At 43.9% G+C, this 72,089-nt stretch overlaps 2 long non-coding RNA genes across 4 annotated transcripts; one reads left to right on the top strand and one right to left on the bottom strand.

Annotated features, from left to right (window-relative positions):
• Positions 1-15,929: 15,929 nt before the first annotated feature.
• LOC127340952 (uncharacterized) lies at positions 15,930-16,496 on the bottom strand. The gene is made up of 2 exons (XR_007875074.1): positions 16,247-16,496; positions 15,930-16,207 (listed from the first exon to the last, which is right to left on the bottom strand). It is a non-coding gene; the product is annotated as an uncharacterized lncRNA (long non-coding RNA).
• Positions 16,497-27,947: 11,451 nt separating this feature from the next.
• Positions 27,948-35,748, top strand: LOC127340950 (uncharacterized). 3 transcript variants are annotated; one of them, XR_007875060.2, is made up of 6 exons: positions 27,948-28,321; positions 29,496-32,324; positions 32,454-32,549; positions 32,699-33,078; positions 33,181-34,076; positions 34,166-35,748. It is a non-coding gene; the product is annotated as an uncharacterized lncRNA (long non-coding RNA). The 3 variants fall into 3 exon arrangements; XR_007875059.2 differs by having other exon boundaries at positions 27,955-32,324; positions 32,454-32,512; XR_007875058.2 differs by having other exon boundaries at positions 27,955-32,324.
• The last annotated feature ends 36,341 nt before the right edge of the window (positions 35,749-72,089 follow it).

The raw sequence follows: 72,089 nt of genomic DNA, 5'->3' as shown, positions 1-72,089 counted from the left end.
CTCCTCTCTTGACCCTTGAAAACTTCCTTCACACCAAACTCGGAACAAACTCATTAGAGGGTTAGTGCATAATCAAAAACTCACATGTTCAGAGGTAACACAATCATTCTTAACACTTCTGGACATTGCTCAAAGCTACTGGAAGTCAATGGAACAAAGAAATCCATCCCACATAGCAAAAGAAGCAATGCGAAATAAAAGGCATAATCTGTCAAAACAGAACAGTTCGTATTGACGAATTTTATTGGGGCACCAGACTTGCTCAAATGAAAATGCTCAAATTGAATGAAAGTTGCGTACATATCTGAGGATCACTCACGTAAATTGGCTTAATTTTCTGAGTTACCTACAGAGAATTTAGCCCAGATTCGTGACAGCAAAGAAATCTGTTTCTGCGCAGTAATCCAAATCTAGTATGAACTTTACTATCAACGACTTTACTTGGCACAACAAAACACAAAACTAAGATAAGTAGAGGTTGCTACAGTAGTAAACAACTTCCAAGACACAAATATAAAACAAAGTACTGTAGCAAAATAATACATGGGTTATCTCCCAAGAAGTTCTTTCTTTATAGCCATTAAGATGGGCTCAGCAGTTTTGGTGATGCACTCGCAAGAAACAGTATTTGAAGCAAAAGAGAGCTTCAAGAGGCAAATTCAAAACACATTTAAGCCTAACATGCTTCCTATGCAGAGGAATCTTGTACACAAATGAATTCATGAAGAACAAAGTGACAAGCATAAGAGGATAAAACACGAGTAACTTCAAGATTCTCAACATAAAGAGGGGAAACTTAATATTATTAAGATGCGTATAACCATATTTCCCTCTCTCATAATAACTTTCAGTAGCATCATTGATGAAATCCATAATATACCCATCACTTAAAACATTCTTATCATGGTTCATATGCATAGAAGTATCATTAAATTTGGCATAAGAAGAGTTATTCTCATTAATAGTAATTGGAGCAAGATTATTATCAAGAATTTGAACATTGTAAACAAATTGCATATTAAGGGAATTGTTTTTGGTAACCCAATCATGACTATAACAAGTTTCATAAGGATAGTTAGAACCTATATCATAGCATTCTTTGTAATAATCATCAGAGATCGGAGGCACAGTGTCATCATAGGAAATAGAATAGTTATCTTTCACAGTCGGTTTATCTGTGTCCACACCATCATTGTTATTAGAAGGAGATGTATCAAGAACATAATGACCAGTAGCTAAAGGATTTTCAAACACCTCTTCCCCAAGCTTAGAGCTTTCTATATCATTATGGGAGGAAGCATGGATAGCACTGACACTATAGCAATTATTATCATCATCATTTTCAGAATTAATTTCCCAGAGATTTGCAATATCAAAAGTAGTGTGCTCATTCAAATCATGATTGCTAATGTATGTAAAGGGCATAGGAAGATCATCGTATTCAGATTCATTATCATAATAATCATTAGGAGCAACATACTTATGGTTACCTACTGTTACCTCGTACACGCGGGGATGTGCCGTTACCTCTTTCTTCTTATTCCCCCTCTTCTTCTTCTTCTTCTTTCCCTTCTTCTTCTTTTCCTTCTCCTCGTTCCCTTCTTTAGGAGGAAGAGGCTTGAAGAGAGGCTTCTCCACAGACCCTGATTTATTTCCAGAAACAATCGAAGAAACTTGGGAGGATCCCTCCTTTTCATTAATTAGTTGAAAGCACACAGCGGTCCTATCATATTTTGGTAAGGTGTCATCTTCTAAAATATTTTGTATGTAAGTATTTGTATGGCTATTATCAATGCAATAAGAAAAACACCCATGCAGGACATCATCAATATCAAGATCACTCATATGTAACAAAGAGATTTTTCTCGACAGTTCTTCACACCCCAAAAATAAAGTAAGTTCATCATGCTGATTAGGAGTAATTTCATCATCACAATACAAATTTGCAGCACTCATTGGGTTCAAATTATCATTGGAGGAGCATTGAAAATTAAAATGACCCACTTCATGGCAAACTTCACAAATAAAAGGATAGAGGGCGCAAACTTTTTTACCAAGATCATCTAGAGCCCTAAACCACTTTCTAGTTTTTTCATTAGCATGATGGATACAATATTCATCTTTGATTTGATTAATTCCACAAGGTCTATGTATTCCACAAAAATTAACATGCTTATAGGAAATATCATTCTTAGGAGTTTGAGCATGCTTATTGCAATAATTAACAACAATTTCATTCTTCATGCAAGCCTCTTTAAAAGGTTCATGATATTTATCAAAATTCTTATTAGGTAATTCAAAATGAGAAGCAAAGGCTTTATAAAGATTTGCAACAACTTGAGAGTCAAGACCATAAGTAGCACTCATATTTCGAAATTTATCAGTATCCATAAAAGCTTCAATGCATTCATAATCATAATTTATACCTGACTCTTTACCTTTGTCGTTCTCCCATCCTTCAGCGTTGTCCTCAATCCGATCAAGAAGATCCCACCTAGCTTCAACCTCCTTGCTTGTGAAAGATCCCTCCGAACATGCGTCCAGATAGTCCTTATGTTGTCCTGAAAGCCTCGCATAAAAATTGTTAACAATAACATTACGGGGGAGCTCATGAATGGAACATTTTAGCATTAATGATTTCAATCTCCCCCACGCTTGAGAAATACTCTCTCCATCACGAGGATAAAAGTTATAAATATAATTCCTATCAATATGCACTTCATGAGGAGGATAAAATTTAGAATAAAAGAGAGATGCAATTTCCTCCCAACCAAGAGAATGACTATTCTCCAACAATTTATACCAATGCGCCGCTTTACCGGACAAATGAAACAGAGAATAGCTTCTTCCTCACTTCATCCATAGAGATACTGCACACTTGAATAACCCGCATAATTCATGCAAAAACAAGAATGATCTCTAGGGTGGACAGTTCCATCCCCTTTATAGTGGTTATCCATAACACGTTCAATAATTTTCATAGGTATTTTATACGGAATACTTTCAGTAGGTGCATTTAAAATATCACAAGCATCATTAGAGTTATTGCATATGGGAGATAAAGTATTATCAGAGCAAATTTTCTCCCCTAAAGATGGGAAGCTAAAAAGATCACAAAAACTAGCTTCCCCAAGCTTAGACTTCTCCATAGCATTAGCAGTAATTGCATTCATACTAATAACATCGCTACTAGCATGCAAATAAGGTTCCATAGGTTTTTTAATTTTCGCATCAAACAATTCTAAATCAGGAAAAAGATTAAAAAGCTCACCAATTTTTTTGTTGTTTTCCATTGTGCCTAACTAGTGTAAACAAGAAACAAAAAGATGCAATTGCAGGATCTAAAGGAAATAGCTTCAAGCACAAACACAATGGCGCCAGAAAAGTACTTTACCTGGAACCGGAGTATGAGTGCCTTTTACCTTTCCTCCCCGGCAACGGCGCCAGAAAAGTGCTTGATGTCTACGGGAGCCTTTATTCTTGTAGACAGTGTTGGGCCTCCAAGAGCAGAGGTTTGTAGAACAGCAGCAAGTTTCCCTTAAGTGGATCACCCAAGGTTTATCGATCTCAGGGAGGAAGAGGTCAAAGATATCCCTCTCAAGCAACCCTGCAACCACAAAGCAAGAGGTCTCTTGTGTCCCCAACACACCTAATAGGTGCACTAGTTCGGCGAAGAGATAGTGAAATACAGGTGGTATGAATATATATGAACAGTAGCAACGGTGCCAGAAAAGTGCTTGCTGGCGCGTAGTGATGGATGGTGATATAGCAGGCAGTAGAAACGCAAAGAAACAAGAAACAAGCAGCGATAGCAGTATTTAGGAACAAGGCCTAGGGATCATACTTTCACTAGTGGACACTCTCAACATTGATCACATAACAGAATAGATAAATGCATACTCTACACTCTTGTTGGATGATGAACACCATTGCGTAGGATTACACGAACCCTCAATGCCGGAGTTAACAAGCTCCACATTCAATGTTCATATTTAAATAACCTTAGAGTGCAAGATAGATCAACACAACCAAACCAAGTACTAACATAGCATGCACACCGTAACCTTCACACTATGAAAGGAGGAATAGATCGCATCAATACCATCATAGTAATAGTTAACTTCATAATCTACAAGAGATCACAATCATAGCATAAACCAAGTACTTCATGATGCACACACTGCCAACATTACATCATGGAGGAGGAATAGACTACTTTAATAACATCACTAGAGTAGCACATAGATGAATTGTGATACAAAACTCATATGAATCTCAATCATGTAAAGCAGCTCATGAGATTATTGTATTGAGGTACATGGGAGAGAGATTAACCACATAGCTACAAATGAGCCCTCAAATTCGGGGTGAATTACTCCCTCCTCATCATGGAGACAGCGATGGCGGTGAAGATGGCGGTGGAGACGGCGGTGGAGATGACTCGGGGGCAATTCCCCGTCCCGCAGGGTGCCGAACAAGAGAGTTCGTCCCCGAATTGGAGTTTCACGACGGTGGCGGCGCCCCTGGAGTCTTTCTGGAGTTTCGTCAATTGGTACTGCGTTTTTAGGTCGAAAGGGGTTATATAGGCGAAGAGGCAGCGCAGGAGGGCTGATAGGGTGGCCTCACCCTAGGCCGGCGCGGCCAGGGTCTGGCCCGCGCCGCCTTATGGTGTGGTGGCCCCCTGGCCCCTCTCCGACTCTTCTTCGGTGTTCTGGAGCCTTCCGGGAAAAATAGGAGGTTTGGCGTTGATTTCGTCCAATTCCGAGAATATTGCCCGAACAGCCTTTCTGGAACCAAAAACAGCAGAAAACAGCAACTGGCCTTTCGGCATCTCGTCAATAGGTTAGTTCCAGAAAATGCATAAATATGACATAAAGTGTGAACAAAACATGTCGGTATTGTCATAAAACAAGCATGGAACATCAGAAATTATAGATATGTTGGAGACGTATCAAGCTCTTATATTAAAGCTTATATGGCAAAACTTACATGCTCAATCATAATAATCTCCTCATAATCATTGATAACCTTCAAAGCCATATTCATTCGGATAAAACTTGTACTAAACAAGGAAGAATAAGGCATGATTAAACAGATCACAATATAAATGGTTGGATCACAACAACTCAATTGCTTGCTTAAGATAGAGGGAAATAGGTTTACTGACTCAACATAAAGTAAAAGATAAGCCCTTCGCGGAGGGAAGCAGGGATTAAATCATGTGCTAGAGCTTTTTAAGTTTTGAAATCATATAGAGGGCATAAAAGTAAAGTTTTGAGAGGTGTTTGTTGTTGTCAACGAATGGTAGTGGGTACTCTAACCCCCTTGCCAACAGACTTTCAAAGAGCGGCTCCCATGAAGGACGTTATCTCTACCAGCAAGGTAGATCATCCCTCTTCTCTTTTATTTACACATGTACTTTAGTTTTTATTCATGGATGACAATCCTCCCAACCTTTTGCTTACACAAGCCATGGCTAACCGAATCCTCGGGTGCCTTCCAACATTCACATACCATGAAGGAGTGTCTATTTGCAAAATTAAGTTGCTTACTGATGAATCAGGGCAAAACATGTGAAGAGAATTATTAATGAAAGTTAATTAATTGGGGCTGGGAACCCCGTTGCCAGCTCTTTTTGCAAAATTATTGGTTAAGCGGATGTAGCCACTAGTCCATTGGTGAAAATCCGCCCAACAAGATTGAAAGATACAACACCACATACTTCCTCATGAGCTATAAAACATTGGCACAAATAAAGGATAATAACTTTTGAATTGTTTAAAGGTAGCACATGAAGTATTTACTTGAAATGGCAGGGAAATACCACATAGTAGGCAGTTATGGTGGACACTGATGGGATAGGTTTGGTTTAAGGGTTTGGATGCACGAGAAGCATTACCTCTCAGTACAGGTCTTTGGCTAGCAAGGTTGATTAGCAAGCATAAGAGTTGAGGGAAACAACAAATATACATGTGATAGAAACAATCATGTATATTCCTTGTAAGTACAGACAATTTTAACTTCAGAATACTAAGCTAATAGCTAACAAGAAAGAAAGATAATGACATAACATATCTACATGTATTTCCTCTTTTCTACTTAAACCTCAAAGTGTTGTTGCTATTGACCAATGCTAAGTTTGCCGAAACCAAATAAATTTACTCAATGCTCCCAAAGTGATACCAATACTAACAACAAGATCAATCTCATAACAGAGATTGCAAACTAAAATAAGGTGTGCAGTATGTAAATGATAAAACTTCTCGTTAATATCCATAACGATAACTCACACCACGGTATACATAGATAACCAACTAAAAGAGAGATACTTCCACACTGCAACCATCTTATATGATAACTTCCCTACTCATGATATGACACTACTTGATAGTAAAAAGGTAAAAGATAGTGATGATGTGATACCGCGGCACTCCCCCCAAGCTTGGAACAAACCAAGGGGGTGCCAATACCAATGATGAATTAATCCTTCGGTGGTGGTGGTGAATTCTTCCCATCATCAGACTTCCAAGGAAGAGGCTCTCCATCAACAAACGACATCTTGGTCTCAGGAATCCTGAAACTAGCAGCATAGCTTATGTGTTTAAACCTGTTTTCATACTCACAGTTTTGATTCTGAACATCATAGAGTTGAGCTTGGAGTTTGTTGGTGGTGTCGTGAAGCGAGAGGATATCATCCCACGGCTTTGCAGTCTCCTTCTTGTGCCCATCAATAAGTTCAGACACATTTTTTGGAAGATGTCCACTTCACGCTCAGCCATCTTCTTGTAGTTGAAGACCTCTTGTTCTAGTTTCTCCATCCTGTCCTCCAAACTTCCTTCTCCTTTAGGACCCCGGACATCTTTGATCTGCAACTCTCCATCTACGAGCAACAATTCCTTGGGGTGCATCTTCAGCTCGTTCATGTACGGGTTGACGACGTCCTCAAAGAAACTGTCCTTCGGAGTTCCCGACGAAGATATGGTTGCTCTAGATCCAAAAACAGTATCTGGCAGAAAACAGCTCGAAACAAAACACGACGAGAAAATGATATACGGACCACCAGGGGTCCGAGGGATTATATAGAAAAAAAATTCACGACAAAAGGAAAGTACCAGGTCGAACCGGAGTGGGAGAGGGACTCCGAGGGGCCGTCCTCATAGGGCGGCGCGGCCAGGGTGGGGCCCGCGCCGGCCTATGGGGGCACGCCCTCGTGCGTCTCCTCCACTCCGTTTCGATCTCGTCATTTTTCATATTTTCCAAAAATAGCAAAAACATTGTTCGGAAAGTTAAACACGGACTTTTTATTACTAGAACTGTTACCTATTCAAAGTCGAACTCTGCAGAACTGTCAATTTGATCTTTGATGAAAGCTTCCGGAGTCACCACTCGAATAACATCAACATCTTCATTATAAAAATCTCCAGAAATATAATGTTTGAGTCTTTGTCCATTCACCACTTGTGTGAAATCACCGTTCATAGAACCAATTTTAATTTCCCCCGAATGATACACCGCCACAATGACATATGGTCCTTCCCATTTTGAGAGTAATTTCCCTGCAAAAAATCTAAGACGAGACCGATAAAATAGGACTTTATCTCCAACATTAAATTCTCTTTTGATAATTCTTCTATCGTGCCATTTCTTAACTTTCTCCTTAAAAAGTTTAGCATTTTCATAAGCTTCACTTCTCCATTCATCTAAAGAACTCAATTGTAGCAATCTTTTCTTACCGGCAAGTTTAGGATCTTTATTAAGTTCTCTTACAGCCCAATAAGCTTTGTGCTCTAGTTCTAGAGGTAAATGACAAGCTTTTCCATAAACCATTTTATAAGGAGACATACCCATAGGATTTTTATAAGCAGTTCTATAAGCCCATAGTGCTTCCTTCAACTTACTAGCCCAATTTTTTCTAGATTTATTAACAGTCTTTTGCAAGATAGATTTAATTTCTCTATTTGATAATTCTACTTGCCCACTAGTTTGAGGATGATAAGCGGAAGCAATCCTATGATTAATACCATATTTAGCAAGATTTTTTCTAAAACCACCATGAATAAAATGAGAACCTCCATCAGTCATAAGATATCTAGGAACTCCAAATGTAGGGAAAATAATATCTAAAAGCATTCTTAAAGAGGTCTCACCATCAACACTTTTTGTGGGTATGGCTTCCACCCATTTAGTAACATAATCAACATCGACAAGTATATGAGTGTTACCTTCTGAAGAAGGGAAAGGACCCATGAAGTCAAATCCCCAACAATCAAATGGCTCAATAACAAGAGTATAATTCATAGGCATTTCATTGCGTCTGGAGATATTACCAACCCTTTGACATTCATCACAAGATAAAATAAACTTTCTTGCATCTTTAAAGAGAGTTGGACAATAAAAACCTGACTGTAGAACCTTTTGCGCGGTTCTATCTCCGGCGTGATGTCCTCCATAAACACTACCATGACACTTACTCAATATCTCTTGTTGTTCATATTCAGGAACACATCTTCGCATAATACCATCCACTCCTTCTTTATATAAGTGTGGGTCATCCCAGAAATAATGCCTCAAGTCATAAAAGAATTTCCTCCTTTCTTTGAAATTTGAAAAGGTCGGAGGCAAGTACTTGGAAACAATAAAGTTAGCATAATCAGCATACCAAGGACTATCTCGCGAGCTCACCTTTATTACAGCCAATTGTTCATTTGGAAAACTATCATTAACAGGAACAGGATCATAAGCAATATTTTCCAATCTAGATAAATTATCAGCAACAGGATTATCAGCACCTTTCCTATCTATAATATGCAAATCAAATTCTTGCAAAAGAAGCACCCATCTAATAAGCCTTGGCTTAGCATCTTTGTTTTCCATAAGGTACCTAATTGCAGCATGATCAGTATGAATTGTGACTTTTGAATCAACAATATAAGGTCTAAACTTGTCACAAGCAAAAACCACAGCTAATAATTCTTTTTCAGTTGTAGCATAATTCCTTTGAGCAGCATCAAGAGTTTTACTAGCATAATGAATAACATTCAATTTTTTATCCACTCGCTGTCCAAGAACAGCACCCACAGCAAAATCACTAGCATCACACATAATTTCAAAAGGTAAATTCCAATCAGGAGGTTCAACTACAGGAGCAGTTGTCAAGGCTTTCTTTAGAGTTTCAAAAGCTTCCTTACAATCATCGTCAAAAACAAAAGGTACATCTTTTTGAAGAAGATTAGTAAGAGGTTTTGAAATCTTAGAGAAATCTTTAATAAATCTCATATAAAAGCCAGCATGACCAAGAACACTACGAATACCTTTAACATCCCTAGGATAGGGCATCTTCTCAATTGCTTCAACTTTAGCTCTATCAACTTCAATACCTCTCTCGGAAATTTTATGTCCCAAATACAATTCCTTCATTAACCATAAAGTGACATTTCTCCCAATTAAGAACAAGGTTAGTTTCTTCACATCTCTGCAAAACTTTATCAAGGTTTCGCAGGCAATTATCAAAAGAATTCCCATAGACAGAAAAATCATCCATGAACACCTCTACAATCTTTTCACAAAAGCCATGAAAAATAGCAGACATGCATCTTTGAAAAGTAGCAGGAGCATTACATAAACCAAAAGGAATACGCCTATAAGCAAAAGTTCCATAGGGACAAGTGAAAGTGGTTTTCTCTTGATCTTTAGTTTTAACAGCAATTTGTGAAAACCCAGAATAACCATCAAGAAAGCAAAAATGAGTATTTTTAGATAACCTTTCTAACATTTGATCAATAAAAGGTAAAGGGTAATGATCTTTCTTAGTAACTTTATTAATTTTTCGACAATCAATGCACATTCTATACCCTACAACTACTCTTTGAGGGATGAGCTCATCATTATCATTAGGTACAACAGTTATTCCTCCTTTCTTAGGAACACAATGCACAGGGCTAACCCATCTACTATCAGCAATAGGATATATAATACCAGCTTCAAGAAGTTATAATACCTCATTCCTTACCACATCCTCCATCTTAGGAATTAGACGACGCTGATGTTCAAAAACAAGCTTTGCATCATCTTCCATATTGATGGCATGTTGGCAAATAGAGGGAGAAATTCCCTTCAAGTCATCCAGAGTGTAGCCAATAGCTCCTCGGTGTTTCTTCAATATTTCCAATAACCTTTCTTCCTCAAAATCTGAAAGCTTAGAACTAATAATAACATGATATATTTTCATATCATCGATATGAGCATACTTAAGATTATCAGGCAACGGTTTTAAATCAAAGACAGGATCTTCCTTTGGTGGTGGTGTTGTACCTAGATCTTCAACCGGTAAATCATGTTTAAGAATAGGTTGACGAAGGAAAATTTCATCAAGCTCATTCCTTTCTTCCCTAAAGACTTCACTCTCACTATCCTCCAAATGTTGCTGCAAAGGATTATTAGGAGCAAGAGCAATAGATGCACATTGTTCAACTCTAAAATCATTATTAGGCAAATCAGCTTTATAAGGAGTTTTGGCAAATTTAGAGAAATTAAACTCATAAGATTCACCAGCAAATTTAGTTACAATTTTCTCCTTCTTGCAATCTATAACAGCTCCACAAGTATTTAGAAAAGTTCTACCAAAAATGATAGGACAAGACTTACTAGCAGCAGAACCAACTACCAAAAAGTCAGCAGGATATTTAATCTTACCACATAGAACTTCCACATCTCGAACAATACCAATAGGAGAGATAGTTTCTCTATTAGCTAGCCGAATAACCACATCAATATCTTCAATTTCACAAGAACCAATTGCATGCATGATTTCTGTGTAAAGCTCATAAGGAATGGCACTAATACTTGCACCAATATCGCGTAAACCATAATAACAATGATCACCAATTCTAACAGAGAGCATAGGAACACTGGCCTTCCTAGACTTATTAGGATGTGAAACAATATTAGAAGCATCTTCACAGAAAATAATATGACCATCCTCTACGTTTTCAGTCACAAGATCTTAACTATTGCAATAGCAGGTTCAACCTTTATTTGCTATTCGGGTTCTATAGGTTTCTTTACACTTTTATTAACCACACTAGTTATAACAGAATACTCCTTCATTTTAGCAGGAAAAGGAGTTTTTTAATATAAGCTTCAGGAAGAATATGATCAACAGTTTTAATTTCAATACATTTACCTATAGGTGAATCAGTTTTATCTTTGTAAGGTTCATGATACTTATAAAAATTCTTCCTAGGCAATTCAAAATGAGAGGCAAAAGCTTTATAAAAATTTGCAACAACTTGAGAATCAAGACCATAAGTAGCACTCATATTACGAAATTTATCAGTATCCATAAAAGTTTCAATGCATTCATAATCATAATTTATACCTGACTCTCTATCTTTGTCGTTCTCCCATCCTTCGGTATTATCCTGAATCCGATCAAGAAGGTCCCATTTAAACTCTTCTTTGTTGTGAGTGAATGATCCAGAACAAGCAGTATCGAGCAAGGTTTTATCTTGAAAAGAAAGTCTTGCATAGAAATTATCAATGATGATATTACCAGGAAGCTCATGAATGGGGCATTGAGCATTAAAGACTTCAACCTCCCCCATGCTTGGGCAATACTCTCTCCATCATGAGGCCAGAAATTATATATGCGGTTTCGGTCTTTGTGAATTTCACTTGGAGGATAGAATTTAGAATAAAATAGAGGCACAATATCCTTCCAATCAAGAGAATCCCCATTCTTCAGCAATTTGTACCAATGCGCCGCTTTACCAGACAGTGATATAGAGAATAGTTTCTTCCTAACTTCATCCATAGCAATACCTACACACTTGAATAACCCGCATAATTCATGTAAAAATAGTAAATGATCTCCAGGATGGACAGTTCCATCCCCTTCATAGCGGTTATCCACAACACGTTCAATAATTTTCATAGATATTTTGTATGGAACCTCTTTCTCACCTGTCGCTTCATCCACTACCTTTGCAGTAGTAGTAGATTTTCCAAATAGGAATTCAAGAGAAGACCTCTCCATAATGAATTATAGCAGCAGGCAGAAATAAAATCAGCACGTACAGTAAAAGTTTTCCTTACCAATTCCACTTACCAATAGCGCTTCACTCCCCGGCAACGGCGCCAGAAAATAGTCTTGATGACCCACAAGTATAGGAGGTGTATCGTACTACTTTCGATAAATAAGAGTGTCGAACCCAACGAGGAGCAGAAGGTGTTGACAAGCAGTTTCGATGAAGGATTCACTGTAAATGCTCACAGACAAGTATTCAGGGGGTTTTGATATAGCAGATAAATAAAGTACAAGTAAGTAAAATGCGAGAGTAATAATTGCAGCGAGTGGCCCAATCCTTTTCGCACAAAGGACAAGCCGGTTTGTTTACTTATGATGACCAAACGTTCTTGAGGACACACGAGAATTTAGTCTAATGCTTTCGCTTCATATAGTTGATTAATCTTCATTGTTTTGATAAGTGTTGTGTGGGTGAACCTATGCTAATGCACCGCCCTTCCTAGGACTAATACATACTTGTGATTATACCCCTTGCAAGCATCCGCAAATACAAGAAAGTAATTAAGATAAATCTAACCACAGCCTTAAACTCTGAGATCCTGCTATCCCTCCTGCATCGATATACCAACGGGGGTTCAGGTTGCTGTCACTCCGGCAACACCACAATTAGCAAACGAATACAAGATGCATTCCCCTAGGCCCATAAAAGTGATGTATCATGTAGTCGACGTTCACATGACAGTACTAGAAGAATAACACCACAACTTAAATATCAAACCATTAAATATTACTCAACATAGTTCACTACTAACATTTAGACTTCACCCATGTCCTCAAGAACTAAACGAACTACTCACAAGACATCATATGGAACATGATCAGAGGTGATATGATGATGGATAACAATCTGAACATAAACCTTAATTCAACGGTTTCACTCAATAGCATCAATAACAAGGAGTAATCAATACTAGGAGAGTTTCCCCTATGAAATAATCAAGATTCAACCCTAGATGTTACAGTGGAGACGAGGTGTAGCGGTGGAGATGACGGTGACGGTGATGGAGATGAGGGTGATGATGATCCCAATGAAGTCCGGCTCGATGACGGTGACGATGGCGACGATTTCCCCCTCCGGGAGGGAATTTCCCCGGCGGATTTCAGCCTACCGGAGAGCTCTTTTCTCTCTGGTGTTTTCCTCCCCGCAGAGGCGGCTGTGTCTATTCTCGATTATTCTCCGCACCTTAGGTTTTCGGGTAGATGAAGTTCGCGAAGGAGAGACGGCCGAGGGGGGTCATGGGCCCCCTCACCACATGGCGGCGCTGCCAGGGTGAGGCCCGCGCCGGCCTATGGGGAGGGCCCATGGCGGCCCTCCTCGGCCTCCCCTTTTGGCTGGCTCCGTCTTCTGCGAAAATAAGATCTTCGGTATATTTTCCGTCAATTGTTGATCTTCAGAAATACTGTATCCTGACGGTGCTTTTTCCAGTAGAATCCCGACTCCGGTGAGTGATTCTCCAATAATCATGAAACATGCAAAATAGGTGAAATAACATAAGTATCATCTCTAAATATGAAATATATCAATGAATAACAGTAAATTATGATATAAAATAGTGATGCAAAATGGACGTATCAGCGGCGAAGCGCTGTTCCGGTTCAAAACGCCGGAGGGCGCCGGGGACTCCGGCCAGGGCGACCACTGCGCCCTTTCCCAGGCGGAGTGCGGGTTCGGCGGGCTCGCCGGCCTGCGCAATCGTGCCCTCCGCGCGGAGCTGCTCCTCCTCCTCCGCCAGAAGCGCGGCACGACGCTCCTCCTCCTCCCGGAGCGCCACCTGGAGCGTGTCCTCCTCCTGCCGGCGCGCCATCTCGAGGAAGGCCCACGCCTCCGCCTGGGCGTTCTCCTGGGCCTTTCTGGCCTTCTCCGCCAGGGCGGAGGCGCGCAACGTCTCAGCGAGGTGCGGCCATTTGGCCAGCTCGTCGAGGTCGCACTGCTCGCGGGACGCCGCGAGCGCCGCCTGCAGCTCCGGGGCTTCCGCGTCCTCCTGCTGCTGGGGCTGGGGCTCGTCGATGTACAGGCCGCCGGGGCGGTGGCCTGCCCGCCTTGCAGGTGTGCACGGCTGCGCGCGAGGCCGCGCCGTTGTCGACGTGAAGCACGTGTGCCGGCGCGCATCGTGCTCCACCTCGAACCACAAGTCCCAGTTGGGACTTGCGTCGCCGTACGCGGGGTCCTCCTGGAGGTCCGCCGGCAGCAGCGCGCGGCGCCTCCGGATCTCCGCGACACGGGCGCGGCCGAACGCTGAGATGGGCGGCACCGGAACCCGATCTGGGCTCAGGTGCCAGCCGTGGGGGAGGTGCACGTCCCCCACGGCATTGGGACGCCGGCGTCCCAGAACATCTGCGCCACCGCAACGGTGACGTAGATCTGGTCGCGTCTGGGATAGCCGGCGGCCCCATGGCGAACGCCGCCGACGCGACTGGCCGGCTGCTGCCGGCCTCGTGGTCGTTCGTCGACGGGAGAAACTCGCGCTTCGGGGCCATGACGGCGCGGAAGCTCGAGCCCACGCGTGCGTGTGGCCGGAGTGGAGAGTGGAGACTGGATAGGAACAGTCCCCCTCCCCCAGTTCACATTTAATAGGACTGGGGCACCAATAGCTGGGCCAGTCACGCGGACCAGGCGGACATGCGAGGACGCCGCGTACCATCTGCGGCCTGGGCCGGGTTTGCGTCGTTCCGGACGCTGCGGCCGTCCGCTTTTGCGGTGCGTCCCCGCGTTTGGCCGTATTTTTGTCCGGCTAAACCCATCCGGATGCGCGGGCGCGGGATGGGTCACCCCGTTGATGCTCCCTACTCGACGAACAACGGCGATAATCTACACTACTTAATCTACACTACTTAAAAAGGAGGAATGTGTTCCTTATTCTGCCAACACACCAATACGTCAAAGAGTTTCTTCGTCCAACATCTGGTCGTCCTTCGTCGCTCCCTTGCGCTCGCCCCGCACGCACAGCTAAAACTGGGCCAGGCCCAACTAAACCCAACTAACCCTATTTGCTCCCCTATCTCTAACCATGGAGGCAGAGAGGTTCACCTGCGCACCCCTGACCACCAACACCGCCGGCTCCCCCTCTGGATCCCCGTCTCCACCGGCGCCCCCTGGATCCCCGTCTCCACCGGCGTCCCCTTTATCCCCAACACCATTGTCGCCCCTTTGATCTCCGTCTCCACCGCCGCCCCCTTGATCCCCAACACCATCGCCTTACCCTGCCCGCTCTCTAGATCCCCATCTCCATCGGCGCCCCTTTGATCTCCGTCTCCACCGCCCCCTTGATCCACAACATCATCGCCTCAACCTGCCCGAGGCACCGCACACACCCTATTTGAAGGCTTGAATCGAGTTTGCCTGCCTGGGTTCTTCGGAGGCCGTCGCGGTAGTGACGAGGTTGTCATTGATTTGCGGGGAGGTGTGCGACAAGGACGGCGCCACGGCCTCCACCGGCTTCCATGGAGTCGCCATCTCGTGTGTTTCCGCGGCCCTTGAGGCATCCTCTTTTGAGGATGACGGTGCAGCTTTGGAGATGTTTGGCCAAGCCATTCCCAACCTGGATCTGATTTCCAGCCATGCTTGGTCTGCATCCATGCCTGATTCAAGGTAATTAAACCCGTAAAGTGGATTATTACCTGTATACGGATGGGATTAGTGATAGGGAAGTTGTATCCTGATACATCCATTGTGGTTATCATATTCATTCTCCCTACAAATTTATTAAGCCACGGTGGTCCATTTACTAAAATTTTCATGTCCTGTGTTTGCATCTTGCCAAATAGATATATCTTTGAATAACTAAAGTTCTAGAAAGACTGGATGCGAATTTTTATATCACAGGTAAGCGCAGACAACTTCACGTATCAAACTGAAGCCTCTCCACATGTAGTATAATTAGCAGTATCTTATGCAGTAACAAATGTATAATACATCAGTTTGGATTGTATTACAGCCATGCTTTTTTCGGCATCAACCTACTTGCTTCACCTGTGATGGTACAGTCCTCTTTCCTTTTAACAGTGATAATTGACCTAGCATCTGCTGCCATAACAAAATATTTTAATTCTGTCAGATAGAGTAAGCCGAATGATTTTGCACTACTAGAAGATTAATTATGTTTGGAACATCAGTCATACATCCTTTGTATGCTCAGATTATATTGCTGTTGTTTGTCCAACCTCTTTCATTCAATCTCTTTGAATTACATGCTTCATACCATGTACAGTAAAAAAGGCTCCTCATTGATGGAATGATAAATATTCATCTGTACTTTTCCAGCAATCCTAACTATGGATCCCATAGTGATTTCTTCTATCAAATTATTAATGTGATTTCCTTTCTTTCATAATTTTCACATATTTTAGTTAGAACCATATTTCTAATGAAGACGAGCAACACTTTTTTTATTTTCCAAATAAGGCATTTGAAGCTTGGACCATCTTTCTCTTTTTTACCAAGATGAGCACTCATGTGGTTCTATCATCTTTTTCATTTGACAGTTTGGCGATTGGATGCAAAGCTGGGCACAGGTAAGAAAGACGCACCATTTGTGGCCTTTGTATTGCCCTGCACCTTTGCAAATGATGATTGAAAGAATAGATGCATTTCCGGTTAAATCATTACAATCGCCAAACTGTTAAAGAATCGTGCTATTTATTAAAAATAACCCAATTGTCAAAAATGTATTATCTATTTAAGAACCTGGAACAACTAAATGATTATTTGAACCTGAACTAAAATCATTTTATGTGCAATATGGTTGTTATTTATTTTGTCATCTTTGGCATTATAGTTGCTATTTATTTTGTGGCACCAAAATTCATGCTATTATGTAGCTTTTGATGGCTAGCTCACATCTCTTCCATCTAGAGGGATTCTGTGCTCCAGTCGTCGCTACCGTGGCCTCACTATACTGCCGCCGCGCAAGGAAACCCTAGCCGCATCGAGCTTGCATTGACGCGCCCGCCTCCGATGCACTCCGCATCCACAGCTGCCACCTCGAGGTCAGCCTCAGGTGGATAGCCTACCTGTAGGTGGTTCGGCTGCGGAGCTTCACTCAAGGTTGACATCGCCGAGGAGCCCCCAATTCCTTGCCTGGTTCTCGGATGCGGAGGATGGAGGACGGAACCATACGGTAATCTCCGCCCTGGGCCTATACGGTATTGCCTCGTATTATCATGTGTTCCTTTCTGTTTACGGGGTTGGTTGTGACCCTGTGTGTTGTCCGCTTCTTCAGTGAATATAATCTATACTATACCTGGACGTGGTAAGCTGTGATTTCCCTAATCCTTGAGGCGGAATTTTCCATACATCTTCCAGCAAAGCCGCAAGGTGGAATTCGTTGATGATGCAACTGCCAGTGGCGACGCGGAGGATGCTGACCGTCTGCCAATGCTGGTGGGCATCTCACATGGCGCCACCGTCTCCAGTGAAGACCTCCGCCTCCTCCTCGCCATCCTCTTCTGGGACCATTTCAACACCTCCAATCTGCCGCGCCACCACCCCAGTACCGCCACACCACCACGGCACCACCTAGAGGACCTACTTTGCCTCCCTATCTTCTCATAAGGTAGCCGGGTGTCCCCCTTTTTTGCATTGAGAACCGGTTAGTGATTGTAACTCCAAATTCTATAAAGTTTGTCAAGCATCTAAACATGAATCTGCAGTTACTTACAGTTTATTATCTTTGCTCTTATCACTTTATGATAACATGGATTGGCGTGTGAGATCTGTTTCTACATTACAACAAGTTTTTGAATTTTATACATATGTTACTCTAATATCACTAGGTTTTTCTGAAGTAGCTGACTTAAGTCTGGTAAGATATATTCATATGTTCATGAATTGAGGGTATTACTTTACTCACTAAATTCTGGAGCTCATTCTTTCTTTATTCTAGCAACTGAATGATAAAATGATGTATTTATGTATTTATACTAATGTAGAGGATCAAATTTTTTACTATAGTTTCATTAAAGGTTCATGATATACTCTTAGTCGACATGACATGAGTTTTGTGTTTTTGCACTTTTTGCACTTCTCCAATCATCCGCTTTAAAACCATAAAATCCATTTAGGATTTTAAAATGCTTTACTAATGGTACCTTGATGTGAAAGTGTTTGCTTCATGAATCTTTTGCTCTGAAGTGCTACCGTTATTTTACAGATTTTGTTATATTGCAGGAATTGAGTTATTTCAAATCCGTAGTATATGTGAAGGAAAGTATTGCAAGGCTTCCCAATGTGAACAGGGTATTTGATTCTATCAAAAAAAAGAAGGCTTGGCGGACAGTCAATACCACTCCATGGCAATGCTCTTCAGAAGGGTATTACTTTAGTCACTAAATTTGGGACCTCCTTTGTTTATTCTAACAACTGGATGATAAAATCATCTACGTACGTATTTGTAGTGATCTTTTTCACTAAAGCTTCATGTTTTTACTCTTAGTCAGCATGGCATGAGTTTCTCTTTCTTTGCACTTTCAGTACTTCTCCAATCATCAGTTCTGAAACCATAAAACTCCATTTTTCCTAAATATGCGACGTTTTGGGAGTTCAAATATTTATGAACGGAGTGTGCTAATTAAGAATTGTTGAGTTCAAGTTATGTCTGAATCTAGGATCAATGGGTCTGTGCCCACATAACTTGTGTGATAAATTGCTTGCTTGTGTTATCTCTTTTGACTTTCTTCATCTTCTTTTGAGAGAAATATTTGAATTTCTCTCTACATAATTACTATAAACAGTGCTAAAATCCTATTCACAAAAAAAGCCTAGAAAGAACCCTTCGACTGAGGTTTTGCTGTACATTCAATTATAGAGTATGCTCGTGTAGTGGGAGAGTTTTCATAATGCTTAATATAATTTGTTATTTTGTATTATATTTATGTTACTTTCTAAGTTACAATAATTGTTTCATGCTCCGCTCATCTATCAATGTGTTCTGAAAGAAGATGTATTTTAATTATTCCAAAACTTGAGAATAAAAATATCACTACTGTTTTTTTTGCGGGAAAATATCACTACTGTTTTCTGATCAACTTGCTGGGTAATGGTAAGATGGATGGTTTCAAGGAAAATATGAAAGAACTGATGTGCTGCCAAGTTGTTAAAATTTTAGTCTGGGACAATGAAAAATGTATGCATGTCCAGAGGCAGAATCAAAGACAAACCCCAATCAGATATTATCAGATAGAAAAGTAGAAATGTACTCTAGATGAAACATTCGGAAGACATCATCTAGGCTTAGTTTCAGAGGAGCGGACCAAAAAAATTGGAGCTCCTTCTTTGTTTATTCTAGCAACTGGATTATAAAATTATACTCGTATATATTTATGTATTTGTAGTGATGTTTAGCAGGAAATTGTTACTGTTGTTTTACTAAAGCTTCATGCTCTTACTCTTAGTCGGCATGGCATGAGTTTCTCTGTTTTTACACTTTCAGAACTTCTCCAATCATCAGCCCTGAAACCATAAACTCCATTTAGGATTTTGTAATACTTTACTAATGATTTCATGGAGCAGTTGCACAGCGTTCCGCAGGTCGCATCCGGCCTACCACCAAGGCATCCTCACATCGAGATGTTGTCCGGGGATGTGCCCACGAGGCTGGGTCTTTGTGTCCTTCCTCAACCTCAGCATTGACGCGACTTGACCTGGACGTTGTCAAACCGAGCTCTGATGATACCAACAACGACTGGAAGCATCCGGTGACGAGATGAGTATGCTTCTCGTGATGTGTATGCACATGTGCCTTCGCTGCACTGAACTCGTTCTGCATATATGTGCTTGCAAGAAAGGGCAACTAATATGTTTCTATTTGTTAGAGAGCTCTGAATAAGATTATTATTTCGTCCTCTTATAGAATTTGCTCTCCTTACTCTTTGATGCTTTCATGATTAATAATGTCTCTTCATGATTATGTTTACATACGATGGATGCGTCAATGAAAATTTTCAGCTGAAGCTCCTGGTCCTCAAAGGTTACTGCTCTTTTTCATAGGGTTAGTGATCTCTTGCAGTTATATATGCATGCCGTGTGTGTTTCTCCAAAAATTAGGATTTACACTAACCATGCTATTGTAGTTCATTCACAGGACATTGATTCTTTCAAGATATAATTGCTTGGAAACTGGGAACTTTGTAGATCGTTTTTTTTCCTTCAAAATGGAGGGGGTACCCCTGGCCTCTGCATCGACTTTGTAGATCGGGTACAATCCTAGCCTCAAATCAGCTCTTGATTTATTCATTTTCAAAGAAGCACACTTGCTCAGCTATAAGTCTTGCTGTTCCAGTTTTTGCTCCTGTTACTTTTGTGGTGTTGACTGTGGTGGAAAAGGTGCAAACCTTCTTTGTATCACTTATGAATCATCGTGTTGCGTTACCAAGTCTTCATATGTATAGCCTATATTTGTCATTTGTTTGTTAAGCACTCCTTGTAGGATTCAGATGTAGCCAATTAGTTTCTACGTTATATGTCTTTGATTTGATGTAGCACTCCTTGGTGATTCAGATGTCGAGTTTGTTTGTTGTTTGTTTTGTATCTTGATGTGCTTTGAGCTGTGAGCATCCTTGAATCACCAAGGCATCTATACTAAAAATTTGAAAGACATGAACTGCCTGAATTAAACTGCTCTATTGAACAAAAAAAGCAAGCTTCTATTTTTACTTTTTAGGTTCAGTGCTTTTTATTTTGTCATCATTAGCAGAATTACATTGTATTCTCTTGCATTGTGCAAACCATATATTTATTCTGAATTAAGGCAATTCAGTTTGCTATATGCTGGCTTTTGGGACTTGCATCACACTGACTAATATCTCAAAGTAGTTAGGAAAAACCAATATGCCTTTTCTATAATTGAGCATAGTCATAATCAAAGATCATAATAACACCATCCTATGTGCTACTGTAAATAGCCTAACATGTTTTAGTTGCTTGTTTTATCTTAGTAGCCAGGGAAATCATATGGGTTTCTTATTCTGATGACAGTAGAGTAGTTTAAGTGAGCATATGTCTGAAACCTAAATAGTCTTTGTTATGCTCCAGTTGAACAGTCCAACCTGAATTTTCTTTGTTATTCTACAGTACAGTAGATGGAAAAAGGTTGGACTGTTCTACTGGTACTACTGGAGTACATTAGTTGCTTGTTTATCTTAGTAAAAACTTTAACCAGGCTAAACATAAGGGTTTCTGGTATTGATGAAACTACATTTGTTTATGTGCCAAGTGAGGCAACTCCATAAATGAAATGGTACTGAATCAAAGCAGAGATTGTAAGTACTCCAGGGGTATCCTTTTGTTGTTTGGTCTATGCATGGTCTCTTAGACAAGGGGTATTTTTTTGTTGTAAATGCAAGGAAGATATAAGTTACAGAATCTATTATTACTTACGTTTTTGTGAGTTCAATTTAAATGAGGTGTGATGTGCCAATGAAAGGAACCATATAAAAGAAGCAGTTCTGGCCTTACAAGATTCTATGGTAGCTACTGACCTGTCCAGTGGCCACAATTATACAGTCATAATCATAACCAAAGTGCATTTTCTGTAATTGAGCATACAACCATAATCATACAGTTAGGCTTTGGAGTTGCTTGCTATAGTTAGGTTTTTTAGTTACTTAAAAACATATCAAGTACTCCATTATTTTTAAATTGTTGTACATTCTTAAGTTGTTATGATCTGAAAAAAAAATCTATTCTCACCCATATAAGAGGACCTATGATTTCCCTGTGTATGATCTGAAATCCAATGCTGGAGTATCATTTTTTGCAGGATGTCTTTGGCGTGGCACTAGACACAAAATAAAATCTAGACAATCTCTAGGTGTTGAAGAAATGACGCAATCAGGTGAACACTGCTCAAAAGGTCAAGACCAATGAAAGGTCTTCCTGTTACTTGCGCAGGAGGAAGCGAGCTCCAGCAGCGGCGGAGCACAGGTTCCAGTAGCGGTCGCGAGAGGCGGCGAGCTCCAGCAGCAGCGGCGGAGCGAGGGAGGACTCCGGCTCGCCAGCCCGCTGGCGCGAGAGGTTGCCGGTGCCAAGGGCAGGAGGCCCGCTGGCGCGAGGCTGCAAGGAGCGCAGGATTCCGCCAGCGGGAACCTGCGAGCTCCACCGGGAGGCACGCCGGTGTGAGCCTGCGACGAGCGTGGGAGTCCGCCGTCGGGAAGATGCGACCGCGAGCGAGACTGTCTGCCAGCGGGTGGCTGCGATCCATTGGGGGCTTTCCAAAATAAGAAGGGTGAAAATGAAAAAATAGTTTTGAACTACACCTCCGACACCTAAATCGTGACTGAGGGAGTAGATTATTTTGCAACATTATACGGCAATCCCTTTCTATCATGGAAATTTGCATGTGTATTATTTTTACATGTGCAGAAAAACATTTGTATTGTTTCCCGTGGCAATCCATGAGGACTGTCAAAGCTCAACTTGGCGATATCAGAGTCAGACATACTACAATTTAGCGCAGTAAGAAGCTAGGAAATTGGAGACCTGTACATTACCAACTCGTAAATTACTGCATGGTAATGGAGTTTGTTTCGAGGCAATAGTTCCGATATCATATCCACTTGTTGTTTTTTCACATAAAAATGTTGTTTGTTGGTTACCTATCTATCCCTGACTACAGGTTAGGGAAATTACCTTTATGACTCACTCTCCCAGCCATTGAGATACTTGCATAACTGAAGGATCTCTTCCATCTTTTTCACACCCTTATTCACATGTAGGTCCACGCACGCTTATACTCTCCCTTGCAAGCTAAATCTAGCGGTTGTTGCCTTTATTTGAAAGATTGCATCCCTCTTCTGACGACTCATTGAGCAAAAAATACAATCTTGCTCTTTCAAAATTGTGGTGCATTTGCTCTAATTGTGTTTGACAAAATGATCGTGCAATTACTTTAGATCTTTTCTGAACAAATTTTTCCTTGACTCTTAGTTTAGTGTTCATATTTGCCGGATGTTCGGTGCTTGATTACCTAAAATTCAATTGTTTCACTTATGCCAAAAATACTTTGTTGACTCTAGACTTGACTACTATTGGCTGTTAGATAACTTCAAACTATTTTGGTTGGTATTCTGGCTCAACATTTAATTTATTTCCAGGGTGCAATACAGTTTTTAATCGATTACCAACAAGTGATGGTGTAATATCTCTTCAGCTGTTCAGAACTTTCTGAACTTGAGTGAGATTCTGCAAAAAATAAAATATTTAAGGAGACAATGCTCATTATCTACTTCAATCTAGATTATCAAAAAGATAGTGTGTTTGTCATCAAGTGAAAAACTCATGAGATTGATTTCATTGTCAATTGATATTGAAGGATGCAGGTTTGTGGTGGACACATTAAATTTTTGCTCTTTTCTATGGCGGCATCCCATTATAAAAGGATAATTAGGTGTGTTATGTGCATTACCATGACCTCCATCGATAATAGTACGAGCTCTCCTTTTCAGTTTTACTGTTGTAAATCAAATTCTACTCACAAAACCACAAGGAAGGTGCAGTGCTGGACTTGCAAGGTGAGTAGCACACATAGAGATGGAGGAATGAGTGGAAATCGAGGCGAAGTCAACATATAGTTTTGAATTTGGAATATTGCTGGAGCAAGTGGGGTTGGGTGATGTTGAGCCAGAAGTTGTATAGCAGAGATGTTCATGTTAATATATTTCTAGATAAAAATTTGCATAACTGCATTGAACATGACACACATATATTTGGTGACATTGATTGACATCCGTTCCAATTATGAATTCCTTTGGTTCATTAAATTTGCACTGGTTTATATGGAATTATGTTTGTTCACTGTGGTTGTGGATCTGTTCACAATTTGGTCCGCTGATGTTGCAACATTTAATGGATGTATGCTATTCCAATTATATATGGGATGCTTTTCGGCTCCAATTTTTGTTCCTCTGTAAGACGGTTAGAGAGATCTCACCGAGGAGACGTATATAGTACATGAAAGGATCAACTTTTTTTTTTGTACCGACAAAGACTAAAAATCAAAGTTGAGATAGTAGAGAAGGGAGAAACAACGTGAGGTGCCATTTGTTGTGTTGTTATAATTTTTTTGATGTGTTGTTATAATTTTCTGCTTTCATATGTTTCATTTGTTTTCTCCCGTAGCAACGCACGGGCATTTCTACTAGTAAATAAGGAAGCTCAAAGCTCAAAGCCGAAGCAACTCCCGTCCTTCCCGAGACAGACAGAGCGTCACACAGCCCTCCCCGTCGTCCGCCTGTCAACCAAAGCAGGGGAGCAGAGCAGAGAAGGTCGGAGGGAGCTCGATGGCGGCACAGCAGGTGCTGCTGATCCTGCTCCTCGTCTCGCTGCTCGCCGCCCGCCGCGCCGAAGCGTGGGGCAAGGAGGGCCACATTATGACCTGCAAGATCACCGAGGTACGCCGCTCTGCTACCTCCCTCACTTGCATAATTCAGCTAGATAGATCGAGCTGCCCGCTTGCTCGTGCTACGGGGAGAAAGTCTGGGAGGAAGGAATGCGTTAGCCCTGGTGCTGAATTACGTGTTGCAGAGGTACCTGTCGGAAGACGCGAAGGCGGCGGGCGAGGAGCTGTCCACCATGTGCCCGTGGGCGGACACTGTGGCCGCTCCACTACGCCAACACGCCCAACGTCTGCAACTTCAACAACTCCCGTCAGTACTCAGTTCCTCCTCCCCTCTCCATCTCTCCAAGTTCAGTTATGGCTGTCTTCCGTATGAGATGATGTCTAATTACGCCCCATTAATATCGGAAGTCAAAAAAAATCACCACCCGAAATGGTCTTCAATTTCGACTCGGCGTAAGTACGGGGCTGCCTCTAGTCATTTATGGAGATATTTCTTACACTTGAAAACTCTACAACACTCTACCTTAATAATACTACTATAATAAAACAAATGAGCAGACTGCAATAGATAACTGTGACATAGTAATCCATGGAGAAATGCCATTCTTCCTGTCCTCGTTTCCTTTGGTCTTCTAAAAAAAATCATTTAGCTATTTTTTTAATTGCGACAAAATATAATTTTTGAAACTAACAACATATTCCTAGTGCACAAGTGTAATTCCATATATTTAATTACAATTGTATAACGAACATAATACTAGACAATATACATGGTTATTTATACTTCTTAATTTTGAAAGAGATAAAATTATATTCTGGTGGGTGTACCAAGGAATAAACAAATATATCTAGTGAAACAAAAGGAGAAATAAGGAGGTCAAAAAGTTTAGTATAAACGATGGGAGCAGTTACCACGACCAAACGAGGAGAGGCGTTGCAGGCGGAGCTTGGCTAGGTAGGCCTATGAGGCAGCTATGGATGTCGCGGTCGAGAGGATGGAGGGGGCAGCGCAAGCATGGTAGACACCGCGACCGAAATAAGTGGGACGCGTTGGCATATTGCTCAGCAGCGGCGGGGTCATCGAGCTAGGGTTAGAAATGTTCATTTTTCACGACACGCCACACCACTGAATCTGGGTACACACCGATGGGCTTTATTGGGCCGAAACATGCAGAATTTTACCATCGCGATGTCACACGTATGAATCATACCGGTCCTCTTTTTACCACCGGTATCTCTAAAGAGCTCTAAGCTTCCAGTGGTTTGAGGGATTCTCGTTCATCAGCGTGTCGCTATCGCTAGGCCTACTGTAAGCAATTTAGCGATTGACTGCTGGTCGAATTTGGAGTCGGTCGGCGGCTTCACCCGTGCCGATTCAAGTCGGTTTCGTTAATTAGACGGGCACGGCGATAGCACATCCCACAGGTCGCTATCATCCCTTGCAAACCGACTCGGATGTCCACCGCTGTATAAGAGCATCTCCACTCGTCCCCCCGACGAGGCCCCCGAGCGACGTTTTTCCCATCCGGACGGCGAAATTCGGCCCAGTCGCGCCCCCGGTTCCTCGTTTTCGTCCGGATTTGGCCCTTCATCCATCCGGCGAGCCCACGCCATCCCCGGCCCCCCGGGGCGCGCTCGGGGACTCCGGACGAGTGAAAAGCGGGGAAGGGCCTGATCTGTCGGTGACTCGACGCACGAACCCCACCGCCACGTCGCTCAAAATCTCCCCCACCCCTCGTATCTCTCTCGCCGCCGGCACCACCCCGCCGGCTTGTTGCCCAGATTCCGCCGCCCCCCTTCCCCACCTGCCTATATTCCGCCGTCTTTGGACGACGGCCTATCTGGCTGCTCTTCCGCCGGCCTGTTTTCCGACTTTGGCCGGCTCCTCGTCGCTCGCGGCTCGGGTTGCCTCGACCACGCCCGTCAGGTGTTCGTCCATTTGCCTCGCCGGCCATGGACTCGGACGAAGAGGAGGAGCAGATGTTCGTCGAGCTTATGCAAGAAGAGATGGCAGCAGCCGCCCAAGACGACGAGCACATGATGATCCTCGGTTGCTTGGCGAGCATGTACGCCGGACTGGCAACTGGTCGACGTGGTGGATCGGCACCAGATCGCCGGAAGTGCAAGCCGAGACAGCGAATGGAGGGCTACTGCATGTTGTACGCCGACTACTTCGCCGACAATCCATTGCACGGTGAGAGTGTTTTCCGGCGTCGTTTCAGGATGAGCAGAAAGCTATTTCTGCAAATTGTGTATGCCATCCGAGACTTTGATCCCTACTTCAGTATGCAAGGCGGATTGCACCTTGGTTTGGTTGGATTTTCGTCACTGCGAAGTGCACGGTGGCTATGAGGATGTCCGGCGTATGGAGCTCCCGGTGATATCGCAGATGACTATCTTCGGATGGCGGAGTCCACCGCCCTTGATTGTTTCTACCGGTTCTGCAGGGCCGTCATAGCAGTGTTCGGGGACTATTACTTGAGATCACCCACTGTCGAAGACACTCAGAGGATCCTTGCAACAAATGAAGCTAGGGGTTTTCCAGGGAAGCTTGGAAGCATTGACTGCATGCATTGGCAATGGAAGAACCGTCCGTTTGCGTGGCAGGGAATGTACAAGGGTCACAAAAAGGCTGCACTGTGATACTTGAAGCAGTGGCTACCCATGATCTCTGGATTTGGCACTCTTTCTTTGGTATGCCTGGATCCAACAATGACATCAACGTCCTAAACTGTTCCCCGGTCTTTTCCAAGCTTGTTGAGGGTCATGCTCCCCCGGTGGACTATGTGATCAATGGTCGGCACTACAACAAAGGATACTACCTTGCAGACGGTATCTATCCAAAGTGGGCAACATTTGTGAAGACTATCTCCAACCCTAGCACCCCCAAACTTTGCGAGTTTGTCAAGAAACAAGAAGCTTGCCGAAAAGACGTCGAGCGTGCATTTGGTGTCCTCCAGCCAGAGATTTCTTGTCGTCAGGTTCCCCGCTATGACTTGGTCCAAAGATCGGATGTGGGAGGTGATGAAGCTAGTGTGTGCCTACACAATATGATTATTGAAAATGAGCGAAAGCATCCGGTTCCTTCCGGCTGAGCAAGAAGCACCATATGAGAGAGATGATCCTCTTGCACGCCCTAATCACCAGTGCCTCCATCATGGGCCGCCTTCTTTGCTATGCGCCAGAGATTCGAGACTCTACAATGCATCAATTCTTTGCAAGATGATCTGGTGGAGCACATATGGAGGCTCCGAGGCAACGCCAACGCCGACGCCAACTAGTCTGTCTTAATTTGTTTGAAAAATTGTGAAATTGTGTGCTTCATTTGTTTCAGCACTTGTTAAACATTGTACTGATTATCGCCGAATTTGTTTCAGCAATTTTCGTACTTTTGGTCGCCGAACTTGTTAAATTTGTTTGAAATATGTCAAATGGTCGAGGTTGGGGGTTTCCTGCCGGGGGGACGGCTGGAACTTCGGCGCTCCCCACGCCAAATCTTCATCCAATCCGGACGAATATTTCGCCGGATTTGGGCGTGGGAGCGCCAACGAGTGGGGATGCTCTAATTCCCTCTCCAACCACGTTGCTGTTTCATCTCCCAATCCCACCATCAGGATTCCAGATCTCTCCAACCATGACTTCAATTGCATCTGCACCGCCGAGCGGAGGTCCCAACGCCAAGTCCGCGGCGCGGGAGCTTCAGCACTGCGTCGTGCGCCGTTTCTTGGCGTTTACACCGAGGCAGAAGAGAGGGTCGTTGTGGATGCGGGCATGCGGCGCCTCTATGCATCGGATCTGAGGGCCGGGTGGGGCGTCCGCATTGTGCAGGTGACGGCTGCTCGCGCCTAAGGCCCAACGCAGGGAGCACGACGCCGTCATCCAGGAGATTGTCGGCATCGGCAAGGTACTGCCTGTTCCACATCTGCTCGAGTTCGAATACCCCATCTTTATTGCAGCGCAACGAATTTTGCATAAATCTGATCCCCTTGCAGTCTAAAAAAAACAAGTATTTTTGGTCTTCTGTGTCTGTTTAGATTCAGGCGTTCTGTTTCTCAAGTTCTTGTGTTAATACATGTAGAAACGTGCAGTTGATGCATGGTTTCAATGCATGATGAATCTCTTCACAATACGTGTATAGGTATTTTACCCCCGCTATAAAATTGTCAGCTCACGGATAATGGTGTTGGTGTTGCCACACAAATGGTTGCGTAATGGCAAAGTAGGAAAATTCCAAGTAACTGATTGTCTAGCACGTTAATTAGGCAGTAGTCCTACATTATCTGGTAGCAGAATGCTAGCTTGCCTGACGCCGGTGCAATTCCAGTACATCTCACTTACAGAATCTCAAGGTTATTCATCCAGCGACAGTCCCATCGCGCGGTGGATAAACATCATCTTCAGTGCGTGCGTGAGTGAGTGATAGAGAAACAGGATCTTCACCGCGTGAGGAATTGCAGCTCCAACGACTGTCCTGGCAGGCATGATGTGGAGATGGTGGCGCTGCCATCGACGTCCTACCCAACTTGTGGCGATCAATTAGTGGATTTAGTTTACAGATGGGACTGCGGCTTCTACCCCCTTGCACTCTTACCGATCGCTGCTTTACCGCTTTGGATAGGTTGTGAGGCGAGGCGACCACCAATGAGAACCTCTTCAGGTGCAGGTCAATGTCGCTCCCGTTTTACCACTGTTTTTTTTTGGTGCCTCCAGCTCTGACTTGATGTTGTTGACTTGTGCAATTTATTCAGCTAGGTAAATTGGGTCTGTTTCTTTTGTGCATGTATGAATTCTAAACCCAAATTAGAAAATTGCCCATATATGGTAGACGGGTGAAAGTCAAAAATTTCCCCTGCCACTCTCTGATGATTCTTGTTGTAAACCTCTATGTGTTGGGCCCTGCAACGACAAATCTGTTTAGGGGAAAGTGAATTGATAAAATATCTCAAGTAATTGTGTTTTCATTCTATATCAGTTGTCAACTCAAGCTGATTGATCTTGCAAATTAGGATAAGGATGCAAATTAGAGTGTCAATTCACTTTCCATTTTTATTTTGTTTCTGATATGTTTCTGACATCAGGGGCGCGGATTCGCCAAGCTAGGGCAAACAAAGCCATCCGGCCCTACCAGATTAAGAATGCGAAGGTCTTTCCTTCCAAAGAAAAAAAGAGCTATGCTATTGACCGACCCTTTCGTACATATTTATGGTTCTTTGGATTCAAACAACAATATCACCATAAAATGGAATAAGTGTGCTGCTGTTTCTTATATGTTGTATAAGTAGCACCCTTCACATCAACATATGTGCCTTCCATCTGAACATATTATACCACATCTCTTTTAATTAGTTAATAGATTGTGGCCTTAACAAGTGATCACATACTTCTCTACAAACAAATATCTCCTACTTTTTTATGGTAAAAATAAATAAAGTATCGTCTACTTCCCTACCTCCTTGACTAGAAATATGACGAAAAGATATAGCATGTATGATGATAGCTGATGATTTGAACATTTGCATAGATATGTTTGTCTTCAATTCTTAATCTCTAAACTGATGGGGCATATTTTGGTAATTATATATTATTTCTAAGTTGTACATGCACATTCTAATGCTGTTACAGATGCTCTTTAATCACCGATGCAGAGTTGCTTAGTTTTTGTCAGTTGTGCCGATTGGGAAAACGTGGTGTAGCTATGCTTCATGGCCATGAGTGCGCAAAAGATAATGATGCACCTTTACAAATAATAATTGATACGTTCTCATTTGTTATAGAGGGCTGATGGTTAGGTCCATAATCCAATGAACCATAGTGTTACTGCTAAGAACTGATACTCCCATGTTGCATATTTGACTTCTCATCTTCTCTGTGCTGGTAAGAACACCTGAAGTGTTCTTTTGGGACATGTTTTAGTTAAAAAAAAAAATTGTGTTAGATGATGACATGTTGGTTTAAATGATGGCTTCTAGATTATGCAACCCTTTTCAGGGCTTCCCTCTTATTTACTCCAAACTCGGCATCCCTGCTAGGTGATGGTAAGACCAACGAAAAAAAAATCCTTACTACGAAATACAATGAAGAAAGGGCATATTGGGGTGCCCTTGCTGAAAACAATTATTATAGTTGAAGTTTTTTTTGTTTGTCTACAGGTTCTAAGATGATATAACACTGAAGGTAAGTCTACAAGTGAATCAAATAATTTACTAAATACTTACATGCCTTCTTGAAAACGTTGGTTCTATCTGATTTTGGTATAGTTATCTTTCAAATTCACTGCTGCTAAAGGTTCTAAGATTGAAGTGTTATGAATTATGAACATTTGAATATTGTTATTTATTGATAATCTCAATTTATTTGACTACTTTTTTGTAGGAGAGGATTGATCTCATGAACCATGATTGATAGACATTGTTGTTGTTCTTTGTTTATTATAACTACTATATTAAAGCTGAACAGCTTCGATTTTTGACAGAATTTTGAGGCCTCTTGAATTAATCTATCGGTGGTGGTTGTGTTTTCTTTTTTTTCATCACCGTGTGGTTGTAGCAATTTACCTGTTAGATGGAGCTTTGCAGATGGTCAAAGCGGCGTCTGTCCATTGCCCCCCACGCGTGGGCTTTCTTATGGCCTGGCACGTGAGACCTCTCCAGTCTCCAGTGTCTTCTCTCTATTCCTCATTATTTCCCATCGAACCACATCGGCCTCTCTCTGATTCATCTCTTCGCGATCCCGAGATTTTCGTGTGCTTCGCCGGCTGCTCTGGCCGACGGCGACTGCCGAGCAGGAATTTCCCCCCGCCCAGGCTCTCCGCTACCGGGAGATCCCCTGGCAGAGCTCCTGTTCTGGCCGACGGCGACTGGGAGCAGGAATTTTCCTCTGCCCGGGCTCTCCTCCGCGAGATCCCCTGGCAGAGCTCCTCCGTGGCCGGCGGCCATGGTGAGGCTCGGCTCCTCCTCCTTTGTTGCGGCCGTCGACGAGCTGCTTTCCTCACATGGAAACGGTTCCCGGACCCAAAGGCTGGTGCGCCGTTTCGTTGCTTGACTGCCGGTGGTCTGTATCTTGAAGAGGAGTGGCTCTCAACGACTCCCTTTAGATTCGCCGCTTTACGTCCCCGTGGGCTTTTTCGATAAACTTCCCAGCCTCTATTGGTTCATTGTCGCCGTTTGCCCGGCCGGACCTTGTGTGTCGGCCGATTTCGCCGGCGACGAGCCATGGTGCCGTGTCGCGGCGGTCGGGCCGCATGGCGAACATGTGTACCATGGTGGATAATGCGGCGGCAGCCTGGGCGGATAAGTTCGCACTACAGCTGGAGATCGCTCCGTTCCAGGTGCGGCCTTTGGTCTGGGCCAGGCCAACCCCGCGCAACTTTCTACGACCGGTGGAGATGAAGCGGGGCTGGGGCGACAGGGTTTGCGGCAGCCAATCCATTGACGAGTGTCCCTGGTGGTGACGTGCGGTCCGGTCTTGGCAAGACCAACGCCTGGTACTCGCCGGCTGAGCGGCCAGATTGAATTGGGGGATGTGCCTTGCCGTCATGATTCCCGCATCCTCCGGCGTATGCGCGTCTTGGCCTCTTCGAGAAGGTACTGGTCGCCGTGCTAGAGCTCTCCGCACGAGGCGAGCTCGCTGTCATGGTCCTCATGGATGGTCCCATCTGAAGATGTCCAGCGCCGGCCTCCACGTCGACTCGGCTACAGGCAAGGCCTTCGTGCACCACTACAAGCCGGCACCGTCATGTAGAGGGAGGCAGCGGCGGGCGACCTAAGGAGGTCCGGCCTCATCTTCTTTTTTCTAGATGTCATCTCCATCGTCAGACCTCGCCGGTTCCCTCCGCAACGGCGACAAGCTCATCGTCATTGACTTCTTTTGTCCACTGTCGTGGTGCCAATCGCACTCTCCACCCTAAGGTATACCGATGCTAATGCAATCATGCTGCTTTCCTTCTACGGAAAACAATAATGGCGGCCATTTAGGCCGTCCTGTTCCTGAAGGCCATCTAGCAATATGAGTGCTGATCCTTAATTTTTCTTTTTCAGTTGATTGTTCACTGTCGTAATATGACTTGAGGATGGCCGTTGCCACGGAGCAGAGGGAGGTGAGTTTAGCGGGAGCAGTCCCTCCGCAGAAAACAAGTAATTTTGACTATCTAATCTACAATCGTTTCATTCAATGGGTATTTGGCTATTTGTGCGTGCATCTTTCTTCTTGAAAGAGTCAACTAGAGTGATTATAAAAGAAACGCCTGCAGTATGCTATATGCATTTGCTTTAATATTTTTCAGGAAATCCTGAAACTTGCGATATTAAGAAGGTTAGCTGCGGTAAGGGTGGAGCCGCACTGGGTCTGCATCTCGAAGAATAACTTCCACTCAGTTCATTATCGGCGAGGCTGCCATTCTTCGCCTGGGGTGCCTGCGCATGGCGGGCAGACTGGGTCCGCATCTCGTGGTCATGGGCGCGGCCATCGTGGTCCGTCTTTGGTTGCTGTCCCTTCTTTGCTCCTTGCTTGGTTGGATCGGACTGCTGTTGTGGCTTTGTCATTGGAAACTGATGCATAATTCATTCTTCGAAGCTGATGCAAGGAGGCGGGAGATTTGGTTGGGCAAGTGTCCAGTTGTTTTTGCACCGTCGCCGTTTACTTATTCGAGTTCTTGTGCTCCTGGTATGTGGTTTCTTATTTTCCCCTGCTCCTTTTCCTGAAGCTTATGTGGTTTCTGCACCGTGGCCATACCTTCATTTTGTTTGGTATTTGTATTTTCTTCAGGGCCTTATGTGGATTATGATGATTATTGTCCTGATGATTGGCCTCTTCCGAGTGGTGTTTTTATTGATGATGACGGTTATTCTGATCCATCTACTTCTGTCAGCGATTTGTCTGATTGTGTCGGCTGTCTGTGGTTGGTCATGGTACTTCAGCGGATGGCTTCCGTGCCTTTGCATTTTCCATAGCTATTGCCCTTGTGGTAATGTAGGAAATTTAAAAAACAGGGTTTAGGTCTTAGTGACAAAAACAAGCTACTAATGTTCAGCATACAATCTGGATAGCCATCCTTGGTCACGGTCATACATGTATTGCAGTATGGATTCAACCTTCAAAATAAATGTCATTAGTTGGATGCAGCTTTTTAGGGGCCATTCTTGTGTTCTTGAATCCAACTTGAAGTTTACATCTGTACATGCTCGTGAGGAACATGAACCAACTCGATTTGTTGTTTCTCTACCCAATTAAGCTGTTAATATCCCCCCTCATTTATCTTACATAATAATGATGATGTTGAATTTGTTGTTTACAATAGTATATGGTTGCTCAACATGTTAAATAAGGCCCGCAGTGGCATGATATTCATTTTGGTTACTAAGCTTTGCAATCTTTATTAATAGAATTATGGTAAAAGTCATTGCTCGCCGTCCATTCACTTTCTATAGTGGAACATTCCTGTGAAGATGCACACATTTTTTGTAGATTATTTCTTTCGTTCTATTGAATTGTTATAAGATGCATTTAGGGTACAAGAATAGTTTGCTTCCTTGGTTATTGGGACCAGCTGACACTTCAGTGTTCTTTTGGTTCTGAAATTAGCAGGAACAGCAGGAACAGACATGTTTGTTGCATTATCTCAGCCTAATGCTATGCTTAATAAGATAGATCCTCTTTGCAAGGTGCACTATTATACCTTATGTGAGAAGATATTCATGTATTGTTCCATACATAATGCAATTTATATTTATCTCTTTCACTATTCATGCAGACCTCCGGTAACAAAAAAAAAGATTCACTTTTATGGAATGATGGTTATTACATTTTCTTGGTAACTCATGCAACATTTTCAGCATGCCTCGATGCAATATATAGTCAGGTGCAGTGTGATTGATTTTATTTATGGCTTAGTGATCTTTCCCTGGTCTGGGTTTGTGGATTTTCGTTGCTGCAGAATTTTTTTTAAGATGGTTATTAATATCAAGGTGTTTATTTCTGTATTCACACTATAAATTAAAATGTCACAGTGTAAAAGATCCATAATAATGCCAATTTTACTAATGCATTTCTTTTGTGGGATGTTGCTTCTTCACCATCTTGACAACAATTGTTTTCCATTTTACATGCAGGTATGCATAATTCTTCTAGATAGCAATCAGATCTTGCTTAGGTTTAGTGTTCACGTATGGGTTCTGTTTATTGTAATGTGAAATAACTTACTTCTGCATATTAAAAAAAAATCAGTTTGCTCTTAAATGACATGGGGCACATTTTGTACCTAGCAGGCAACATAATACCTTTTTGACATAGATCTGCAAAGTTTGAAAATGTCCGATAGCAATCGGATTTGGCTAAGCTTTAGTGCTCTCACATTGGTTCCAGTTTTTATAATATGAAATAACTTCTTTGCATGCTGAAACTTTGTTGACTTCCCTTCCAGTATATTGATTAATTTGGTTGCTCTAAAAATCAGCTCATAGGATAGTGCAAGAGAGAACATTCATTTACTCACAATTAGTGGATTATTAATTATCATATTGCCCTGATTACGGTTCTTAATTTGTGTACTTTTTTCCTTATTTTCCTAGGCTATGAGCTTTGTTCTTTTTTTTCTGACATCCAATGCTCATGGGGTGAGTTCCTCTTATAAATTTATCGACCTAAGTCTGTTTGTCACTCTGGATGTGGTATAATTTATTTCAAAAGGAAGAGTTTGATCACACGTCAATCTTGCGTCGACTAGCTAACTATCACTCAGGACTAGAGTATTTCGATACCCTGACATATTATTTTCTAAGTGGCTGGTATTCTAATTCAGCATTAGGAGCCATCCACAATAATTGAAATGCAGTGTTCTATGATGCCGGTGAGGGTGAGCAAACTGACTTCTAGCATGAAATGAATGTTGGAATAAAACTTCTTAATGGTGATGCATATAATTACCATTGGTATTGGTGTCCAAATATTGCACCAGAGCCAAGATAATCCTCTTTTTTACATATTTGTTACTGTTTATTAACATGAATACCTCATTTCTCTTATAATTTATCTGATTCTAAATTGTTCTCAGGTTTGTGGTTCGTCGTATAGATACATGAAATCTGCAACAACATTTCAGTATGATAGCACCAAATCTAGCAACTCCCTTAACTATATTGCTAAATACAATTTCGGAACTACGAGCATGTTTCCCATGTGTATAATGATATTCCTTGTTCTTGACGCATCTCATTGCTTAGTTGCTACGAACATCGAAGGTTGCTGTATTTTTTGTTATCATCTTTGGTTACATATGTACTATTATTCAGTTTTTTTCATTGGTACGAAACAATGCATTATCTATCAATTCATAGGTGGTGGGCATGTAGTCTATTTCAACTTAACATGTTACTCCCTTTCAATTACTTTGCCATTCTTTTATTTTGTTTTTATTTGGTTCTCTATAAAAGGCGATATCTTGCACACATGGTAACAAATATTTTCCCGTAGGGAAGATCGGTGGTCATGAACCAATGCATATATCTATATTTTCTCTCTCACACACTAAGTTCACTCCTAAAACTTCCAAGTATGGTAGCCAGACCGTTTTGGTTGACCAGTATCATTATGCAAATTATCGACTACGTTCTTCCATATTTTCAAATAGTCTCTAACCTTGCAATGATTATAATTAGCACACAATACTAGAAGTCTCAATAGTAATGTACCTCCGCTAGCAATTTTAATCCATAAGCAAGTTGTACCACAATCTTACACACGTATTCATTCGATCTTACGCATTTTCGATCAGTTAGCCACGGGCACAGGCGTGGCGTGCCGCCGCGACAGCCATTGCTAGTTATATGGAATAATCAATCGGGTGGGGAATGTAAAACTGTTGGTTGTTGGTGTGTCCGAAGAAAAAAAAATACTTAAAGGCCACGCACTAGATGATATCAAACATGTGTCCATAACCAAGCATTATATAATTATGCAGATTCAGTTAAGCAATCTAGTGCAGATGAACCGTCCATGTACCTCTGTAAGCAAAGAAAATGCTAAAGCATTCAACCCTCAGCTTTCCTTTTCGAGGGCATATCTCCTTAACAGAAGGAGGAAGTCAATTACAAGAATCAACAACTGACTAGAGACAACCAGCATCGACGAAAACACCACGCCCACACCAACAAGGAACCGTAGATGTGCAAAGCTCAACACCTGCATTCAGTCATTGATCCAAACAGCGCACGGAAAACACATAAAAGATATACGCACACTGAAATCAGATAATACATCACAGGCACCTTCACACTTAACAACACAAAAGGGTACACGCACATGAACACAACAGCCAAAAACACACACGGTTTCCACTCACTCCTCGCCACCGAAAGCTAGCCCCAACTTTGTTGTCACATCGACACTCTCCTCGGCTATCTCACGTAGGAGTTGCAATCCCTCAATAAGCAGATACCTCAGCGTCTTCATGGCAGCAACAAGTGAAATCGCTAGAGCAGTATGCATATCCGTACAATAACACGAGTAGTCTTGCAAGTCGTCTAGAGCAATGCCCCATACTGCGAGCAATGCCTTATACTTGGCGATCACGGTGTTCCTGAAAGCTCGGTTCATGTGATTACGACGGTGCCAGATTCACTCCTAATCAATTCGCGTCGTCCTACACGATGTCCATGTTTTCATCTCAGCACACAAAGCAAGTGATGAGGGGTGTCTTCTTCAATGGCTTGCATGTCCAAGAATACGCACCCTGGTAGCACAACCAACATGACAACGCAGAGGAAACATTATTTCTGCTGCTGATTGATACCCTGCCGAAAGGCAATGCGTGAAATACGTTGCTGCCAACCCACCCGCCGCTACGAACAACTCAGTGGGCATCGAACAATGGGAAAGACAAACAAGAACGACACCAATCGCAAGACGTGCAGCACCGCATGCAAGTTAGCAACCAATAGGCATAGAAACAACCTAAATTAACCGAAAAAACCTCCTTCACACATACCGCCATCCATAATTTCCATGAACAAGGCCGCACGTACGTGCAGCGATGAACAGACCATGCATCTGGCTCCAGAACGCATAGGGCCCCACCAAAGTGCAACCAAGGCCAAAACTGTGCAAACCAGGAATGAAACCATGTTGTACCGACAAAGAAGAGTTGCGTCACAAAAGCTAAAAACTGGTATCGAAGGATGGCACGGCAAAGCGCGCTCGGTCCATCTAGTAAATATCTATGAGCCATTGGATTAGCTCACCGGGTAGTAGGTCGGGGATGACATTGAGATACCAATCTTAACAGGCGTGCATACTATTGTGGTGTAGGATGATGGGAATTGAGCTACTCGACGGAGATTGGGGCTTTTAAAGGAAAGCACGGCGGCTTGGCAGCCTTTATCAGTTTCTTCCGCATCAATAACTCATTTAGTTTGTTGTGCTCGTTTGTGGTGGGGGAGCTAAACCAGAAGCATTGATGGGATGTTCCGCGCAGCACTCTGCTGGTATGGTGTTTTTTTTTTGAACCCCGGGTTGAAATGGAGAGATGGAACATTTTAACGTGGCGATGAAGTGATGGATTCAGGTTCACTGAAACGTGATGATGGACTACAGTGGGAGAAAAGCAACGGAACAGGATTAAACGCACGTAATGAAAACTAGGTGAGGTGGCACTTGATGATGTGGCATGCTTGCATGTTAAAGAGATATACTTTTAGTGGCTTGCTCCTATTTAAGTATTATAGATTGTAGATCTATGGGGACCATTTATATTTACTCATCTCTACTAAACGATTTCAACATATCTAGTCGGCTTTGTGAGATCTTGTATATAATAATCGACATGGTTTTGGGTTATCCCATAAAGAAAACATTTTTTCCTAGTTAAACCTTTTTTTAGATAAAGATGGCCATAACCAGTGCCGGGTCTGGCATATCGACGGTAGAAGGAATAAGATGAATATGCACATCATATGTGAAAGGATCGTATGCCGCACCTAGAGGAGGGTGATTAGGTGCTACCCAATTTTTAGTTCCTTTTTAATTTAGCCTTGACACAAAGGTAAATTCTCTAGATGTGCAACTATGTGAATTTACATATATGACAAGATATACAATTAAGCAAGATATAGACAGACAAGATATAATAGAGCTAATAAGGATAGAGGTAACCGAGAGTGAAGCACGCGGAGACACGGAGATGATTTCTGTAGTTCCTTCCTTTTGAGGGGAAGTACGTCTACGTTTGGAGGAGTGTGGTCGCCACAAAGGCCAGCCCACTTCCACTAAGGGATTTTCTCGAGGCGAAAACCGAGCCTTTGCAAGGTTCTTGGGGCACACATCCACAACTGAATCGGAGGCTCCCAATAGTTGTAACAACACAACAACAATAACAAGAACAAATCAACCACAAACAACTACGATTTCCAAATGGAACACTAGCAAAGGGTCCCTCAATCAAATGAGGTGGAAATGAAAATCTCTTAAGTGAAGATGTAGATCGGGGTCTTCTACTTCGATTCTCCAAAAATCAAGAGCTTTGGATGGTTGGAGGAGGAGATCTAGTGAATCTTGTATTTCTTGGAGTAGCTCTAATGGTGGATGAACTTGAGCAAGAATGAGCAAGCATCACTCCAGGAAGAAGGCACTAGTAGGGAAATGCTTATAGGTGGAGCTTAGTTCTGTGGCGCACCACCAAAAATGCGCCACAGAAAGCGTTTTTGTGGCGCACCAGAAAGGATGCGCCACAAAAATAGCTTATTTTTGTGGCGCACTACTAAATCGTGCGCCACAGAAATTATGTGGGGCCCACATCCTGCCACCACCAATAATTATTTCTGTGGCGCACTGGTTCTGGTGCGCCACAGCAATAATTGATTCTGTGGCGCACTTGTGCTAGTGCGCCACAGAAATAGCGCCTTTTATATCATACCGTACCCCTCCCCCGCCCGTACTTCTTCTTCCTCCTCCACCCCTCTTCCTCTCCCTATCGCCGCACGCCGCCGCCTTCCATGGTGAGCGTCACCGTCGCCGCCGCCGTCGCCGCCGCCTTCCTCCGCGAGGGCCGCATGCCGCCACGCTCCACCCATCCCCGCCACCAGCAGCACAAGCCGCTGCGGCGTGGAGGAGGAGGGGCCGCCGCATCAAGGAGGAGGGGCCGGCTCCGCGTCAAGGAGGAGGAGCCGCCGCGTCTTCCTCCTCCTCCACCCCTGTTGTCATCGTCAACCTCCTCCTCCACCCCTATCGTCGGTGAGCTCCACCTCTCCCCTCCCCTCCCTCTTCCTCTACCCCTGCTCTGGATGTGTTGCTGTTGTGCTCCTGGATGTTGTTGTGCTCGATCTGGATGCTGTTGTGCTGCTGTTGTGCTCTGGATGCTGTTGTGCTCGATCTAGATATATTATTTCCATTCTCTGCCTATGATGATGAATCATGTGGATGATGAGCCTCTTGTATTGAATTGGCAGCAATTTATAGTCCTAGCTTGCTCTAAAATTCTACAGAATGCAGAAATAGTACTACTAGTTGTTTGCCAGTATTAGCACAAGTGGTTACTGCTGATTGAAGATGCTTGTGTTTGTGTTGTTGTAAGTTTGGAGCAAGCAGCTGGCATGGCATGTGAGAGAGAACATGAGAGAGTTCTTGGGGTCAGAGATGATGGCAACATTAGCACTGGTCCTGCACTGGTCCTGCTTTGAATTAGTAAGATCAAGTAGTGACTTGAGTTCCTGTTGGTAATCAATACCAACAAAGAGCTACTTCATTTTAAGTAGAATTTCTTTTAAGGACTCTAGCTAGATTAGAGGGGAAAAAGATTGCTGCTTTGTTGCCTATGATAATGGATCATCAAATGTTTCCCTTTGTCCCTGGTTGCCTCCTTAATTGATGCCTTATTATCCAAATGATCCAAGTCCCTTGCATGATCCCATTTGTCCCTAATGTTGCTTAAGATGAATAAATTCCCTCTAATCACCATTTGGAGATCAAGACTAGTTCTTGATTTCCATTAGCTAGACTCCAATACTAAAAATGTCTCCCAAATATGGAGACAAACATTTTAACATTACCCCAATGTTATTTCTCTCAAATGGACAGTTGCTGATGGTATGCTTGCTCCTCACTGCTTTATCAATTCCCTACTGATCCTAAGTACCCATGAATATCTGGTGACTGTTCAAGTTTCAATGTTGGCCTTTATTCTTGGTAGCTCAAAGTGTCATGCACATGTGGCTTTTACCTTATGGGTGTACTATTATTCTGGGCCTCTCCTATTTAACTATATGGTTAAATTATATGTTTGTCTTTTGTTAATCGCTCGGTGGCTGACAGTAACTAAATAAGCTTATGCTTAATTAGTCAGATGTTGAATTAGTAAGATCAAGTAGTGGCTTGAGTTCCTGTTGGTAATCAATACCAACAGAGAGCTACTTTATTTTAAGTAGAATTTCTTTTAAGGACTCTAGCTAGATTAGTGGGGAAAAAGATTGCTGATTTGTTGCCTATGATAATGGATCATCAAATGTTTCCCTTTGTCCCTGGTTGCCTCCTTAATTGATCTCTTATGATCCAAATGACCCAAGTCCCTTGCATGATCCCATTTGTCCCTAATGTTGCTTAAGATGAATAAATTCCCTCTAATCACCATTTGGAGATCAAGACTAGTTCTTGATTTCCATTAGCTAGACTCCAATATGAATGCCACTGTGGTATCCTTTGAAGAAAATGGGAAGTTTCTGATGGTTTAAAAGACTAGGTGATGCTAGGTTATTAAGTTGGCTATCAAGGTTGGTTTTATCTGGTTAACTTGGATAGGCTATGTGTTCTTGCTTACTTATGCATATCCATCTCTACTGGATTGACTAGCTCAGGCTTGGCCTCTCTCTTGCTAGCATCACTTGGTTACTACCAAGTGATGAGTAATCCCTTATGGTACCCCAGCTTTGTTTTGTACTCAACTGAGTAATGATAAATTTCTATTTCTTGTTCGCTTTGATGAAAATAGAGATATCCACAGTAGGGGATCATATAAATGAATGCCACTGTGGTATCCTTTGAAGAAAATGGACTGTTTCTGATGGTTTTAAAAGGCTAGGTGGTGCTAGGTGATTAAGTTGGCTACCAAGACTTGTCTCATCTGGTTAGCTGGGATATGCTATGTGTTGTTGCTTGTTTAGGCATATCTATCACTTACTGGATTTACTGGTTCTTGATTGGCCTCTCTTTTGCCAGCATCACTTGGTCTATATACCAAGTGATGAATAATCCCTTTGGAGCATCTGCTCCATGCATGCTATGTGTGTTTGATCATCTTGACTTATGTCACCATGGTTGCTGGTTTGTTGGTGTTTTTGTACTTGCCGATGATTAGATGGTTGGTCGATCACTCGTACACTCGGGGGTCGAGCAAGTGAGCCTGGTGTGATGGCACAAATATCAATATCTTGTGCATCCTACCTGGCCTCACTTACTCCATCCCTGGGTGTTAATATTTGTTTCGACCAACAAAGTATGAGGCATTCCATTTAGTTCATACTAGCTACTTCTTAATTGCATTGGTCTTTCTTCCATTTTAGTGCCGATGATTAAATTGTTTGGTCACTTGTACACTCTGGGGTGGGGCCAGTGAGCCTGGTGCGATGACACAAATATCAATCTCTTGTGCATCCTACCTGGCCTCGCTGACCCCATCCCTGAATGTTAATATTTCTTTCGACCAACAAAGTATGAGGCATATGATATCTAGTTGAGATACCACTTGGATCTTTCTTCCATTTTAGTGCCGATGATTAGAATGTTTGGTCACCTATACGCCACAATATACTTTGTAGATGGGCCCCCTTTCCCCGGTCGTCGTTCCGTGAACGAGTCCTTGACGAGACAACAACGCTGACCTGCCTCTCCGGCGCAGAACCACGCCAGTCCCAGCCGCCTCCCTTGTGGCCGCGTCTCCTGCGCTCTGCGCTTTTCTCCATGGCCGGACCACGATTGGACACACCGAGGGAATAATGATAATCGCCATCACCACTATCGTCAGACTCCACAGGTGTAGAGTATTTTGCAGCAGATGCCACTTTTCTTCTCTCGCCGTCCAGTGAACGAGTCCTTGATGCAAAGACCGTGCCGGCCTCCCTAGCATCATGCCGACCCCTGTTGCCGCGCTTCAGGCAGTGTCTCCCGCGCCCTGCACTCTTCGCCTTCTTGCCCGGTGAACCAATAGACTGATCGTTGGAATAAGGAAGCCGATGACGGCCGATCGCAATCTAATCTTGCGATCGGCTGTCATCGGTTTCCTTATTCCAACGATCAGTCTATTGGTTCACCAGGCAAGAAGGCGAACAGTGCAGGGCCCGGGACACACGGCCTGAAGCGCGGCAACACGGGCCGGCATAATGCTGGGCAGGCCGGCACGGTCTTTGCATCAAGGACTCGTTCACTGGATGGCGAGGGAAGAAAAGTGGCATCTGCTGCAAACTGCTATGCACCTGTGGAGTCTGGCGATAGTGGTGGTGGCGATTATCATTATTCCCCCGGTGAGTCCAATCGTGGTCCGGCCATGGAGAAGAGCGCAGGAGACGCGGCCACAAGGGAGGTGGTTGTGACTACCGTGGTTCTGCGCCGGAGAGGCAGATTAGCGTTGTTGTGTCGTTAAGGACCCGTTCACGGAACAACGGCCGGGGAAAGGGGGCCCTTTTGCAAAGTATACTGCGGTGTATAGTGCAACTATGGTTTCTGACCATAGTATTTGTGTTGACCAACAATGTATGAGGCACTTATTCCATTTTGTCATTCCATTTGCTTTGGTATTTTCAAAATGCCGATGATTAAAATGTTTGGTCACCGTACACTTGGGGGTGGCGTAAGTGAGCCTGGTAAGATAGCACAAATGTCAATCTCTTGTGCATCGGACTTGGTCTCACTTACGCCATCCCTAAATGTTAAGATTTGTGTTGACCAACAATGTATGAGGCATTTATTCCATTTCTCTTGTGCATCGGACTTGTTGGTCTCACTTTCTTCCATTTTAATTATAGTAGGAACCGGATGAAGACCCCGATGCAAACGAGCCTGGTGGGTAGAGAGGAGGGAGCAAAGGAGGAACCGGATGAAGACTACTTTGTATCTCGAAATTGTGAAATTTGTATGAATTAAGAGTTGTATGCAAAACATTTGACACTTGCCACTATATATGTATCTCGATCGGGCTCTAAGTACTGTGATGATGATGTATAATGTTGCTATGTTATATGTGTCCATATTATATATGTCTATCTGTCTATATTATACCTGTATACCGTGTACAAAACCTGTATAAAACCTATATAATACACCAGGGAGCATAAAATCGAGTATACCTGTACATTGTTCTGTGGCGCACCAAAATAGAATTTAGTGGCGCACCTATGTGGCGCAGCTCTGTGGCGCATGGTCTGGTGCGCCACAGAAACCCTATTTTTGTGGCGAAGATTCTGCGGCGCACCGCCCATGCGCCACAGAATCATGTTTTCGTGCGCCACTGATGAGGCTTTTCCTACTAGTGAGAGGGTATTTATACCCCCAAGAAATCCAACCGTTGGTGAAAGCTGGGGCCGGATATTCCGGCCTAAGTATGGGCCGGATATTCCGGCCACCCCGGAATATCCGGCCCTCGACAATATCTTCCGGCCAAATATCTGGCCCGAGTCCAGGGGGGTTTGCCGCTTAGGTCCTTAGCCGTTTTTCAGAGGCCGAATATGCTGTAAATATCCGGCCGCGGATTATCCGGCCTGGTACTAGTTTCTTGCTTCCTTTTTCTTCCTTCTGAACACAAATTCAACCACAACTAATTTTTGCACTATATCAATGCACATTAGAGTATCCCACATGTTGTCATCAAACACACAACACTTAATTAGAGAGATGTTCTTTCAATCTCCCCCTTTTTGGTGTTTGATGACAACATATGGATTTGCAATAATATCACTTAGAAAGAATCATCATGTTGGAAAAATATGGAGGCACTCCCCTACATGTGTGCATATAAGTAATTTGCCACACATATAGTTGAGACAAAAAAATAGAGATCATACCAATATAGTGATATAGAATACCGAATACCTTACGTCACACACCATATCATAAAATTTGGTCTCAACATATAGAATTCCCATAACAAATTACGAAATCCTTAACAATATGTCTCACAACCACACATGCATAGAACATAGTTTTAAACAACCAAGCCAAATAGTTCAACCATAAGAACAAATGATAAGAAAGAGGACAGAAGCTATAAAAGAATGGTAAACGCATATGCTTGTGCCCCACCCATGCACAGCCCATAGAAGTCCTAGATAGAACAACTTCTCCCCCTTTGGCATCGAAACTCTAAAAAGGGAAAAAGAGCGATGCTAATCGTTCCATGGAGATCACTCGGGGCCCGTCTCAGACTCATACTCTTCTTCACTTCCTGTCGTTGCCTATTCGACGGTGCCTCGGAGGAGGGATCCTCACGAGGGGGAGAAGAAGTAGGGGCCATAGGGAGGAGGGTCCTCGGGACGGTGGTACGCGATTTACCCAGCTTCGGAACACCTGCTCAAAGACAGGGCTTACTGCTGCTTGTCTGGAATTATATGGGTGCTTTCGCGTTGTTACAATGAGTTGTGGTTGTGCCTCTAGGGCTCCCGGGATCCGGCTTATAAAGGCACATGGATCTAGGGTTTACATGGAGAGTCCTAGCCGGAATACAAGTTGCCTAACTACGGTACAATAACTTGCCGTGTACGTCAAGGATCCGCCTTCCATCTATGTTGTGCAGGATCCGGATACTTTATGGGCTTCCACGGATCCGGCCTTCTTCGTAGGTCGGTTCAGATCCGGCTCCTCGCTCCTGGGCTGGACTTCATCCTTCAGGATCTACAGCAACTGGGCCGCCCGATGGGCCACATGCCTCATCACCCTCTGTAGGCTACCCGGGCTTGCCGGATCGAGGCCGTGCCGTTGATATACCCATAAAGTATACCCACAACAGTAGCCCCCGAATTCTCCGAGATTCATCATTCTTCCGACTTCATTTGACTCACATCCGAAGAGAATCTTGGAGAGCTTCCAAACTTTTACTTATTTCCGACGTTGTCTTCTCAGAAACCATCTGTTCTTCAGGAACGGCAATGTAGCAGAATTTCCACTTATCCCGCGCACAATTTCCTCTTTTCCCGCGCTAAATTTTTGGAGATCCGAATCTTTAGCCGGAAATTTCGGAAGCACACAGTTAAGTTACCTCCACGTCGTTTTACCGCTTTTGACCTAAGACACGTGGCAGCCTTCCAACGGTGCGGCCGTTCCGTTTCCACCGTCGGATCCGAATCACGAATCTTCGTGCGAGGTCTATAAATACCCCCACGCGCGGTAACTTTCCCATTCTTTCACCGCAATCCTCACATCATCTTCTTCCTCGCGCAGCGCCGTGCTGTCCACAACTGGCGCGTGGTTGACGTGGGAGGTAGAAATCTCTGTGGTGTAGCTTTTCTTCGTTCCCCGGCAACGGCGCCAGAAAATAGCTTGATGTCTACGCACGCTTCTATTCCTGTAGACAGTGTTGGGCCTCCAAGAGCAGAGGTTTGTAGAACAGCAGCAAGTTTCCCTTAAGTGAATCACCCAAGGTTTATCGAACTCAGGGAGGAAGAGGTCAAAGATATCCCTCTCAAGCAACCCCGCAATCACGATACAATAAGTCTCTTGTGTCCCCAACACACCTAATACACTTGTCAGATGTATAGGTGCACTAGTTCGGCGAAGAGATAGTGAAATACAAGTAATATGGATGTATATGAGTGGTAATAGCAATCTGAAATAAATATGGCAGCGAGTAAACATGCAGTGGAACAGTAAATAAACGGAGATTCGATGTTTGGAAACAAGGCCTAGGGATCCTACTTTCACTAGTGGACACTCTCAACATTGATCACATAACTGAAACTACTCTACACTCTCTTGTTGGATAACAAACACCATTCATTGTGTAGGGCTACAAGAGCACCTCAATGCCGGAGTTAACAAGCTCCACAACATCCGGAGTTCATATTTAAGTAACCTTAGAGTGCATGATAGACCACTGCAATTATACCGAGTACTAACATAGCATGCACACCGTCACCGTCAGGCTATGAAAGGGGGAATAGATCACATCAATACTATCATAGCAATAGTTAACTCCATAATCTACGAGAGATTACAATCATAACCTATACCAAGTACTACATGATGCACACACTGTCAACATTACATCATGGAGGAGGAATAGACTACTTTAATAACATCACTAGAGTAGCACATAGATGATATTCAACTAGATCACAAAGAGAGAGAGATGAACCACATAGCTACGGTAGAGCCCTCAGCCTCGAGGGAGAACTACTCCCTCCTCATCATAGGAGACATCAGCGGCGATGAAGATGGCGGTGGTGTCGATGGAGATGCCTTCCGGGCGCACTTCCCCGTCCCGGCGGCGTGCCGGAACAGAGACTTCTGTCCCCCGAATCTTGGCTTCGCGATGGCGGCGGCTCTGGAAGGTTTTCCGTATCGTGGCTTATTCTTTTAGGGTTTTCGCGACGGAGTCCTTAAGTAGGCGGAAGGGCAGCCTCGGAGGGGCCCTGGTGGGGCCACACAATAGGGGGCGCGCCCCACCCCTTGGCCGCGCCGCCCTGGCGTGTGGGGCCCCCCTGGCTCCCCTCTGGTCTCTCTCCGGTGTTCTGGAAGCTTCGTGGAAAATTAAGATACTGGGCGTTGATTTCGTCCAATTCCGAGAATATTTCCTTGCTAGGATTTCTGAAACCAAAAACAGCAGAAAACAACAACTGGCACTTTGGCATCTTGTTAATAGGTTAGTTCCGGAAAATGCATCAAAACGATATAAAGTGTGAACAAAACATGTAAGTATTGTCATAAAACTAGCATGGAACATCAGAAATTATAGATACGTTGGAGACGTATCAGCATCCCCAAGCTTAGTTCCTACTCGCCCTCGAGTAGGTAAACGATAACAAAGATAATTTCTGAAGTGACATGCTACCAACATAATCTTGATCCAATAATGATGTAAAGCATATGAACTGAGATCAAATCACTCAAAGCAAATGTCTATATTGATATAAGAGATGATAATGCAAGAGTTAAACAAGCTAGAAGTTTTCATGAACTATTGCTTTAAAGACATGAAACCGTACAAAGTTCATTAAAGATGTTTTAAGTATCCAGCATAGAAGTTCTATCCTTCATTCCAAGCATCAAGTAAATTTTCACAACATAGAAGGATTCAGTCAAGTAAAAATAAACATGAACGTCATGAATCAACTGTTTCGAAGCCTACTCAACCGGTGAGCGCAAGCATTTGGTATTTGCACCAGGATGTTATGGCAAAAAGAACGTTAATGGGGGTTTGGAAGGCCAATGAAAGAAAGTCTCACAAAGCTATAAGTGATCATTAGACAAGAGGAAGTCTTATAATCGAAGCTATGCAAGGAGTAGTGATTGCCATGCAACGTATGCACATAGAGCTATATGTGTATGAAAGCTCTCCAATGGAACTAGTGGGGGTGCATCCAACTTGGTTGCTCACGAAGACCTAGAGCACTTTTGAGGAAGCTCATCATTGGAATATACAACCCAAGTTCTATAGTGTAAATTCCCCACATAGTTATACTAGTAAAACATGAAAACTTTCTCACACGGAGTATAGGTGCTAAACATGAGCACAAATGATGACTACGAATACTGCAGGTGCTAAAACATGAGCACAAGTGTGGATAAAAGATAGTGATGCTGCCCCCTTTTTCTTTATTCTTTTTTTTTCTCATTCTTTTTTTTCTATTTTTTTCTTCTTTTTCTGTTTTTCTTTTTGATGGCCTCCATGGCTCTTTTCACTTTTAGGGGCAACATCCTAATATGACAACACACTTTTTGGTACAAATAACTCATAATGAATAAAACATGATGTATAAAACTGTATGCCTCTGCCAGTGTAGCAGGATGTGCAATGATCTAGCGTAACATGGGTAACCACACATCAGCTGTATAGAATCATGCAAAGCAATATATAAATAATAAATGACAACATGTCATGTAATGTAAAATGGAAGTTGCATGGCAATATATCTCGGAACAGCTATGGAAATGCTGCGGTAGGTAGGTATGGTGGCTGTTTTGAGGAAGATGTATGGCTTATGTGTAGGAGAACAAGAGAAAGTCCTCCCACGGGTTTGGATGTACTGGCGAAGTATGCACAATTCTCAATGTGGGCAAAAGGCAATGCACAGTACCAAAGAGGCTAGCAAATTTGGATAGTAGAAGTGCCAAAAACCGTAGCTTAACATTAGTCAAAAAGAACTCACAAGCTTATTGCAAACAACTAGCAGGTTCATCATTAAGAGCATGATTAAAATTCACTCCAAGGAGGGCCGTTCACGGCGACACAAGTACCCCGCTAGCTCCCTCGACCTTCAGCACAACTTAGTTATTACGATGAACTCTTAGACATGGAAAGCTATCAAGTCCAACTACACCTTCAACCATTTAAGTAGAGTTTGTAGTACGGCACAAGCTTAAAGACAACAATCCACTACTAATTTTAACTTATTTATCCAGTAAGCTTTACCATCTAAATACCTAAAAATGTTTGCAAAGAATCAGGTTATCAAAGCTCAATGATCTACAAGATTATGCAAGTATTTCATTATACCACTACCACATGCAACATTTTCTGTTTCCAACCATATAACAATTAACGAAGCAGTTTCAACCTTTGCCATGAACATTAAGAGTAAAGCTAAGAACACATGTGTTCATATGCAACAGCGGAGCGTGTCTCTCCCACACAAGCATGAATTTATTCAAAGAATGAAAATAACAAACGAAAATAAAACACACAGACGCTCCAAGTAAAGCACATAAGATGTGACGGAATAAAAATATAGTTTCACTAGAGGTGACCTGATAAGTTGTCAATGAAGAAGGGGATGCCTTGGGCATCCCCAAGCTTAGATGCTTGAGTCTTCTTGAAATATGCAGGGATGAACCATGGGGGCATCCCCAAGCTTAGAGTTTTTACTCTCCTTGATCATATTGTATCATCCTCCTCTCTTGATCCTTGAAAACTTCCTCCACACCAAACTCAAAACAAACTCATTAGAGGGTTAGTGCATAATCATAAATTCACATGTTCAGAGGTGACATAATCATTCTTAACACTTCTGTACATTGCACAAATCTACTGAAAGTTAACGGAACAAAGAAATCCATCAAACATAGCAAAACAGACAATGCGAAATAAAAGGCAGAATCTGTCAAAACAGAACAGTACGTAAAGACGAATTTTTCTGGGGCACTTAACTTGCTCAGATGAAAATGCTCAAATTGAATGAAAGTTGTGTACATATCTTAGGATCACGCACGTAAATTGGCAGATTTTTCTGAGTTACCTACAGACGGGGCTACTCAAATTCGTGATAGCAAGAAATCTGTTTCTGCGCAGTAATCCAAATCTAGTATCAACCTTTCTATCAAAGACTTTACTTGGCACAACAATGCAATAAAGTAAAGATAAGGAGAGGTTGCTACAGTAGTAACAACTTCCAAGACACAACAAAGCAGTAGCAAAATAAAAACATGGGTTATCTCCCAAGAAGTGCTTTCTTTATAGCCATTAAGATGGGCTCAACAATTTTAATGATGCTCGCATAAGGATGAGAGTCGAAGCAAAGAGAGCATCAAAAAGCAAGTTCAAAACACATTTAAGTCTAACCCACTTCCTATGCATAGGAATCTTGTACACAAATAAATTCATGAAGAACAAAGTGACAAGCATAAGAAGATAAAACACAAGTAACTTCAAAATTTTCAGCATGTAGAGAGGTGTTTTAGTAACATGAAAATCTCTACAACCATATTTTCCTCTCTCATAATAATTTCCAGTAGCATCATGAACAAACTCAACAATATAACTATCACATAAAGCATTCTTATCATGAGTCTCATGCATAAAATAATTACTACTCCCAACATAAGCATAGTCATTCTTATTAATTGTAGTGGGAGCAAATTCAACAAAGTTGCTATCATTATTATTCTCATCATCAAATATAGGAGGCATAGTATAATCATAATAAACTTTATCCTCCATAGTAGGTGGCACCAAAATACCACTATCATTATAATCATCATAAATGGGAGGCAAAGTATCATCAAAGTAAATTTTCTCCTCCATGCTTGGGGGACTAAAAATATCATGCTCATCAAAACCAGCTTCCCCAAGCTTAGACTTTTCCATAACATTAGCAGTAATTGCGTTCGTACCAATAACATCGCTACTAGCATGCAAATAAGGTTCCATAGGTTTTTTAATTTTCGCATCAAACACTCCATGTCTTAACTCAAGAAATAGATTAAAAAGCTCACAGTTGTTTTCCATTATGCCTAACTAGTGCAAACAAGAAACAAAAAGATGCAATTGCAGGATCTAAAGGAAATAGCTTCGAGCACTCACACACCGGCAACAGTGCTAGGAAATAGCTTAGTAGTCGGAGGATGTGAATACCTTTTACCCTACCTCCCCGGCAACGGCGCCAGAAAATAGCTTGCTGTCCACAACTGGCGCGTGGTTGACGTGGGAGGTAGAAATCTCTATGGTGTAGCTTTTCTTCGTTCCCCGGCAACGGCGCCAGAAAATAGCTTGATGTCTATGCACGCTTCTATTCCTGTAGACAGTGTTGGGCCTCCAAGAGCAGAGGTTTGTAGAACAGCACCAAGTTTCCCTTAAGTGAATCACCCAAGGTTTATCGAACTCAGGGAGGAAGAGGTCAAAGATATCCCTCTCAAGCAACCCTGCAATCACGATACAAGAAGTCTCTTGTGTCCCCAACACACCTAGTACACTTGTCAGATGTATAGGTGCACTAGTTCGGCAAAGAGATAGTGAAATACAAGTAATATGGATGTATATGAGTGGTAATAGCAATCTGAAATAAATATGGCAGCGAGTAAACATGCAGTGGAACAGTAAATAAACGGAGATTCGATATTTGGAAACAAGGCCTAGGGATCCTACTTTCACTAGTGGACACTCTCAACATTGATCACATAACTGAAACTACTCTACACTCTCTTGTTGGATAACAAACACCATTCATTGTGTAGGGCTACAAGAGCACCTCAATGCCGGAGTTAACAAGCTCCACAACATCCGGAGTTCATATTTAAGTAACCTTAGGGTGCATGATACACCATTGCAATTATACCGAGTACTAACATAGCATGCACACCGTCACCGTCAGGCTATGAAAGGGGGAATAGATCGCATCAATACTATCATAGTAATAGTTAACTCCATAATCTACGAGAGATTACAATCATAACCTATACCAAGTACTACATGATGCACACACTGTCAACATTACATCATGGAGGAGGAATAGACTACTTTAATAACATCACTAGAGTAGCACATAGATGATATTCAACTAGATCACAAAGAGAGAGAGAGAGATGAACCACATAGCTACGGTAGAGCCCTCAGCCTCGAGGGAGAACTACTCCCTCCTCATCATAGGAGACATCAGCAGCGATGAACATGGCGGTGGTGTCGATGGAGATGCCTTCCGGGGGCACTTCCCCGTCCCGGCGGCGTGCCGGAACAGAGACTTGTGTCCCCCGAATCTTGGCTTCGCGATGGCGGCGGCTCTGGAAGGTTTTCCGCATCGTGGCTTATTCTTTTAGGGTTTTCACGACGGAGTCCTTAAGTAGGCGGAAGGGCAGCCTCGGAGGGGCCCTGGTGGGGCCACACAATAGGGGGCGCGCCCCACCCCTTGGCCGCGCTGCCCTGGCGTGTGGGGGCCCCCTGGCTCCCCTCTGGTCTCTCTCCGGTGTTCTGGAAGCTTCGTGGAAAAATAAGATACTGGGCATTGATTTCGTCCAATTCCGAGAATATTTCCTTACTAGGATTTCTGAAACCAAAAACAGCAGAAAACAACAACTGGCACTTCGGCATCTTGTTAATAGGTTAGTTCCGGAAAATGCATCAAAACGATATAAAGTGTGAACAAAACATGTAAGTATTGTCATAAAACTAGCATGGACCATCAGAAATTATAGATACGTTGGAGACGTATCACGCCGCCCACCAGATCTGAACTCCGGCGACCCTCCGCACATAGAGCTTCGACCACCGCCGTTCCAAGGTCTCCTTCGACCTGAGATTCGCGCGTTTGATCGGGAAACCGTCTCCGCCACCGATTCGTGGTCATCAGAGGCTCAGTGCTGCAAGTCCGGCGACCTCAACCTCGCCGGTGTCCCGACGAACCACCGCGCCATTAACTGTAAGTGCATCGGTCTTGTAGAAGAAGAAGTAGCTTAGTGTAGATTCCGACTACTCAAACTAGTTTGCATGGGTGCAGCCGGAAGCATGTTGCCTAGTTCGCCCAAATGCACTGGTAGTTCTTCGTATAGTCCGGAACCCAGCACATTAGAACCAAGCTGTCCCCCCTTGCATTCTTGCGACCATATGTTTCCGACATCAATTTAGCTCAACCATTCTCCGCCTCTTCCAGCACTGCACTAGGTCGGATCCCCACCCTCAAAGAAATCCAAGAAGAACTTGAGGGACAAACTAGGATGGCTGCTAAGGTGCAGGAGGCGGAAGCGAAGAAGGCTTCCAAGGCCCGGATCCGGGAAGGAGAGAAGGGACAGTGGTGGCCCTGCGAAACCAAGGATGCGGAACTTAGGGAACTCCAGAATGAGGGCATGGTTTCCTTACATTGGAGTTTCATGCGTGACTCCGACATCCCCAAGCCAGACGCGAACGAAAGGGTCCTGACCAAAGCCTGGGTTGAGCGTGGTCTATCACTCCCCTGTTCGGAGTTCTTTCTCTCCATCCTCGACACTTACGGACTTCAACCTCATAATATTTGTATGAACTCATATCTCCTCCTCTCGAACTTTGCAACGGTTTGCGAAGGGCACCTCGGAATTCGCCCGGATGTCCGATTATGGCAGTTTTTCTTCTGGGTGAATAAAGAAACGAAGGACAAGGCCATGGTGAACTGCGGGAGCATGACCTTTATGCTCCGACCTGGTCGTATGTATCCACCTCATGACTCCCACGAGTCCGTCCGGTACTGGAACACCGGATGGTTCTACGTGAAGAACATCACAGTTCCGGGTGTCCACGAAGGACTGCCCAAATTCATCAACAAGCCTCCGGAAGAACGCGACAGCTGGAGCTTTGTCCCCATGCTTGCCCAGTTTCTGATACTGGAGAAAGCAGCACGAAGAATCTCTTGGTTAGTCCACGATGGGCTAACCGGAACTCAGCTCACCTTAAGCTGGTTCTCTCGGCGGATCCAGCCGCTGCGGTACAATGTGCACTTAATCTGCGCATACACCGGGGCGGATGACCTTCTCCGAGTAACCCGCCATGACCTTCCTGCTAATTCTCTCAAGAGGAGAATCAAAACACTTGTGAACATTGGCCCCAGAGTTAATAAAAGATATCAAGACAAATGACCAATGTCCTCCGGTAAGCGCTAGTACCTCTGTTATTCTTAACTTCTCATATTTTCGATGGTTCTAACTTACTCTCAATTCCTTTTTCAGCTCGATAATTTGGCGGAGGAAGATTTCCGCACCATACTTCGTGTTCCTGTCAGCGGTGAAGCGGCGGAGGAGGATCCGGAGGACGACGATGAGGAAGAGGAGCATGTGCCCCGAAAGGCTGCCCCTCGACCTACTAAGCGTCCCCGCGCCAAAGCTTTCGGTTCCGAAGCCGGAGCTAGCGGCGAGGCCTTGATACGTCCATTTTGCATCACTATTTTGTATCATAATTTGCTGTTATTCATTGATATATTTCATATTTGGAGATGATACTTATGTTATTTCATCTATTTTGCATGTTTCATGATTATTGAGGGATCGCGCACCGGAGCCAGGATTCTACTGGAAAAAGCGTCGTCAGAAGGCAATATTTCGGAAGATCAACAATTGCCAGAAATTATCTGAAAAATCCTATTTTTCCAGAAGACGAAGGGAGCCAGAAGGAGGAGCCGAGGAGGGCCGCCGTGGGCCCACCTCATAGGCCGGTGCGGGCCAAGGCCTGGCCGCGCCGCCTTGTGGGGAGGGGGCCCACAGCCCCCTCTGGCCTCATCTCCTTCGTGTACATCTTCGTCCCGAAAACCTAAGACCTGGAGGATAGTCGCGAGGAGTCACAGCCGCCTCTGCGGGGCGGAAAACACCAGAGAGAAAAGAGCTCTCCGGCAGGCTGAAATCTGCCGGGGAAATTCCCTCCCGGAGGGGGAAATCGACGCCATCGTCACCGCCATCGAGCTGGACATCATCTCCATCACCATCGTCATCATCTCCATCATCATCACCGCCATCTCCACCGCTGCACCTCGTCACCGCTGTAACAATTAGGGTTGAATCTTGATTGTTTGATAGGGGAAACTCTTCCGGTATTGATCTCTACTTGTTATTGATGCTATTGAGTGAAACCATTGAACCAAGGTTTATGTTCAGATTGTTATTCATCATCATATCACCTCTGATCATGTTCCATATGATGTCTCGTGAGTAGTTCGTTTAGTTCTTGAGGACATGGGTGAAGTCTAAATGTTAGTAGTGAATTATTGTTGAGTAATATTCAATGTTATGATATTTAAGTTGTGGTGTTATTCTTCTAGTGGTGTCATGTGAACGTCGACTACATGATACTTCACCTTTATGGGCCTAGGGGAATACATCTTGTACTCGTTTGCTAATTGCGGGGTTACCGGAGTGACAGAAACCTAAACCCCCGTTGGTATATCGATGCATGAGGGATAGCAGGATCTCAGAGTTTAAGGCTGTGGTTAGATTTATCTTAATTACTTTCTTGTAGTTGCGGATGCTTGCAAGGGGTATAATCACAAGTATGTATTAGTCCTAGGAAGGGCGGTGCATTAGCATAGGTTCACCCACACAACACTTATCAAAACAATGAAGATTAATCAGCTACATGAAGCGAAAGCACTAGACTAAATCCCCGTGTGTCCTCAAGAATGTTTGGTCATTATAAGTAAACAAACCGGCTTGTCCTTTGTGCTAAAAAGGATTGGGCCACTCGCTGCAATTATTACTCTCGCACTTTACTTACTCGTACTTTATTCACCTGTTACACTAAAACCCCCTAAATACTTGTCTGTGAGCATTTACAGTGAATCCTTCATCGAAAATGCTTGTCAACACCTTCTGCTCCTCGTTGGGATCGACATTCTTACTTATCGAAAATACTACGATACACCCCCTATACTTGTGGGTCATCAAGACTATTTTCTGGCGCCGTTGCCGGGGAGTGAAGCGCTATTGGCAAGTGGAATTGGTAAGGGAAACGTTTACTGTTAGTGCTGATTTTATCTCTGCCTGCTGCTATAATTCATTATGGAGAGATCTTCTCTCGAATGTTTATTTGGAAAATCTACTACTACTGCAAAGGTAGTGGATAAGGCGCCAGGTGAGGAAGATGTTCCATACAAAATACCTATGAAAATTATTGAACGTGTTGTGGATAACCGTTATACAGGGGATCATTTACTGTTCTTACATGAATTATGCGGTTTATTCAAGTGTGCAGGTATTGCTATGGATGAAGTGAGGAAGAAACTATTCTCTATATCGCTGTCTGGTAAAGCGGCGCATTGGTATAAATTACTGGATGATGGGGATTCTCTTGAATGGAATGATATTGTGCCCCGATTTTATTCTAAGTTCTATCCTCCAAGTGAAATTCATAAAGACCGGAACCGCATATATAATTTTTGGCCTCATGATGGAGAGAGTATTGCCCAAGCGTGGGGGAGATTGAAGTCTTTAATGCTCAAATGCCCCATTCATGAGCTTCCTGGTAATATTATTATTGATAATTTCTATGCAAGACTTTCTTTTCAAGACAAGACCTTGCTGGATACTTCTTGTTCGGGATCATTTACACGCAACAAAGAAGAGTTTAAAAGGGACCTTCTTAATCGGATCCAGGAGAATACTGAAGGATGGGAGAACGACAAGGATAGAGAATCAGGTATAAATTATGATTATAAATGCATTGAAGCTTTTATGGATACTGATAAATTTCGTAATATGAGTGCTACTTATGGTCTTGATTCTCAAGTTGCTGCAAATCTTTATAAAGATTTTGCCTCTCATTATGAATTGCCTAAGAAGAATTTTGATAAGTTTCATGAACCGTATAAAGATAAAATTGATTCATCTATAAATAAATGTGTTGTAATTGAAACTGTGGATCATGTTATTCCTGAAGCTTATATTGAAAAAACTCCTTTTCCTGCTAAAATGAAGGAGTACTCTATCATAAATAGTGCGGTTAATAAAAGTGAAAAGAAACCTATAGAACCCGAAGAGCAAATAAAAGTTGAAACTGCTATTGCAATAGTTAAAGATCTTGTGACTGAAAATGTGGAAGATGGTCATATTATTTTCTGTGAAGATGCTTCTAATATTGTTTCACACCCTAATAAGTCTAGGAAAGCTAGTGTTCCTATGCTATCAGTTAGAATTGGTGATCATTGTTATTATGGTTTATGCGATATTGGTGCAAGTATTAGTGCTATTCCTTATGAGCTTTACACGGAGATTATGCATGAAATTGGTTCTTGTGAACTTGAAGATATTGATGTGGTTATTCGGCTAGCTAATAGAGAAACTATTTCTCCAATTGGTATTGTTCGAGATGTGGAAGTTCTATGTGGTAAGATTAAATATCCTGCTGACTTTTTGGTACTTGGTTCTGCTGCTAGTAAGTATTGTCCTATCATTTTTGGTAGACCATTTCTAAATACTTGTGGAGCTGTTATAGATTGCAAGAAAGAGAAAATTTTGACTAAATTTCCTGGTGAATCTTATGAGTTTAATTTCTCTAAATTTGCCAAAACCCCTTATAAAGCTGATTCACCTAATAATGATTTTAGAGTTGAACAGTGTGCATCTATTGCTCTTGCTCCCAATAATCCTTTGCAGCAACATTTGGAGAATAGTGAGAGTGAAGTTTTTAGGGAAGAAAGAAATGAGCTTGATGAAATTTTCCTTCGTCAACCTATACTTAAACATGATTTACCGGTAGAAGATCTAGGTATAACATTGCCACCAAAAGAAGATCCTGTTTTTGATTTAAAACCATTGCCTGATGATCTTAAATATGCTCATATTGATGATAAGAAAATATATCCTGTTATTATTAGGTCTAAGCTTTCAGAGATTGAGGAAGAGAGGTTATTGGAAATATTGAAGAAACACCGAGGAGCTATTGGCTACACTCTTGATGACTTGAAGGGGATTTCTCCCTCTATTTGCCAACATGCCATTAATATGGAAGACGATGCAAAGCCTGTTGTTGAACATCAACGTCGTCTAATTCCTAAGATGAAGGATGTGGTAAGGAATGAGGTATTAAAACTTCTTGAAGCTGGTATTATATATCCTATTGCTGATAGTAGATGGGTTAGTCCTGTGCATTGTGTTTCTAAGAAAGGAGGAATGACTGTTGTACCTAATGATAATGATGAGCTCATACCTCAAAGAGTAGTTGTAGGGTATAGAATGTGCATTGATTATCGAAAAGTTAATAAGGTTACTAAGAAAGATCATTACCCTTTACCTTTTATTGATCAAATGTTAGAAAGGTTATCTAAAAATACTCATTTTTGCTTTCTTGATGGTTATTCTGGGTTTTCACAAATTGCTGTTAAAACTAAAGATCAAGAGAAAACCATTTTCACTTGTCCCTATGGAACATATGCTTATAGACGTATGCCTTTTGGTTTATGTAATGCTCCTGCTACTTTTCAAAGATGCATGTCTGCTATTTTTCATGGTTTTTGCGAGAGTATTGTAGAGGTATTCATGGATGATTTCTCTGTCTATGGAAATTCTTTTGATAATTGCTTGCGGAACCTTGATAAATTTTTGCAGAGATGTGAAGAAACTAACCTTGTTCTTAATTGGGAGAAATGCCACTTTATGGTTAATGAAGGAATTGTATTGGGACATAAAATTTCTGAGAGAGGTATTGAAGTTGATAGAGCTAAAGTTGAAGCAATTGAGAAGATGCCTTATCCTAGGGATGTTAAAGGTATTCGTAGTATTCTTGGTCATGCTGGATTTTATAGGAGATTTATTAAAGACTTCTCCAAGATTTCAAAACCTCTTACTAATCTTCTTCAAAAAGATGTACCTTTTGTTTTTGATGATGATTGTAAGGAGGCTTTTGAAACTCTAAAGAAAGCCTTAACAACTGCTCCTATAGTTGAACCTCCTGATTGGAACTTACCTTTTGAAATTATGTGTGATGCTAGTGATTTTGCTGTAGGTGCTGTTCTTGGATAGCGAGTAGATAAAAAATTGAATGTTATTCATTATGCTAGTAAAACTCTTGATGCTGCTCAAAGAAATTATGCTACAACTGAAAAAGAATTGTTAGCGGTAGTCTTTGCTTGTGACAAATTTAGATCCTATATTGTTGATTCAAAAGTTACCATTCATACTGATCATGCTGCAATTAGATACCTAATGCAAAAGAAAGATGCTAAGCCAAGGCTTATTAGATGGGTGCTTCTGTTGCAAGAATTTGATTTGCATATTATAGATAGGAAAGGTGCTCATAATCCTGTTGCTGATAATTTGTCTAGATTGGAAAATATTGCTAATGATCCTGTTCCTGTTAATGATAGTTTTCCAAATGAACAATTGGCTGTAATAAAGGTGAGCTCGCGAGATAGCCCTTGGTATGCTGATTATGCTAACTTTATTGTTTCCAAGTACTTGCCTCCAACCTTTTCAGCTCAGCAAAGGAGGAAATTCTTTTATGATTTGAGGCATTATTTTTGGGATGACCCACACTTATATAAAGAAGGAGTGGATGGTATTCTGCGAAGATGTGTTCCCAAATATGAACAACAAGAGATATTGAGTAAATGTCATGGTAGTGCTTATGGAGGACATCACGCCGGAGATAGAACCGCGCAAAAGGTTCTACAATCAGGTTTTTATTGGCCAACTCTCTTCAAAGATGCAAGGAAGTTTATTTTATCTTGTGATGAATGTCAAAGGGTTGGTAATATCTCCAGACGCAATGAAATGCCTATGAATTATACTCTTGTTATTGAACCATTCGATTGTTGGGGATTTGACTTCATGGGACCTTTCCCTACTTCAGAAGGTAACACTCATATACTTGTTGCTATTGATTATGTTACTAAATGGGTGGAAGCCATACCCACAAAGAGTGCTGATGGTGAGACTTCTTTAAGAATGCTTTTAGATATTATTTTTCCTAGATTTGGAGTTCCTAGATATCTTATGACTGATGGAGGTTCTCATTTTATTCATGGTGGTTTTAGAAAAACTCTTGCTAAATATGGTATTAATCATAGGATTGCTTCCGCTTATCATCCTCAAACTAGTGGGCAGGTAGAACTATCAAATAGAGAGATTAAATCTATCTTGCAAAAGACTGTTAATAAATCTAGAAAGAATTGGGCTAGTAAATTGAAGGAAGCATTGTGGGCTTATAGAACTGCTTATAAAAATCCCATGGGTATGTCACCATATAAAATGGTCTATGGGAAAGCTTGTCATTTACCTTTAGAACTAGAGCACAAAGCTTATTGGGCGGTAAGAGAACTAAATAAAGATCCTAAACTTGCTGGTAATAAGAGATTGCTACAACTGAGTTCTCTAGATGAATGGAGAAGTGAAGCTTATGAGAATGCTAAACTCTTTAAAGAGAAAGTTAAAAAATGGCATGATAGAAGAATTATCAAAAGAGAATTTAATATTGGGGATAAAGTCCTATTGTATCGGTCTCGTCTCAGATTCTTTGAAGGGAAATTACTCTCAAAATGGGAAGGACCATATGTCATTGAAGAGGTGTATCGTTCAGGAGCAATTAAAATTAGCTCTCTCCAAGGCAATGCCACACAAGTGGTGAATGGACAAAGACTCAAGCATTATATCTCAGGTGATTCTTATAATGAAGATGTTGATGTTATTCGAGTGGTAACTCCGGAAGCTTTCATCAAAGGTCAAATTGACGATCCAGACAATTCGACTTTGAATAGGTAACAGTACTGGTAATAAAAAGTTCGCGTTTTACTTTTCGAACAATGTTTTTGCTGTTTTTGGAAAATATGAAAAATTACGAGATCGAAACGGAGTGGAAGAGACGCACGAGGGGGCACCCCCATAGGCCGGCGCGGGCCCCATCCTGGCCGCGCCGCCCTGTGAGGAGGCCGCCTCGTCGCCCCTCTCCGACTCTGGTTCGACCTGGTACTTTCCGTTTGCCGTAAAAATTTATTCTATATAATCCCCCGGACCCCTGGAGGTCCGTATATCGTTTTCTCGATGTGTTTTGTTTCGAGCTGTTTCTGCCAGGATCTGTTTTCAATCTAGAAGCACCATGGCCTCCAACAACAAGGGCAAGGGGTTTTCGGAGGAAGAAGTGAAGAGGGTGTCGTCAAAACAAGAGCAACAAGCTATTGGGAGTAAGCAAATCTTGGTGGGATCTGTTGACACTCGACGTTATTTCCCTCATAACTTGCAGGGACCCTTACCACCTGCTCCTAGCCTCGACTCTTTCCCTGTGTTGGAAGAAGCTCTACGGGTTACCGACGAGTTTTGTGATCAATACCGTGCTCTAAGAAGAGAAGTGGAGATACTTCAGGAGGAGAATTGCCGACTTCGTAGAATGCTGGAATATTACTCGATTCCCATCACTAGGCTGCCACCGCCACTTTCAGATAACAATGAATCTCTTCGAGTCTTAGTGCAGAACTGCCAAACTGAGAAGCTGAAGCTGAAGGAGATCTTTAAGAATCACGGGAAGGATTCATCACCACCGCCGAAGGAGTAATTCATCATTGGTATTGGCATCCCCTTGGTTTGTTCCAAGCTTGGGGGAGTGCCGCGGTATCACATCATCACTATCTTTTACTTTTTACTATCAAGTAGTGCCATATCATGAGTAGGGAAGTTATCATATAAGATGGGTTGCAGTGTGGAAGTATCTCTCCTTTAGTTGGTTATCTATGTATCCCTTGGTGCGAGTTATCGTTATGGAATATTAATGAGAAGTCTTATCATTTACATATTGCACATCTTATTTTAGTTTGCAATCCCTATTATATGATTGATCTTGTTATTAGTATTGGTATCACTTTGGGAGCATTGAGTTAATCTATTTGGTTTTGGCAAACTTAGCATTGGTCAATAGCAACGACACTTTGAGGTTTAAGTAGAAAAGAGAAATACATGTAGATAGTTGTTTCATTGTCTTCCTTTCTTGTTAGCTCATAGCTCACTATTCTGAAGTTAAAATTGTTTGTGCTTACAAGGAAGATGCATGATTGTTTCTATCACATGTATATTTGTTTGTTTCCCTCAACTCTTATGCTTGCTAATCAACCTTGCTAGCCATAAACCTGTACCGAGAGGGAATGCTTCTCGTGCATCCAAACCTTAACCCAAACCATGCCATTTGTGTCCACCATAACTACCCACTACATGGTATTTCCTGCCATTCCAAGCAAATACTTCGTGTGCTACCTTTAAACAATTCAAAATTTATCATCCCTCATTTGTCTCAATGTTCTATAGCTCATGAGGAAGTATGTGGTGTTTTATCTTTCAATCTTGCTGGGAAACTTTCACCAATGGATTAGTGGCTTCATCCACTTATCCAATAACTTTGCAAAAAGAGCTGGCAATGGGATTCCCAGTCCCAAGTTAATTAACTTTCATAATTTTACAAATAGACACTCCTCCATAGTATGTGATTGTTGGATGGCACCCGAGGATTCGGTTAGCCGTGGCTTGAGAAAGCAAACGTGGGGAGGAGTGTCATCTAAATAAAACTAAAATAAAAAGGCACTCCTTCATGGTATGAGATTGTTGGCAGGCACCCGAGGATTCGGTTAGCCATGGTTTGTGTAAGCAAAGGTTGGAAGGAGTGCCAACCAAAAATAAACTTTATGGGAGCCGCTCTTCGAGAGTTTGTCTGGCAAGGGGGTTAGAGAACCCGCTACCATTCGTTGACAACAACAAACACCTCTCAAACTGTTACTTTTATTCTCTTTATATGATTTCAAAACTGAAAAAGCTCTAGCACATGATTTAATCCCTGCTTCCCTCTGCGAAGGGCCTGTCTTTTACTCTATGTTGAGTCAGTAAACCTATTTCCTTCCATCTTGAGCGAGCATTTGAGTTGTTGTGATCAAACCATCTATATTGTGATCTATTTCATCATGTCTTTTATTCTTACTTTTTTAGTACAAGTTTTATCTAAATGAATATAGCTTTGAAAGTTATCAATGATTATGAGGAGATTATTATGATTGAGTATGCAAGTTGTGCCATATAAGCTTTAATATGAGAGCGCTGCTCGATAGATAAGTATAACCTGTTAATTGTTCTCTGACCAAGAACGAAGTTTGCCATTAACAATTATGATTTCTTATGCACCTTTATTTATGATTACTCTCTACTTGTTTCAAGTTGAATTATATGAGGAAGTTGCTCATTAGAATGTCTTGTGTGAATGAATATGATGCTTCTTGTCCGTATTTTATTTATCGACTCTTCACTCCATAAACATGTGGTCCTGTTTACCGAGTTCAGTTTCGCTTGGGGACAAGCGAAGTCTAAGCTTGGGGGGGAGTTGATACGTCCATTTTGCATCACTATTTTGTATCATAATTTGCTGTTATTCATTGATATATTTCATATTTGGAGATGACACTTATGTTATTTCATCTATTTTGCATGTTTCATGATTATTGAGGGATCGCGCACCGGAGCCAGGATTCTGCTGGAAAAAGCGTCGTCAGAAGGCAATATTTCGGAAGATCAACAATTGCCAGAAATTATCTGAAAAATCCTATTTTTCCATAAGACGAAGGGAGCCAGAAGGAGGAGCCGAGGAGGGCCGCCGTGGGCCCACCTCACAGGCCGGCGCGGGCCAAGGCCTGGCCGCGCCGCCTTGTGGGGAGAGGGCCCACAGCCCCTCTGGCCTCCTCTCCTTCGCGTACATCTTCGTCCCGAAAACCTAAGACCTGGAGGATAGTCGCGAGGAGTCACAGCCGCCTCTGCGGGGCGGAAAACACCAGAGAGAAAAGAGCTCTCCGGTAGGCTGAAATCTGCCGGGGAAATTCCCTCCCGGAGGGGGAAATCGACGCCATCGTCACCGCCATCGAGCTGGACATCATCTCCATCACCATCGTCATCATCTCCATCATCATCACCGCCATCTCCACCGCTGCACCTCGTCACCGCTGTAACAATTAGGGTTGAATCTTGATTGTTTGATAGGGGAAACTCTTCCGGTTGTCGTCGTGGTGAACAGACAGATGCCATAGGATGGCTTAGATTGGGGCCGAATGGACGCTAGAGGATTCGGGGGAGGGTTTGTGATCAGGTGGGATGAACTTCCGGATGGTTTCCTCAAGAACTTGGCCAAGGCCAGAGGTTGAAGAAGAAAGACACAAGGAAGAACTCGCTCTAGATCACTATGTTCATTGATTCTCACAAGTTACAGGTTTGTCTCTCTCTCTGTCTCTGTGTTCCGCGCCCGTGAAGGAGGGCTGCCCCCTCTCCTTATATAGGGGAGAGGGTGGCTTACAGTGCAAGAAACCCTAATGGCATCTTTGACTAGACAAACTACTTTATAAAGCTACTTTACAAAGCTACTTTAATCATAGATGACACCGGGGTCTTCTTTAATCAGGGAGGCTGACGTCCTTCGGCTTCTTTCTTTGTCATCTTCTTCTTTATCGTCAGCCCTTCGTTTAAAGCTACTTTGCTTAGCTCATCTTTGTCTTCTAGCTCTGGAGAGGATCTTTGACCAGCCTTGCTGACAAGGTCTTCCTTCCGGTGGCCCGGTACCTTTTCTATCCGGTTCCGGTATCCCTCCTCTGAGGATACCGGCTTAGCTTGTTCAGCCAAACGCCTATCTTAGACTCCGGCATGAACATCTAACCGGTATCCTGATGGCTCAAACCATCCGGTTTGGCATGCCTTTGGCATACCGGGGGTCATCCCCCCAACATTAGTCCCCGAAGCTGGTATAGTCTGGCGGATTCTATCCAACAGACCATGCCAGGTTCTCATGTCTTTGGATACCGGTTTAATCCTTCCGGCTTAGGGCTTGGATCCGGCATCTTTGCCCGGACTTTCATTCTCTTTCTTTTCAAGTCATTCTCCGGTATCTTTTCTTCCGGTATCTTAGTCATTTAACGCCTCCTCGGCAAAGTCGAGAATATCTCGGGCCCCGCGTGCGACAGAGACATGCGCACTGTGACTGACGCGCCGGTGTCAGTTGTCACTTCGCTTCGACTCCCGAGCGCCCATTTAATGCACCGCTACGGATCCCACTAGCCGTTTTGGATCCCGTGTGTGCCTCCGTGTGGCCTCCTGTTTTCTCGCATGTACCTCCTCGCCACGTGGCGGCCCATGGTGTGAACCGTTGTAGGCCGCGAGGCGAACCGCCGTGGCCCAGCAGTTTTTGGCCCACGTCCTAACTCCTTTATAAGCACAACTGCCTCTTCTTCTTCCTCTTCTTCGCATTCCCCAACTCTCGCGCACAATGCTCCTCGCCTCTGCGCCCTCGCCGCTCTCCGTCCGCCGTCGCTTGCTCAAGCTCCGGCGCCCGGCAAACTCACGCCCTGCTTCCGCCGGACCTCGCCGCGCGGGAATCTTCAGCAGCATCTTCTTCCAGCGCGCCGCATTCTTGCTTCTTCGTGAGCCTCTCCGCCTCGCCGTCGACGGTGCTCGTTGGTGACCGCAGGTCCGCTCCACCACCGGTGAACACCTTCCTCAGCGACTGCGCCCCTCCAGGTTGGTACCAATTTACTTTGCTTGCCATTTGCTCGCTTTTCAGATCTTGGGTCTACGGTGTTCTTATTTCCTCTTTTTCTTTGGTTTTCTTCTTACTCGTAGATCTTCACGCGGGGTTCAAGTGTGGGATTTCTGTTTTTCTGCCTACCGATCCAATGTCTGACGAGGAATCTTCCTCCGCATCCTCCTCTTCTTTTTCCGTTAAGCGCCGTAGACAATCTCCCGGCGAATCCACGGCCTCAGATCCAATGGACACCGATTCCGGCAACCAGCAGGAATCCGGTAGCCGCCAAGAGTCCGGTGGCCATCTAGAATCCGGTAGCTTTAGCCAAGCTTCCGGTAGCCAAGAGGCGAGTAGCTCTGGCCAAGCCTCTAGTAGCTCTAGCCAATCATCCGGCGCAGAGCCTTCCCCAATCACCCGCGGAGCCTGGATGGGCTCCAACGTCACTGAATATGAGATCGACTGGTTGTACCGGTCCCGCACGATTCCGGAAGGAGTAGTTTGCCGGATTCCCGGTGACGAAATCGAACCGGATCCCAAGACCGGTGAACATGTTGTTTTTCTTGCTCACTTTGAGCGTGGCTTCGGCCTTCCTGCCTCCCCTTTTTTCCGGGAGTTTTTAGATTTCTATAAACTCCAACCTCACCACCTTCCTGGCAACGCCATCTTCTATCTTTCTTGCTATGCCACCTTCATGGAGGCCTACATCGGCATTCGTCCCACTCGTGAGACGTTTGCCCGCTTCTTTTGTCTACGGATTAACTCCGTCCAGGGCAGGGAAATCCCTAAGCCCAAGCCGCCTGTGGAGTGCGGATCTTGCATCGTTGGCTCCCGCCAAGGGAGCTCTTTCCTTAAGTTTGCCGGCCTCGAGTCTTGCCGCGCCTGGCAAGGAACCTTTTTCTATGTGAAGAACGACGGCCGCGCCGATCTTATCGATCTTCCTCCTTTCCAAGCGGGGCCTCCTAGCAGAACCAACTGGAGCTACAACCCGAAGACAGATCATGCCGAAACCAACCGGGTGGTACGCTTCTTGGCTTCTTTGAAGAAAGAGACCAACATCTGCTCGGACGACATCATCCGCACCTTTATTTCACGCCGGGTGCTTCCTCTGAAATGCCGTGCGCATAGGATGAGCGAGATGTATGGTCCTGGCGATCCTACCAAGATCACAGGCTGTCCCCTTAGCAAGAAGGATGTTGTTCGCAAGGCTAAGCAGATTTGCCAAACTGCTATGCCATTCGACTGGGGATGGGGCCTCCTTCCTCTCAGCACTACTAACCCTCCTACCCAAGAAGTAAGAGGTTATGCAATTGGGATTGTTTTTGCCGGTACCCTCTGCTTTTGCTAACTTTCCTTTTTTCGTGTTTCAGGCTAAGGACCGCTTCCCCCTCATCCAAGCAGAGCGACGTGGGATTCCGGTGAAGCGCGCCCTTGACTCCTTCGACCCAGATCCCTACATTCTTTGGAAGGATCTGAAGATGGGCAAGACCCCAGCTGCGCGCCTTGGCCGGTCTCCGCCGAAGCCAACCGGGTCCTCCGATGACCTGGCCATGCTCGAGGTATCTCCTTTTCCGGTTTCTTGTACCTTTCTGTTATTGCCTTTTTGCGAATTTCTTCTCAGCTATTTTTGACCCACAGATCCATGAGCGCGTGCCGCCCTTGAACGCCGAGGCCGGCATTGAGTTTGTGGACAACCTCCTGGCCCAGGGCCAAAAGAACAAACAACCGGCATCTGATGCCGGTTCCAGCCAAGCCCCTCCCTCCAAGCGCTTCCGGACCGAGCCCTTGGGGGAGAAGGAAGTGGGCATGCGTCGCTACAAGCGAAAGCAGATGCCAACTGCTTCCGGGTAAGTTTTTTATTTTCTTGCTTGCCTCTTTTTGCCAAGTTCTTTTTCCGGTTGCTTTTCTCCAACTATCTTTCTTTCTTTTTCTCAGCCCCGCGCTCAAGCTTGGCTCAAGGCCATCGGGCTCTGAAGGTTCCGCAAGGACTTCAACCCCTCCTCCTCACTCAAGCCCGGCACCATCTAGTGCCGGCAACACCTCTGCCTCCCTCTCGGGGGGCACAACAAATTCGGGGCGTGCGGCCCCTTCACCATCAGATCACCGCACGGAGGAGGATCTTTCCTTTCTCCAAGAGAACCAAGACACCAGCGCCAGCAACATCGGCGCCGGCAAGATAGATGCCGGGCAGGCGGAACCTCTGGTTCCTCCTTCCCCGAAGAAGAAAAAGAAACAGTCAAGCTCCTCCTCCACCGCGCCGGATACTTCCGCGCCGGTATCTCCCGCGCCTCCTACCGGGACCACGCCGACACCGCCGCCAAGCCAAGGACCTTCCGTGGCCAAGCGAACGGCGCCGCCAGAGACCCCCAAGATCACCAAGTTCCTCAAGCCCGGGGCTTCCCGCGGCAAGGCTGTGGAGGGCGACGCCTCAGGCGGCTCGCGGGACGTGGTGCTGCACGTCGGTCCTGCTGCTGCTGCTGTCCCGGAAAAACCTTCCGGCGTCCTAGGCCGGATTGTTACGCTGAATCGCGCGGGCAAGGACCTGGGGCACCTTCTCCCCTACGCCCAAAAGTGGAACGATGTGGATATCTCTGCATCCACCCGCGGCTTGGGGAAGGACCGCCTTCCAGCGCCAGACCCTGCTGGGCCTCGGTGCACTGAAGAACACTTCACGCGGCTTAAACGTGCCGTGAAAGAGTTTGACAGTGCCTGGTACGATGCTACCAGCAACGTGGTGGTAAGTTTCGCTAAACCTCTTGTATTTTTGTTGATGCCGGTTTCTTTTCTTTCCGGATCTTGTCTATCCTCCCAGTCCCCGAGTTTCGTGTTGAGAGCGTAGCTCTTAGCGCGAAACTTCGACTAGAAATGCGCGAAACCGGCATAGCCAGTCCCCGAGTTTCGGGTTAAGATCTCTTGTTTCTTTCTTTCTCACAACCATCTTCCTTTGAACAGAGCACTGCTGACGCCCGGAAGCAACTCTTTGAGGAGCTTCTGTGGGAGCATCGGGATCTTGCCGAGGCCCACAGCCACTGCCAAGGTTTGTTTTGTTTCTTCTCCTCCGGCATCTTTTCACCGGAATGTTTCCTTCTTTGATATTTACGCATCCTTTCGTTTAACAGTTGTTCCGGAAGCTACCATCGAGGCCCTTAAGGCCCAGGTTGCCAAGCTCCAAGGTACCACCCCTTTCTTTTCCGGCTAACCCGTTCTTTTCTTATTTCATCTATTGTCGCTTGCTAAAACCTCTCTTTCCGGTACTTAGGCGAGAAAGAGCAGCTTCTCAAGGAGCACAACGAGGCACTGGACGCCCAGAAGACCGCGTTGAGGGAGCTGAAGTAACAGGCTATGCAAGCCACGCTCCAGCACGAGCGGGCTCTCAAGGATGCCCGGGTCGCGGCTGAGGCCAGGTTGGCGGAGGTCGTGGAGGACTCCACGAACTCCAACACCGTACTAACGGCAGAGCTGGAGGAGGAGAGGAAAGCGCGGAAAGCAGCAGAGCGCCTCATTGATACCATGACCACTGATCACAGGGAATATGATCGGTTGATTATGAAGATCGACGCGCTGGCTCTCCGTAAGTCCCTGCCTTGCCCCTTCTTTCGCTTATAAGCTTTCTCCTTTTGAAAATGTACCTTCGTTCCTTGTTCTTCCGACATGCTTTTTTCGGTGTCTTGTGTTTATGCTTTTTCTTTCTTCCTGTAGAGCATTTCCCGGAATCCCAGGTCTACGCCGTGAAGAAGGTGAGGGAGGATCGGGTGGCGCGGGAATTTCCCAATATGGACGCGCACTGGGATGGGTACGACTATCTTGTCGCCCTCTCCGCGCGAGTCCAACACATGCGCTGCGTCGACCGGCTCCTTGCCGACCTACCAGCTGCCGCCATCCAAATCTTCAAGGTGCTGTGGCCTGAGGAGGAGCTGCCGGAGAACATCACGCTTACTGCCAACCGGCTCAAGGATGCCGGGCACCGGATTCGCGAGTGGCAATGCTCCGCGGCTCGTGCCGGAGCTGACACGGCGCTGCGCTCCGCATGCTCCTGGTACCCTGATCTGAATCTGGATGCCCTTCAAGGCGTACGCCAAGATGCTCCCACGGACACGGATCCGGCGCTCACCGCGAAGCGGCAGGACCGGGCCTACCGGCTTGCTGAGTATGCCGAGGTCCGCACCTTCATCCCTCCCCCTCCTGGTGTCAAGGACTACCTCAGCGATGAGGAAGAAGAAGACGAGGGAGATGAAGATGAGGCTGCTGAGGACGTGCCGCCGGAAGCTCCCGAGGCCAGCACTGCTCCCCCTGAAGACGCTGAGACCGGTGCCGCTCCACCTGATGCCCCCGCGGCCTGAACAAGTTATCTGCTCCTGCTTGCTTTACAACAGACTTTGTTAAATTTGACCCCGGTATGCCGGGGTGTATGATGTAAAACCTTAAGTCCGCTTTTGCTTATCCTACAACATTTTATGCCGGTAAGTTATACCGGTAGCTAATTATCTTAAGTTTGCTTAGCATATTTGCCTCTGGTTTTGCTTTTATCTTGCACCGCAAAGATTTCCCTATTGTTTCCGCATCCAATTTGATGCATACTTGGTTCTTTTGCCTTGGCTCTGCCTGCCTTCTCTGGGCGTTCTTTGGCGTATGAGCACAAGGTTCTTTCACCAAACAAGCATCTTCTTGAACTTAGAAATAACTTTGAAATTTTGCAAAAAACCGGTTTAACCGGGGTTAGTTAAATTTTCCGGATTGTTCTTTCCTGCTGTCCCTCTCCGCAGTTCATGTGCTTATCCCCTACCGGTTTATCTTGCTTGCCATGAAGCCGGTTTGCGGACAGCAGCAGAGTCGAAGACTCCGGTAGGATTTAGCACACTACTAAACCGGAAAGAAAAAACATTCAATAAGCAACCGGTAAACTGAAAAAATAAACAAATTACATGCAACCTTATTGGGGTAGTCCCCGAGATTCATTCAAGGTTCCGGCATCTTTTATTCATAGCAATTAAGGTACAAAAAGGAACTTCTTACACCACGACTTCAAGAGTAGAAAGGACGCAACAGAGCTACGTTCCATGGACGCTTGCTCTCCTCTCCGGACCTGTCCGCCTTTCCTTTTTTCCACTCCTGTGCATCGATCAAGTAGTATGCATCATTGTGAAGCACCTTGCTTACAATGAACGGACCTTCCCATGGTGGCAAAAGCTTATGCCGGCCTTCAGTGCGCTGCACTAGGCGAAGCACAAGATCTCCTTCCCGGAAAACTCTCGGGTTAACCTTCCGGTTATGATAGCGTCTGAGGTTCTGCTGGTAAATAGCTGTTCTTGCCAAAGCCAGCTCTCTTGCTTCTTCTAGCAAGTCCACATCATCTTCTCTGGCCTCTTTGACCTCTTGCTCAGTATAGAGCTGTACCCTTGGTGAATCATGAATGATGTCAGTCGGTATGACCGCTTCTGCTCCATAAACCATGAAGAAAGGAGTGTATCCGGTAGACCGGTTTGGAGTTGTTCTTATACTCCACAGTACTGATGGTAGCTCATCGAGCCAACATCCCGGTGACTTTTCCACTGCATCAATGAGTCTAGGTTTGATACCGGAAAGTACCAAAGAATTCATTCTTTCCACTTGGCCATTGCCTTGTGGGTGTGCCACTGAGCACAAATCCAACCGGATGTTCTTGTCCTCACAAAACCTTTTGAACTCACCTTGAGCAAAGTTGGTTCCATTGTCAGTGATGATGCTGTGCGGGTATCCATACCGTAAAATGACATCTTTTAAGAATTTCACCGCTGTGTGCCCATCACATTTTGCGATAGGTTTCACTTCTAGCCACTTGGTGAATTTATCCACCATAACCAAGATGTGGGTCATGCTGCTTCTTGCAGTTTTGAATGGGCCAACCATGTCAAGGCACCAAATGGCGAACGGCCATGTTAATGGTATTGTTTTTAAACCGGACGCTGGGGTATGATTTTGCTTGGCGTACCTCTGGCACCCGTTGCATTTTCTCACTAAATCCTCGGCGTTCTCCAAAGCAGTGGGCCAATAAAACCCATGCCGGAATACTTTTGCTACCAGCGCCCTTGACGAAGCATGATGCCCACATTCTCCTTGGTGAATTTCCTCAAGCATTTCTTTCCCTTCTTCCGGTTCCACACATCTTTGAAGGATACCGGTAACGCTTCTCTTGTACACTTCACCATTGATGAACGTATATGCCTTGGACTTTCTTTGGATTCTCCTTGATTCATTTTCGTCAGCCGGCAAGGTGCCGTTGACCAGGAATTCCTTAATAGGTTTAACCCACAACGGTATCTCTCGAACCAGAAACACCGGTGCATCTATCTCCATGCTATCTAGCAGCATCATTTCTTCCGGTATGGGTGCGGCAGTCCCCGAGCTTGCCGGAGCAGTCCCCGAGTTTACCGGTGCAGTCCCCGGGTTTCCTTCATCAATATCCATGGGTACTACATGCGACTCTGGTACAAAAATTGATTCCGATTCCGGGCTTGGTTTGATCGATGGTGCTCTCAGGTGAGCTAGAGCTATTCCGGGAGGAATCTCTTGCCTGGATGAGCCCAGCTTGGATAAAGCATCCGTGGCTTCATTTTCTGCGCGCGGCACATGGTGAAATTCACAGCCTTCGAAGAATCCGGCGATCTTTTGCACGTGAAACCGGTACGAGGCCATGTTGGCATCTTTCGCATCCCAATCCCCAGAACACTGCTGTACCACAAGATCTGAATCTCCATAGCAAATGATCCGGTGTGCACCGATTTCTTTTGCGACCTTAAGCCCATGGATCAAAGCTTCGTATTCAGCAACA

Source organism: Lolium perenne, chromosome 3 (assembly GCF_019359855.2).
Source record: "Lolium perenne isolate Kyuss_39 chromosome 3, Kyuss_2.0, whole genome shotgun sequence".
Lineage (NCBI taxonomy): Eukaryota > Viridiplantae > Streptophyta > Magnoliopsida > Poales > Poaceae > Lolium > Lolium perenne.
The sequence above is the reverse complement of the archived record's forward strand: the minus strand, read 5'-3'. Positions and strand labels throughout refer to the sequence as shown.